A 71,512-nucleotide genomic window follows, 5' to 3' on the forward strand; every position below is an offset into this window, starting at 1 on the left:
TTTCTATCCTTGTAATATTTTTTTGTACATAGAATAAATTCAATAAAGATATCAATTTGTATGCATTATTTTGATTGTCAATGTGTTAGAATTATTTTTCTTTTATTGTATTTCAATTTTCAACACAAGTCATTTAATCAAAAAAAATATTTTGATTGTCAACTTGTTATAAATTTAAAAGAAATGACATGATATTAATTAAAAGAATACAAGTATTGCTTAAGAATTAAGATGACATAAAAAAATATTATTTTAAAAATATATTAATTGTCATGTTTATAAAATATAAATTTTCAACACAAGTCATTTAGTTTAAAAATATGACAAAAAATATTACATGTTTATATTTTCAATTTCAACACATGTTTATATTTTATATTTTAAGTTGAATAAAATTTTTGAAATTTCATCACAAATCATTTAATTTCATAAAAAAGAATACAAAAAAAATTAAAAAAAAGGAAAAAAAGTCAGCAAACCACCGATTTTCGGCCCAGGAACCGCCGGTTCAGGGTCCGAAAATCGACCCTTCAAATTTCATCCGAATCGGTTCAAGTTCAATAAATTGTTGAACCTAAATCGCCGATTGGGACCCGAAACCGGCTGTTCCTGAATCGACAGCAGCCCTAAATGGCCCAAAAGAGATCAATAGTGTGTGTGACGGTGTGTGAGCACTGTGGGGGAGCTGAAACAGTTATCAGATTTTCCATTTTTTTTTATTTTTCCATAAACACGTTTATATGTTGTGACATTTGGCCTACATGTAGCCAAGTTTCAGCCACATTGCAGCCATTGTTTTCAGATTTATTCATCAATCCTTGTGACATTTGGTGTACATGCAGCCAAGTTTCAGCCACGTTGTTTTCAGATTTATTCATCAATCCTATTTAATCACTCAAACCTTCATTCCACCTTCATTTTCGCCTCACCACACAGACCACTTACTGCTCCAGCTTTCAGGTAAAATTCTCTGCAGTCTCTTTCCTCTACTCTCATCTTCTTCACTTCTTCAACATAGACTCACACTAATTCACAATGAGAACTCTCAGACCAATTCATCTTTTAACCAAAGAATGAGAGAAGAAAGATCACTTCAAAACAAAAACAATCGACAGCTTTCGTTAAGAAATTTCAGAAACAGAACACGCATAACAAAAATCAAATCTTTTTACATCTGGGAATTTCTTTTGTTTTGCCTCCGGTGAGTGCGAGTGACGAGATGAGATAGAGGGGTGGGGGCTGCTAGAGCTTCGACGCCGGGCTGTCGAGGCCCGGCGCTGCATGTTTGGCAGCAGCCCGCCGGCCGCTCGCGGCCGAGGCAGGCGGAGTCGGAAGCGCGGCGGCGCAGCTGGTGGCTCACCGGAGTTTGAAGGGAGAGGGAGCAGCGGCAGATTGAGAGGGAGAATCGGAGGTGGTGGTGGCGAGGACGGCGGCGCGGCGGTCCTTCCGGGTGCCGCTGCTCGCCCGGCCGAGAGGGAGAAAGAAGAGAAGGCAGCAGTGCTGCTGTGGTCGCCGCGGCGGCGCTGTTGTTTCCGGAGTGGCTGCCGGCGGCGAGCAGGAGGAGAAGAGAGGGGGGGGGGGGGGGGGGTGGGGAGTAGATTTAGGGATTTAGGGATTTCAGATTCTTGGGGGCTTTGAGGAATGAAGGAAGCGGAGTGAGAGGCGTATCAGTGTGAAGCCCGGCGACGACGCCGCTGTTACCGCGGCTGTTGACGCCGGCGAAGAAGGGGCGGCGGCGGCTGCAGATTCGGAGGGGGAGAGAGAGACGTTAGGTAGAGAGAGAGAGAGAAATCTTTGCTTTTAAATTCAGTTTTTTTTTCTTAGATTGGGGTTTCTATTTAATTTGGGCCTTCTTTAAAATTTGTTGGGTTCTCTATTATCATCTGTTGGGCTGATTTTTATTAATGGACCAATTTTATTAATATGATTGGGCTCCATTTATTAATTCACTTGGGTCTCATTTAAATTGAGCAAGTCTCTTGTAGTATTGTATTTTCTTGGGCTCTAATTATTTCTTCAATTGGGCCTAAAGTGCTTTAACTAGTTTTATTAAAATTTCTTTATATATATATACACACATATATTAAATTATTAATTATTCACTATTGATTCTTTTCATTAAGTTATCAATATTATATTCATAATCCGGGCTAAGTGTATCAGTAGTTAGGAATTCCGTTTTTACTTAGAAATTAGAATGACACCTCGAGACCTATTAACAATAGATTGTCAAGTTTATTCAGCTCGAATAAGTTTTTCCATTATTTTCCTATTTCTTTTTGCCTTGGAGAAGTCGGGTCGTTATAGATTCTCAAATAGGGCTCTAAGTGAAGCCTACGACAGGTTGCTTACTTGTAAAACAGCTCTCAAAAATTGGAATGCAGCCCATAAAATTTGAGCAAGATGGATATAGATCTGAGTTTTCCAAATGATGTACCCACCAACTTAAATGGGCTAAAGGAGAGAAGAAACCCAAACAGAATATCCTCCAAATTATTGATGTTTTAGGCCCTAAGCACATAATAATTGATTCGTATCAACCCAATCCAATGTAATTGATTGGTTTTGAACTAAGCTCCTGGTTGTTGGAGGAGTTAGGTGAGTGGAAGAGCCTGCTTTAAAAACCAACTCTCTTACTTCCTCAAAAAAAAAACCAACTCTCTTAGTTTGATTTCTTACAATTCTTTTTTCTACTCTGAATACAAATCCTGCAATTTTTAACTTTGTGTTTCTGCCTTGTCGAATTTTGGGAGCAATGGCTGCGCAAAATTCTGTGGAAAGAGTAAACTTGGGAAACCAAGGACTTGAGGTGAATATATGCTCGTCTACACTTAATTTTCAATTACTTTTAGCATTTCAGTAAAGAACTCTAGGCGTTTCGAATTTCTGCGTAGATGTGCTTGATTTGGATTCAAATGGGGTGTGTGTGTGTAGAAGTGCCAGTGTTCAATGGTGGCCTGAGATGTTTAGAACTGAGATTAATTGGATATTCCCAACACTGGACATTACAATTTGCCTGATTGTGTTTTACTTCTTTTTTTGTTCTTTCTAAAAGATGATGGAAAGAAAAATATATTTTGCTCATATTTTGCAAGTGACGATACTAACAAAAGTTGGAATGTTTAGTTAGAGCAGTTGCAGTTATTGAATTTGTCAAAAGTCATTTGATCTGACATGATCTATCTCTCTCTCCCTCCCTCAGGTGTCAAAACTGGGTTATGGTTGCATGGGGCTCACTGGATTCTACAATGCACCTATTTCTGTGGAAGATGGGATTGCAATAATCAAAGAGGCATTTAATAAAGGCATAACTTTCTTCGACACTGCTGATGTTTATGGGAAAGACCATTCGAATGAATACCTGATAGGGCAGGTAACTCTGACTTACTGAGATGTTTACTGTCTTGATCCTTGTTATGCTGGGGTGCCAAGTGATCAGTACATTACTGCAAGTTCATTTCTTCTGCTGTGACAAGTAGAAAATAAGAAAATGGCACAATTGTGCTTGCTGCCTGGGTACGAAATGGAACAGCATTTGACCTTATGATAAGTCTGGACAAACAATTCCATATGGTTTAGCACATAGTGGCGAGTACTTGCTCTGGTATCAATCAAGTATAAGACTTAGAAATCCTCCCTTGTTCTAAATATTCATCCCTCAGCAATGTAAAGGAAAAGTAGGAGTAGCATTTTATTATTAGAATGATATTAGGCTGTGATGCTTGAGGATCTCTATTGCATTCAGGCAAACAATGCTTTTTGTTTCTTGGTTTACTTCCCAAATTTCCTAATCCCATGGCTTTCATATTGTATATACATATATATTTTGGATGTCACTTTATACCCATAATGCAACTAACTCTCTCGAAGTGCTTTGTGGAACTATTCAAAAGCCAGAATAAGACATTCAGGATAAAAGCCTCTGATTGAAGTGGATAAAAAGTGCAAGTAGGGTTTCAGAATATTGTAGCTTTAACCTGGTTTGTACACCATTCAGTTATAACAAATTTCATGTAAGAAGCAGTACAATCTAAATTGAGCTTTTCAGCCTTCAATGTGATCACTGGTGTAGGAAACTGAGTGTAAGCAAGTATCTCCATTGCATTTGTGAAATTATAAATTATCTTTCAAGGAGATTCAGTTGTACAAATCCGAACCACTTGCAGACAGTTGAAAATTAACCAGTATTATTCACCATATAAATGAGATTTTATTGACAATCTGTACCTATTATAAAATATTCTTATTTTACAAAATTTGATTTGCCTATTATATTGGTAGTATTTAATTTAAGGGCAATAGTGTAATATGATAAACTCTATTAATCTATTTATTTAGACTATTATAAAAGTGTTTATTCTTACAAATTTTGATTATATACCTAAAATATCCTTATTTTAATTTTAGTGGATAGTTAGTAATTGAATGATATAGATTTTATATATTTGATATAAGATTATTTAAAATTCTTCAAAATTAGGATAAGACATAACTAAATTTTGTATATTTGTATTATTTAAATGCAGTACTTGTATGTGCGTCACACGTATCATCCTACTAGTATTCCTAAAATGAACGCAAATGAAGAACATTATTAAGTTCAAATTATGTGAAAATTAGAGGGACATCTTTCTGGGTGGTACGTAGTTCCGTCTTTTACCATTATGGTGCGTTCTCTTTGGTTGTAAATTTATCATGGGAAAATGAGGGATAACCAAAATTTCACCCTTTAAATCCTTCATTTCTTTTCCCTCATTTCCTACTTGGCCCTTACTCATTCCTCCTTTTCACTACAAAGGAGGGATAATATTATCCCTCCAAAAATGTTTATCTCTTTTTTTCCCATGATAAATTTACAACCAAAGAGAACGCACCCTTACAAGACAAATGCCAATCATATAACTACTGTTCAAGGAGCGTTTCTACATAAATCTATCTGGTGGTGTTCACTTAAAAGCTCAAATTTCTCAGGCATTGAAGGAGCTGCCTCGGGAAAAAGTCCAACTAGCAACCAAGTTTGGTTTTTATGCATTTACAAGCTCGGGGATAATAGTTAAAGGTACACCTGAGTATGCCCGCACTTGCTGTGAAGCAAGCCTGAAGCGTCTCCAAGTGGATTACATTGATCTCTACTACATACATAGAATTGACACCACTGTACCCATTGAGGAAACAGTAAGTCCTTTTCACATAATCCTATGTCTATCTTATTGTGTTTCTTGTTTTTCTCATTTTGTTGTTAATGTTTGCAGATGGAAGAGCTTAAAAAATTAGTTGAAGAAGGTAAAATTAAGTACATTGGTTTATCTGAAGCTAATGCAGACACTATAAGAAGGGCACATGCCGTGCATCCCATAACCGCATTACAAATGGAATATTCCCTTTGGACCCGTGACATCGAAGAAGAAATAATTCCTCTCTGCAGGTTTGTCCATCATCATTCAACAAAATACTCCAGCAGCCTAGGTGTTAAGTTCAATAATGTAACCATTTTAATCAACAATTTTGATCTCATATTGAATGTATATAACGTTTTATTCTGTTGCTCGGATCAATCATGCATGCACATTATACTATTATGAACATTTCTAAACTTCTATCACTCTGTTTCATTTTTATAACTTGATACGTATCAAATGATATTTTGACCCCAGGGAACTTGGCATTGGTATAGTTCCATACTGCCCAGTTGGCCGTGGGCTTTTCGCTGGGAAGAAAGTTGTGGAAAACATACCTCAAGAAAGCTACTTGGTACGCACACACTCTTCCAATTCGAGTTTCCTAGTTTGTCGATGTGTAAACTTAGCTAACTGCACTAACTTTCTCTGATTAGCAATCACACCCAAGGTTTACAGGGGAGAACTGGGAAAAGAACAAGACAATCTATTATCGCCTGGAAGAATTGGCTAAGAAGCACAATTGTACTCCCGTTCAACTCGCTCTTTCATGGGTTCTTCATCAGGGTGCTGATGTAGTTCCTATTCCTGGTCAGTGACCCTTACTGTGATTTTATTTGCACTTCCTGTAATAAAACAATTCATCATGACATCATTAGAGATAAAACATGGCTATCTAGATACACAAGAACTCTAGATATGATGACTTTTAACTTGAAACTACTGCTGCAATATCATTTATGTCATGATTTAATATGTAGCAAGGAAGGAACCATTATCAAATACAGGCTTGAGGTATAAATAAGTTGAATTGATATAGCTTCAGGGGAATTTCTCCATTAACTAAATTATAGTAGTGGCTGCAATATTTGTGTAATGAAAAGAATATGAGAAGGGTCTAGTTTAGTGATTCATTAATATTCAAGGCTTAATATAGTTACCTAATTTGTTCAGCTAATAAATCTCACATTTCTATCTGATGTTGTGATTTGTTTAGGAACAACTAAGATAAAAAATCTTCATGAGAACGTGGGTTCTGTGAATGTGAAACTGACGAAGGATGATCTGAAAGAGATTTGTGAAGCTGTCCCAGTTGAAGAAGTGGCAGGAGGGAGACAAGGTGAAGCTCTTTATAAGATATCATGGAAATTTGCTAACACCCCTCAGCCAAAACCCAAGTGAGACAAAATTCATGTGCCTTTATTCTCTCCCCGACAGCTCTTACTACCAGCTTGCGCCTTTGTTCTTCTGCAACTCCAATGACATTTTGTTCGAATATGTATGTTGCCATCTTATTGGTTTTCGCATATATATTGAGATGTCAAGTTTGTGCTTACCTTAATTAGGTTTTAAATTTTTATTGCAAACTCATCAATATGTTGGTTGTTGCCTACCTAAGATAAGAGGGAGAGATATCTTATAATGAAATTGAATATTCAGCAGTTCACCTTTGAAGAATTAAGAATAGTGGGGGAGCTCTATAATCAACTAAGAGGTGGAATGAAGGAGGAAATGGAATGGTCATCCTTACCTCATTCCATATTATTCCTTTGTCTGGTATAATGTTTTCTTAAGAATTATTGTTCGATTCGGAATCATTATTTGTTCTAGAATAGAAATAGTCATTTATTCCTCAACCCATGAATTAGCCAATTGTTTTCTACTAAGTTCATTCGAAAAACTTATGGTTCCCTTCAAACAATAAAAATAAAACTAAAAGCTTATGGTTGAATTGAGCTCTTGTAGCGAGATCATTAACTTGCCTACCTAAAGTGAGAGCATTGCATTGTCTATATGTACTACATAAATTATTCCATCACTAGGATTTGTCCCCTCTTTTTTCATTTAGAATTGTGTATCAATATTTATTCCCCACGCAATTTGTTGAAATTCATGTCCAGTCCCCAGGTTCATGGATGAACAAATTCATTTTTCGTAAGAAAAGGGGGAGGCATCAAAATCAAATCAAATACTCACCCCTTAGGTCCCGTTTTAATAAAATGTGAATGGAGTTGTATGGATCATACTATTATAAATGAAAGTGATAAAAATTTTATGATGGCACAAATTTTAATAAAATGTGAGTAAAATTATTAGTTAAGATTTGGTTATAAATTGTGAGTGGAGTTGTGTATATTCTACTACTCCTTTCATCTAACAAAAACATGAACAATTTCATTTTTGTACACTATTCTTTTATTTTTTCATCCCTCCTTTTTATACTTACTAGCAGAGGGAACATACGTGTAATTAATGATATTTTTTTGATAATTTATTATTTTTAAAAATCTATTAATTCATTACTTTTATTAGATAATTTATTGGATGAATATATTTATTTATAAGTCTTATCAATAACTATAGAAATATATCATATAGATTTAATGTAATATCTAATGAATTAATATATTCTTATAAATATATAATATGTAAAATAATTTCAAAATAAAATATATAATATGGGTAAAATAGGTAATCCACTTATGTCTTAAGATGCATTAGACTCTTTTTCTATTAGTATAGATTCACAAAAAAATTATCATGCTCCGTCACTATTTTTCCTCAATTATCTCATTACTTTCACAACACTTTATAAAGTGGAACCTATTTTTCACTCATATAACTCTCAACTAATATTTCTTATCGTGTCATACTCAATTATTTATATTTTTGTAAGACAAATAGAGCATTATAAAAAAAAAAAATATGAACGAATCGAAAAAAAATTATGTCAATTTTTTAGTATATGGGGAAATGAGAATGTAATTAAATTTTCAATTATATTTGGTCGATTTGATTTGAGGATGAGGGCATAATCTTGCTTCAAAATCTGACGACACAACCCTAAAACCTCCTTGTAAAACCCTAAGCCTTTGCCCCTTTGTACGCCTAGAACCTTCTACCACCATCCTTGAACTAATGTAACTATTTATTAGCCAATTCCACATTAACACAAGCACAGCTTCACACTTTCTCGCAGCTGCAAATACAGTTTCTCTGCAATGGCGGCGAGGCGTCTGATTCCAACTCTCAATAGAGTTCTCGTGGAGAAAATCATCCCACCGTCCAAAACCACCGCCGGAATTCTCCTCCCGGAAAAATCATCCAAGGTATTAATTGATTCTCCGTTTCTCTTATCGGGATCCAGTTCTTTCAATTTATATATTTGATGTGATTGTGTGCAGTTGAACTCTGGTAAAGTAGTTGCTGTTGGACCTGGGCTGCGCGACAAAGCAGGGAATAATATCCCAGCTGCTGTCAAAGAAGGCGACACAGTTCTCTTGCCGGAATATGGTGGAACCCAAGTGAAATTGGGCGAAAAAGAGTGAGCTTTTGTTGTTTATAGGATTTTTTATTTTTCTGTATATACATTTTGACTGAATTTTGGTGGGGTGGGATGCAGGTATCATTTGTACAGAGATGAAGATATATTGGGCACTTTGCATGACTGATTGGAGATTTTGCTCTTCCCTATTGTCAATTGAGAGTTGTGATATGGCTGAGTCTAGTTGCTGCTGCTGTCTTTTCAGTTGTCCAACTCATTGAGATTGTTGCTACTATCTATTTTGAAATCAAATGATATTTCATTTCACTTGTGCTTTTGCTCTGGAATTTTATGTTTGTTTCATGCTTCGATATCCTTATCTAGAAAAAACATGAGTTTATACATTTGCTAATAGAAAGCATAGCTTATGTGTTGAAGTTCTGCTAAGTCATGAAATTGTAAGGCTTTATTCAAATTTAGAAAGCCAAATTCTATATTTCTGCTCTTTCTCATCAAAGTGTTTGAATGTGATCATGATAGCTAGTATGGTAGCCAAGAAATCAATATTAAAATTGTCAAGAAATGTGAAATCAGTTGCTGTCTGAATACTATGATAGTTCTAATAGGATAATGTCTTCTTCTAAATGTAAACCTGAATCGTTTGATGCTGAGGGAGACTAAGAGGAGATGAACAATATGGTTTAGAGAAGTGGGAATGCATAAAATTTGTTGTTTTGATCAGATTTATTATGTCATTTTTTATGTATGAAAATGAGAGTGTAGTTGGAATCCTAGAGCAGGTTTAAATTTAACCACTTGGAGCAAGAAAAGAGAGAAATTTAAGCTTGCATTATATGAGTGCCTTTGTTACACCATGTGAGGAATTATTTTTTATTTTAATGTTGAAGGTGTGTATGCACTCTATTGGGTGCAACATATTCTTATGGTCCAAAGATACTGTATTCAAGGATTTCTCATGTGATTATTATATGTTGGTAGTTGTCCCTATTGTTTATATTTTAGGAGACTATTTTCTGTGATTATACAATCACAAGGAAACTTCGTTGGTGAAGTTGTTGGATCGAGATCCACGCCCAGTAATTATTATTATTATTATTGAAAGACAGGATTAGTGAATCTTACATTCAAAAATGAATTTGGTGAATGTTGTTTCTTTGTAGAGATACGATCGATGAGCAAGGTCGTACGGTGTTTCTAGTTCAGATCACTGAATTTTTCTTCACTTATCTTCAAATATGATTTACTAAGACAAACCTGAGAGTAAAATCAATTCTAACTTTTGAGTTTTGAATTTCTCTCAACTTTGTAAATTTAACAAATTTGGTTTAATGTCGACCAACTTCTAAATTTCTTCACAAGTTTCACGATACCAGCCACAATGCTGCATGAACTTTTCAACAATTGTAACAATTTACAAGCCCGGCTAGGGATGACAATTTATCTGCGGATAACGGATATCCACGACTACCCGACCCTAATAAGTACGGTATGGATTTGGATATTTAAATACTCGTGAAATACCTGCAAAAATATCCGCCAAATAATCGTAAAATACCCACAAAATACCCTTAAAATATGAATGTGGATTTGAATTATGGTTTGTGAATTTGAACATCGATGCAAGTGGATTTGAACTATGTGATTTGTGGTGAATTTCTTTTTTGTGTATTAATTTATATTTAAATTATGTTTCGCGAGTATCCGGTGGATAGCAGGTGGTGGGTATCCGACGGATATTGAGTTGGCGAATACCCGACGAGTAGCGGGTATCCGCGGGTGGCGAATTTGGATAGCATTTGATATCCACGGATAGTTTTGTGGTTAAAATCCACTATCCATTTGATAACCTTTCAACAATTGTAACAATTTACAAGCCCGGCTAGGGATGGCAATTTATCCGCGGATAACGGATATCCACGACTACCCGACCCTAATAAGTACGGGTATGGATTTGGATATTTAAATACTCGTGAAATACCTGCAAAAATATCCGTCAAATTATCGTAAAATACCCACAAAATACCCTTAAAATATGAATGTGGATTTGAATTATGGTTTGTGAATTTGAACATCGATGCAAGTGGAATTGAACTATGTGATTTGTGGTGAATTTCTTTTTTGTGTTCAATTTGTTATTAATTTATATTTAAATTATGTTTCGCGAGTATCCGGTGGATAGCAGGTGGTGGGTATCCGACGGATATTGAGTTGGCGAATACCCGACGATTAGCGGGTATCCGCGGGTGGCGAATTTGGATAGCATTTGATATCCACGGATAGTTTTGTGGTTAAAATCCACTATCCATTTAGTTCGCATGTATGAATATGAATAGCCACTATCCATACCCGTCATACCCGATTGTCATCCCTAAGCCCGACATCATATCTATGGGTGCTCATTCCTTATTTATATATTATTATCATTCTATGCACAAATATTTTTTGTTCTAGCCAATGAATACACAAAATATGGATATCTGATTGGATATGTTGAAATTCGTTGGGTGTGATGTGATAAGGGCATCCACATTGGGGGCGCGGACACCGGCCCGAGCCCACCCCCCTGAATGCCCGCGCCCCAACCGTGTTCGGCATAATTCCTCTTTTGATTGGGCGCGTGATATACACGGTCGAATCACAAAATTTTCATCCCTTTAATTAAATAAAAAATAAAATAAAATTTGGCCGTTTGAGTGCAGATTTTTTTTTTCCTTATTCTAAAGAGGTTGTTGAATGGCTAGTTAAGTCTATTCTTTTTCTTCTTCCTTTAATTTTTCTCCCTATAAATACTACATCTCCATTCACTTCTCTACAATCTTTTCTCTTTTCACAAATTAAAAATTATGCCATAACATTTTTTTAACAATTCCTTCAATAAATCTTTCAACAATTCTTCTTCATTCGACAAAGAAGTTCCCAACCAAGATCATCTTCAATTTCCTGATCCAAATGTCAATCCGGATTATTTTTCATGCATCTTATTAGATATAGTGTTAAAATTAATTGAAAACAAATATTAAAATTAGATACAAATTAAAAAATAAAATTTAAAAGTTAAGGGGTTGGCTCTCCAATATGGGGTGTTGGCTCTTAAGTGGTGGGGACCACTTTTAAGAGCCAACTCTGGCTCTCCAATGTGGATTCCCTAAAGTTATAGAAATATAGAATGTAAAGTCATATTTAAATTTAAATTATGAAACAATTTAAAGATTATAATTTTAAATCAATTAACTTTCTGAAAATGTGCGTAAACCTTGGGCCTATGATATTTAACCGTAATTTGAGGGATAATATTATCCATCTTTGAAGTGAAAATAAGGAAGGAAAAATGGTGAACTTCTCTTTTGTATAAAAATGTGAGAAAAGAAATAAGGCATTTAAAGACATAAATTTTTGTTATCCATCATTTTCTTGTGATAAATTTATCCATAAAAGTAAATGCACCCTAAAGCTAGATTTGGAGAATTTAGTTACGATATGTTACGTACCAATTCGGTCAATCCAGAATTATCAATATATCTATTTTCACATCCGATAAACTAGATTATATAAAGAGTTAGTGATGTTGCGAAATATTTTTTGGAATAGTAAAAATTAATACAAATTTTCTTGTCAGATCACATGTAAAGGTCAGATGAGAGTGAGTTTGGACGGATCTAGTTGCGGGATGAGCCGAATATTTTAAAGTAATTATTGTTATGATGAAAAATAATAATCAACATAAAGAAAAATAATATTTTTGGAAACATTATCATTCTTTATATCAATAATTATTTTTTGTTACAATAATAATTACTTGACCAAAATAAGTACACTGTTGATGCACCCTTCGCTCCGCGCCCGCGCTCTTTGCTGCTCTGCGAGTCTGGACTAGTGAAAAATATGAATTATTCGAAGTAATTATTATTGTGATGAAAAGTAATAATCGACATGAAGAAAAGTAATGTTTTTGAAACATTACCTTTTTTTTATATCAGTAATTACTTTTTCTTATAATAATAATAATTAATTTTATAGTCCGCTCATAAAAGCAGCCCACAACTCACCCCAGCCCCGACCCCATCTGGCCCGTCCCGCTTTTTCTATACACTTGGTCTTATATGAGACCAACTCAAATATTAATAGTTGTTCATCAATTTAATTTTAATGAATTTTAGTTACTTTTGTGTTAAATAGACGAAATTGCCATTATTTTTACATCATAGCTCTCTTTCTCATCTAATCAATTTTTATAACCAATGCTTTTTCTTTTCTTTAAATCCTTTTTTTTATGGTGTAGGTGATTTTTTTCTAGTGATGGCGTTCATATTATTAAGTGTTTATTTTGCTAAAAGTTCTCTTATCTTTATTTATTGTTCTGGATATCTTTTTCATATACTTTTTTCGATCATCTTCTTTATATACTTTTCAGGCCACTTTGGTGCTTCACCTCCTTCGATTTAGGGTTTCAAATATACTTTCTCAATTTGTTGTTTAACTAGTCAATTTTTGTGTTTCTTTATAAAAAAAAATACTTTCTCCGTCCCCCAAATAATTAACTTCCAATATTTCATTTTTGGGACGTCCCCCAAATAACTTCCTATCCATTTTGGGACATCACCCCACCACTAATAATACATTATTCATTCTTACTTTTCAACCTTTTATTATTTTCAATACTAATTGTAACATCTTTTCACCTCTTTCAATATTAATTATAACATTTTTTCTCCACTATCAATACACTTAACAATTTTTTCTTGAAATTTGTGTCATCCCCTACTAGAAAATTATTTGGGGGACGGAGAGAGTATATTTTTCAAATCTAGTCGTGATATTTTCTCAGTTGTATACCTAGTACGAAAGAGGATTACTTGTACCAAGCGTGCCTGACTTGTACCAAGTATTGCGCGCTAATGTTTGAGGTGAATGGTACGAATTGGTCTATTCCGCTATTTTTACCATTGGTGCCAAGAGACGAATAGTACGAAGGAACCCATTTCAGTCGTACCAAGTGTTGCGTGCTAACTCTTAGGACGAATGGTACAAAAGAATACCAGTCGTTCCAAGTGTTGCTCAGCACACTCGTGTAAAAGAAAGAAAGAAAAAAAACCTCACCAGAAACTTTGAAGCCACATTTGATGCATTAAACGATCTCTTTTGATTCCAGATCCTACAATACGATCTCTTCATTTTTTAAAGAGCTTTTTCGTGGCCAATTGTATTACTTCAATTGGAGTTATATAGAAAAAGTTATTACAATTATACGAAAATTGTCAGAAATAATAGAGGTGATGACGTGGTTATGACGACAGTCGAAAAAATTTGCTGAATTTTGGCGAGGCAGATAGTGCTTTTGTTAGGTTAGATGGAAGCGTTGGTTGACAATAGCGGTGAATCAGAGAAGAATATGACTTGGCGTAAGTGTTGATTGTCGATGGCGGTGAATCGGAGAAGAATATGACTTGGTGTAGGTGATGGTGGCGACGTCGCCTAATTTTTAGAGGACGATAGTGACGGCCGATGAGAAGAAAGAGAGTACCGAGAGAGATGGGGAAGTAGAATAGAGAAATGAGAAATGCGTTTCAAAATACAAATTTAAATTTAAAATGAGTTTGAGGGCATTTTCATTCGAAAATCTAAAAATTAGTTAAAATTTAATGAAATAATATTGGTGAAAGATTATTGATTCTTATTACGTTCAATGGCTACCTCAAAAATCATTTATTATACAAAGATGGAGTCTTGAAACCTAAAATATACCTTAATTATTACTCCATCCGTCCCACGAATTTTGACACGTTTTTTTTTTGGGCCGTTCCACTAATCTTGACACGTTTCCATTTTGGGTAATAATTATTAACTTCTCTCTCCTACTTTATCGTTTTTATATTTTATTAACTACACACTTAAAACACTAATCTACAACTCCTTAATTCCCGTGCTGAATCCAAACGTGTCAAGATTCGTGGGACGGAGGGAGTATATACTTTTTCTAGGTTTTTTTTTAGAGGTACTTTTTTATGATTATTATTTATACACACTCTAGAGAATTTTCACGTATAATAATATCAAACAAATTGAAAATCAATACATATCGATAGAGATGTAGATTTAAATATGAAAAAATATCTACTTATTTAGTAGGATTCGTAAGTCTCGTTTATGTTTTGAGAAGGCAGATTTGGTTAAGAATTACAAATAACGTGCACTAGAAAACATGGTGAAAATCTGTGAGAAAATAGTTGAATAAGACGAGTGTTTTTGAATTAAAAAGGAAAAGAAAAAACAAGAAGAAGAGCGCTAGTCCTAGAGAGGAACCCAATCCAAAAATCGAAGAAGGTTAAGGAAAATGGAGAGTTGACTTGCTTAAAAAGGTCAAAATCAATTTCTCTCTCTTGAATTTCTGCCATCATCCTCTAATTCTATCATTCCCCCTACTGTCTGTTGTCCTGTCTGTCCATTGTTCCAAGCACGTGCGTCCCTCTCTCACGTCACGTGCACCACCACCACCTCTACAGCTCCTCCCTCTCTCTCTCTCTCTACAGACACAGACCACCACGCCTCTCTAATCACCATTTGAATCATTCTTCCGTTTGGAAAATCATTATACAATCATCATTGCTATGATGTGAAGAAAAGCGCGATGCACGCCTACAATCGGCTCCCGAGCAGCGGACAAAGCAGCCCCCAATCCCCGCCCTCGTCGCCGCTCAGCCGCTCCCCGCGCTACCGCCACCGCGGCTCCAAATCGGGCCGCCCGCCGCCCAAGACGCTCGCGCAGCGCCTCGTCTGGATCCTGCTCTCTTTCCTCCTCAAGCGCCAGGGGATTTTCCTCTTCGCGCCTCTTCTCTACATCTCCGGTATGCTCTTCTACATGGGAACGGTGTCGTTTGACGTCGTTCCGGTCATTAAGCACAGGCCTCCCCCCGGCTCCATCTACCGGAGCCCCCAGCTCTATGCTAAGCTCCGCCCGGAAATGGACTCCGATAATTCCTCTGCGGATGCGGTTAGTTCTTCGCCCTCTTTTCAATACTTTTTTTTTTTTGTTTCGAAATTTCCTTTTTTGGGGGTTCTCTCTTTTGCGGAAATTTAATGCTCTCAAGAGTTTAGACATTATGATTCAGATTGATAGTGACTTTACATTTTCTTATTGATTTCGACACCTCAGGTTCTTAGTACTCAGTAAGTATGCACGATAGATTTCATTTCAGCTATAAGCCCAAATTGTATGCAATTTATTATCTGCTGAACTCCCGACATATGTTTGGTAATCTGTCACCGGCATTGCTATATTGCTTCAATATTGATATCGAGGAATTTTACAGTGTTTAGACCCCTTTTTTCTCAGGACAGTTGTTTTCCGCCAGCTGTGCATTGTTGAATTTGATTTGTTAAGCTAAAGTACTCTATTTCATGTGCCAACATCTCACGTTAGTATTTTGCTGTTTGCACTCCAGAGCAGAATAAGTTTTTTGCTGATCTAAAATTCATAAAAGCGTTAGGCTAATTTGGAAGAATGATGTGTTGAATGTGAGGTTATGGGTCACACAGAGGTTTTGAGGAGTAGTGATGTAGGACAGCCAGTATGTTTATAAGACCCCGGATTAAGGATTTGAAGCAACCACTTGGTTTGTATACATTCCGGTGAACTAGACAGAAGTTCATACTCTGAAAGGGCTTTCACCATTCTGATTAGCAAAAGGGCAATAGTGTTATCAAGTAGATCTCATGTTCTTCATTTCATTTTATAGGGCTTTCATATGTATGCTTGTCTTTATATGGTGAGAGAAATTTTAAAGCTGTATGGTTAAATGAAAGTTTTCGATCTTTTATTTCCCTCATGCTGAATGCTGTTAATGGGTACAGATATCAACTATATGGAAACATTCTTATAAAGTTGGTGAATGGAGACCATGTATCAGCAAGTCTTTTGAAGGTATGGAACTATCTGGAGCAATATTTACAAGTTGAATTATTATTACTGATTTTCTCAAAATCAGACATTCGGCATAAATGTATGTAGCAGCATAGTCTCATATTTGGGCAGTTTTAGATTAGTATTATCTGAAAAAAATGCTGACTTTAATCAAAATAACTGAAGCTATTCACAACATTTTTCCACATACTGTATCTGGAGTTCATTTTTTGTTTAGTATAATTAGTTAAAAGTTTCTGATGTATATATTGAACATTAGCTCAGTTTCATCTTTTGATTTTTGCCTCTTATAGTCATAAGAATATGCGTAAAAAGCATGAGAGGACTGATAATTAACAGGAAGGCTTAGTAGTAGCCTTCTTCTGGGGCACACTGTCTGCAATCTCTGAAATGGCAATGTGCAAGAATAACATCATGGGAACTCCTAATCTTCATAAGAAAAGAAAGAAAAAACCTGGTTGGTTTCAATTCGTGGTATTGCCTTCATGTTACACATCTGAATTCTGGTATCACTTTCTTTCCCTTGCTGAGTGCTTGTGATGTACAAGGACTGGTTTTCTGATGCCTGCTAGTTAGTGGATTGATGCATCTATCTAAAGTGTAGAATCCAGATGTCTGATGTTTATATCTCCAAGGAAATAATGGGTACACAAATAAAAATAACATTGTTTGTCTGACCATAATTGTCATTGCTATTAATTGTCCAAATAACTACGTCACTGCTACGTGATCAGTCAGTTTTATGAATACGACGACACTGATATATCATTCATCTGCTGTATCACCACTTTCTGTATTCCACAAATATCATGGCCCACAGTAACTGCTTTTCTCCGGTGGAGTAACTTATGCATATGGTCTTAAGGATCAATTAACACTACAATCTGTAATATATCCTTCCCCCTACCCCAAAGGCCAAAACCCCAAAATATAAAATAAAATAAAATTAAAACAAAGTAATCACAGTCTGTTATTCTCTCTTTTGATAAGTGACTCTGCATCAATTTGTTTGGCATAATTTCTTTTCTCCTGCATTTATATGTCCTTTTGACTTCTTTTAACTTCCAAAATTTGTGGTACCATAATTGTTTGTTTCTCTTCCTTTTGGTTGAGGTTCATCTGAGAGTATCTGAATTTTTCAATAATTCTTTGGCTACCTCAGGCTTACCAGAGTCAAATGGATTTATATTTGTCGAGGCCAATGGTGGTCTAAATCAACAAAGAACATCGGTACTTTTTATCTCTGTTTTGTGTTTATACTTTGTGATGATATTTTTGTACTGTGGGCTGAGCAGCACTCGTTATCATTTTCTTGATGTTTCCAGATATGCAATGCTGTCGCTGTTGCTGGCTACCTTAACGCAACTCTTGTGATTCCAAATTTTCATTATCATAGTATCTGGAGAGATCCGAGGTGAGTAACACAGTTATCAACTGTATGTGGCTAATTAGTTAACTAAAGTGTTTCCTTATGTTTCTATCACACTGATGCAAATATGAAATTTATGTTTCTATGATTTGTGCCACATTACATGTGCATTCATTTGATTTATCATATCTTTCTAAGTATTTATTTGGTTTGGTTGGTGTTATTAATGAATATTGGGAAACATAATTAATCACATTAAATTTCTTTCTTTCATTGCATCTATTGGTTATAATTGCTTTATTTTTCTAAAGACATGATATGGCTTGTATAACATACATTCTGGGTTCACTTCCCGTGATTCGCTAAGAGATTCCAAACAAAAAAATAAAGTAGATAGAGATGTTCTATATTGGATCTCCCTTAAGACTTAATTATTGTTTGAGCTTTATTTGATTCTTTCTGATCCGTTCTTAGATACACCTTTAACTTTTGTTGGGCTTGATCACTGTGTGGGTGAGCCTTTTTCAAAGTAAGGTGCAAAAGTATGACCTTTTGAGTTATAGGTGGTCACAAAATAAATGGATGCACTCTTTCTCCACCTAGGATTCAAGTGGCATGTTTCATTTTTGTGAGGCCTATATACTTATTGTTTCTAAAATAACCGTTGCTTTGATAACATTGAGTTCTCATAAACATAACTTCAGCCTTTATTATGAGATCAGAAAAATAAGCAGCTAAGTGTCTGGGAAATGTGAATGGGTTATATCTGTTGAACTTTTGAATATCTAGGCTCTTAATTTTGATTTAAAAGGTTACCTTTTTCAGAGTGGTATGCTGTTGTACCTAGTCCACATTGGCAACGAATCACTTTCATATGTTGCCTTTGACCATAGTTTAAATGCTTGTTGCATTTTCAATACATGGATGACATATTTTTCATTCTAGAGAGCGAATGTCTAATACTGCTGTTCTATGTCCAGCAAATTTGGTGACATATATGATGAAGAATTCTTCATTAAAACCCTTGAAAATGATGTTCGGATAGTTGGAACGATCCCTGGGTACATAATGGAGCGGTTTGACCATAACATGAGCAATGTGTACAACTTCAGGATAAAAGCCTGGTCGTCTATCAAATACTATACAGATACAGTTCTTCCAAAGCTGCTTGAAGAAAAGTGAGTATTTCCCCTTTCTTGTGTTCATTTCTTTGCAATTCTTACTCAGTCTCCATCACACACTTCTTAATGGTTTAGAACAATGTGTTTTGATGTCTGACTGACTAATAGGAGTAATATGGATCTTCATAAATACACATTTTGAGAAGTTTCTTTGTCATTATGAAGAGTTGCTAATGCTGTCTATGTTATATGCTTATACGAGTGCTTGGAACTCTATTAGTGCTGTATTTTTATTTTTATTTTTATTTTGAGAATCAAAGGTTTATATTTCATATCAAATGAAAAGTTACACCAATCCTTCCAAATGCCAAGGAATAACATCATAGAACCTCTAGCTAAGTGATGAGCAGCAAAATTCAGGGTACGTCTGTTAAACTCAAAAGCAATATGTCGTGCATTGCTCATCTGCAAAATGTCATCAACAATATTTCGCTCGAATTCACCCACCACCCTTTTTCCATTGAGAGCGTCCGTGAGGTCTTGGTTATCGTTGCCATTCGAATTCCCAGCCCCTCCAGCATGGTAGTAGTACTGCCTGCTGCTGCTGCTGCTGCTGTCACCTCTTTTCCCGCAAAGATTAGCTTTCCATCCCTATTCCGGAGCAAAATAACTGATGCCAATAGCGGACAGAGAGATAACATGGATGTCCGTATCAAGCTTAAACTAGCCTGGGGGTGGTGGAGCCCATTCCTTCTTGTTGGTCACCTCCGTCTGTACCTCTCTTTTACGTGGTTGTTTCTCGGTGTCTGAGTTTTACTCCAAGCATTAGCCACAAGGTCCAGGATCGCCTTCTCATCCCACTGCTTATCCTCATGGACCACCTCATTTTGTTAGCACCAGATGTGCCAAGCCATCATCCCAATCAACTGATTAACCTCCCGCGGATACTTTCCCAATCAGTACATAACAAGCTACAAAGAGATCCAAACATACTAACCTCCTGTAAACGGACCGCACACACCTTCCACACATGTTGTACCACTCTGCATTGAAGGGAGAGGTGGGTATGATTTTCTGCATCTTCCCCAAACAAGCGACAAATGGGATCCAGTGCGATGCCCCTTCTTGCCAGATTAGTCAGGGCTGGCAGCTCCTCATGGAAAGCCTGCCATAGGAATCTGCGATCTTCAGGAGAAGATTCAGTTTCTACAGCAGATTCACCATGAATTCACTTCTGTTTTCCCTAAAGAATATGATGGTGTCGTCAGCGAAGAGATGAGTGATCGGCGGTGCGCTTCTCGCCATTCGAACGCCATGCACCCTTCCCTCCACCTCGGCTTGCTCGATCATGCGAGAGAAAACGTTCGCACAAAGGAGGAACATATAGGGTGAGATAGGATCTCCCTGCTGTAGCCCTCTTTCGAGCAAACTCGTCAGACGGCCTCCCATTAACCACAACCGAGTATGTCACTGAGCGAACCAGACCATGACTTTGTTGATCCACCTAGTCGAGAAACCTATCCTCTTTATGACTTAGGAGATCTCATTCCACACGGTTGTAAGCTTTGCTAAGATCCTGTTTCAGCGCTATAAAACTATGTTTCCCATTGTCTTTTGTTCATCGAGTGGAAAATGTCTACTGGTGCTATATTTGACCTGCAATTCACGTGAATGATCATTTGTTCTACAGAGTAAATTTGAGTTTTATTCCACACTTTAATAATTAAACATTATAATGGCTTTCTGAATCTGAATCACTGTAGATATCTATTGCAGAGGCTATAGCCAGGTAAAGGAAACCAAACTGTTCCGACTTTTGGGTTGATTAGCCTAGTCTTTTGAATTTGCCATTTAGCCAGTGCTAATTTGGCAAACTCTTTGATCTGATCATTACACATCATCGAAATCTTACCACCGCCATCCCCTATACTTCCCTCACCCTTCTGATACCGCCACCATCACTTCCTCATATCAGTGACCTCCCAACAACTCTATCTCTCCGCCACTGAAGGTAACTTCTAGCTGTAAGACAAGAGAGACAAAAATCCATGGAAATATGGGCATCACATAATGTATGCAGTCACGAAATTTTGACTGGGATTACAAATTGGCCTAATTTTCACTCAATAGATCATCTTATTGTTAAATTGACAATTTCCATGTATTTTTGGCTAGAATACGAACAAGTTACAAAATTTTGTTTTTCTCAGCAATTATTCCTATTGCAAACATTGGTACCAGCTGCTGGTTTAATTGTTTTCTCTTCATTTTTAATGAGGAACTTTTACATCTTTATTTTGTTCGTTCTTTCTTTAAATCTTTTGGTTCATTGCATGAACAAATCCCATTGTAAATGCATGTCGACTTTTATTTTAGTGTCATATGTGGGAATGGATATCAAAGATGGTGCTCATATTGCAGCTTCGAGTTTCTGAGTCGAACTTTGTCTGGAATTTCATTTTCATAAGGCCATAGATTATTCTTATTAGATGCTTTTTCCTTTCTCTCTTCTAAATTTACTTTTTAATTGGAAGTGGATATTGAATGGAAATCATCATTTTCCATACTACGCACATTAATTTTCTCATTTCAAATATTCCTATTCACTTCTGATGCATAAAAAGTTTCAATTCATTCTTCAGTTTCAAAGTTGTAACCTTTGTAATTGACCATCTCAGGATTATAAGGATTTCTCCTTTTGCAAATCGATTGTCATTTGATGCTCCGCCAGCTGTACAACGACTTAGATGCTTGGCAAATTATCAAGCTCTAAGGTTTTCAGACCCGATATCAAGTTTGGGTGAAACTTTGGTTGCAAGGATGAAAAAGCTCAGTGCAAATAATAGTGGCAAATATATCTCTGTGCATCTTCGCTTTGAGGAGGTTAGTTAGGATGTGAAGGCAATTTCATTAACCTGAGATGATGGGATAAATATTTTCATAGCTGATCACCTTCTTCTGTAGGACATGGTTGCATTTTCTTGTTGTGTATATGATGGTGGAGACAAAGAAAAACTAGACATGGATGCTGCTAGGGAAAGAGGTTGGAAGGGAAAATTTACTAAACGTGGAAAAGTCATTCGGCCTGGAGCCATCAGATTAAATGGGAAATGTCCATTAACACCTTTAGAGGTACTATATTATATAAAGCTGTATGTTCTGAATTCTCACTTTTCATCTTTTTTCTTCATGCGAGTTTGTTAAAGTCGTCACTTTTTTTGGTTCTCTAGAATATGATACTTTTGTTTCAATCATTTAAATAAACCACTTGTTTTTCTCCTCTCTTCCTCTTTCATGGGGCCTTCTCTCGTCATGAAAATGTTCATACACTTTATGTTTTATCGTAGAGGTTAAATAGCCTAGAAGTATAGCACAGTGTGGTGATTCAAGATTCATCTGTTGTTGAACATCATGGACTTAATAGACAGTGTGCAGTGTACTGTGATTTCGTGATCTGTATTGTAACTGATGTGCAGTTGGAAAATTCTGAAAAAAAATATAAGGATTAAATTTGATCCTTGTCTTCGATGTTCTAAGATCTGCTTTTGGATTTTTCTTTTTTAGAAACTTACTTCTGCATTTCTGAGTGAAAAACAAAATTAATGAGTGTTGCATAATTTTGTAACACCTTATATTGTTATCTCCTACTGATGTTTTATTGATCAGGTAGGTTTGATGCTCAGGGGAATGGGCTTCGACAAAAGTACATCAATCTATTTGGCATCTGGAAAGATATATGACTCTGAGAGGTACATGGCCCCATTATTGGAAATGTTTCCGTTACTACAAACAAAAGAGATGTTGGCATCTGCTGAGGAACTGGCTCCATTCCAGGTGTGAAGAAGAACTACTTTTCTATATAATTTCTTTCTTTTGATCTGTTGTGATGTTCCCATTCTTGTTCACATTCTGTTATGCGTTTTGACTCCATTACTTATTTCCAGAATTACTCATCCAGAATGGCTGCCATAGACTACACTGTTTGTCTTCATAGTGAAGTTTTTGTAACAACTCAAGGTGGAAATTTCCCTCAGTTTCTTTTGGGGCACAGAAGATATTTGTATGGTGGTCACTCCAGGACAATTAGGCCAGACAAGCGGAAGTTAGCATTATTATTTGATAATCTAAATAACGGGTAATGCATTTTTCTTCTCAATTTGTTGTTCAATTGTTTGCAACATGTGGAGGGTTAGTGCTGGTTGTGCTTCATCAATTAATTTTAAATTTTATACTGTTTCAACTTTTAATAGTGAAATCTTAAGGGATCCATAAACGAGTTATGAATTGGTTTCACACTTTCCCTAGGATTAGAATTTATTTTCTAGGAAATTCGTTGCACAGACAAATGAAACCGAGTTTACATTAGCTGCACCTGTAAGCTTACTGCCATTGTTTACTTGTCTGCAGTCTCCATTGACGACTTAAGTTTGTGCTTATGGTTTTTGTCTTGTTCTGTTTACATTCTTTCTGCTGTAAAGATCAAGGGTAAATGCCAATAGTTTTATCACAGATGAGAAGAGTTCCTCTTACCTTTCATTATTTTGTCTACTTAATCGTCTCCATTGATTATGATGCTCTCTCTTAAGCATGTCCAAGATAACTCAACATTTCTCTTGGATGGTTTCCCCAGGTGGAAAAGCTTCAAGCGTCAAATGCTAAATATCCGAAGTCATAGTGACTCGAAAGGTATTGAGCTCAAAAGACCAAATGACTCGATATATTCAGTTCCTTGTCCAGATTGCATGTGCAAAGTGAACAAGACCGAGGATTCAAGATCATCATCTGCAACGTAAAGGGGTCCTCCCGTTCCCTTTAAGTTGTGTGCACATGTGGCTGCTAACCCGAGATCTCGATTCTGATTCTTTGATTTTTTAGCTCTCCCTCAGGGAGAGGGCGCCACTCTGCTTGTGGATAGTGATTTGTAGGAAGAATATGATTATTAGCAGGGTATTCATCTGCATCTTTTTGTGTACGATGCAAAGAGTAGGTATAACCGTATAACTTACCGGAATAGCATGAAAAATCGCCCTACGTCAAATTCTTCAGCTTAGCTACTGCGTCATCTGACTCAATTGTGAATCAATCGACTCAAGAAGCTCCGACAAAAGATTGTTTGTGGAAGAAGCTCGGACATGTCACTCACGTCCTTGTTTGTATTGTACATTAGTGGTTTCAGCTGTACAACACCCTAGAGCAGGATCGAAATTATACATTATCAAATTCTTTTAAAAGTGTTGTAAAATACATTGCATTTCATCCCTCCCTTGAGATATGTTCTCCATGTATCAATGCAGGAAAAAGGAAAAAGAAACAGTTGATTGCATGTGTTGTAAGAAAGTTGTGCAGTGGTTTTGATACTGTTGTGCAGTGTCTGGTTTCAGTTAATGTGTCGCTTTCTTGCTTCAGATTCTGTCCAGATTTTGTGGTCGGGAAACTGCCGGTAAAAGACAAGATTTGGTTGGTTCTGTATTGGCTAAATTACATGAGTTTTCAACTTGAAATATTACTGCAAAAACCAAAGTTACACATAAACATGTTTTCTCACTGCCTCAGTTTTTTGTCGGAAGAAACTCAAAAAACTGATTAGGAACTAATTTAGTTGAAACATAAACATGGTCCATCTCTTTCTTAGTGGAACTCAAACCATTGGCACTCACTGGAAAGAGCTCAAGAGTTGGATTTTCTTCGAAATCATCCAGGTTGCAGATGTTGAGTGGGTAGCCATTTTCTTCTTGGCTTGGAATTTTCTGATGAATAATTTTTGTGTTGGGAGAGATGCTTGAAGATGACAAGTCCAATGCTACTCTGTCTCTGCTATTTGCTGTTTCACTCTGTTGCTGCAATTTCAATTCTGCCCAACTCTCTCTTTTACATTCTTCCACCTCTCCTCCGTAGTACTGCAAAACAATATAAAAAAAATAAAATACCTCGACTAGCAATGTATAGACCTATCACTATCAAGAACATGCATGGTATTGTAGCTTCAATTTGAATAAAATATTCTAGTATATGAGTAAATAAAGATGCACTCTGTCCTAGAAGTTTGAATCTTTTGATGACAACAGCTCCAACAGAAAGCATGACAGGGCAGCTTTTGGGGCTCATTCTTTCTCCATCATACAAAAGGGTAGTATGATTTTGCATTCAACCTTGTGACCTTCATGCTACCATAATAACATGTCTCCTAAGTCAAACATTCTCGACTTTTGTGCACTAAATAATTTTGCAATATAGGACTACCTTTGAAGCTGTGCTGCAATTTGACATTCTACCCACTTTCTTAGGATGCTCCATTTCCGAGTATTTCCTGCTTAATTCTGCAAGCTCAAATCATGCTTTTGTCTTCAGAAAATCTTACTTTTATTAAAACAATATACATATATCTATGTAAAAAGAATTTTACATACAATATGTCCATCTACTTATTGTATTACTTGTGTGGGGGTCTAGTAACGTTCAATTAATTAGTTTTCTATTTGGAATCTCGATTTTTGTAAACCTTAGCTAGTGTGCCATCAACATCATCAACATTAACACACCAACTGTTTTCAACGACGATAAAGTGTTAAACTATCTATTTTCGCAAACATGCATGCACTACAAAAATAAGGGTACCATATGATCTACATATACGTACCTATATAAATTAAAAGAGCATTAATTGTTTACAAATTTTGTTTTGTTTTGTAAATATTATATATTTGATTTAAGGGCAATAGTATATTACACATTTTCTATATAAAAAAAAAGTATTAAGGACATTAATTATGTTAAACTAAAATCATGCTAAATGAGATGTAGTTGGTTGCAAGTGAGAGTCCTAGCTACCAGTGCATCCAACTTGTTGCATTGTAACTTAAAAATGAAATAAAATAAATTTGTAAAGCAAATAAAAGGTGACCTGATTGTTTAGTGTGATTGTCTTTGGCAGCCAAGAGCTCTAGCTGTCGACGTTTCTTCTGTCTGTCTCTAGCTTTGTGATTTTGAAACCAATAAAACACATTTTTGCCTTCGATTTTTCCAAACCTTCGGAGCTTGGCAGCAATCTGCTGGATTTGTTCAGCAGATGGCGTTCGTGTTCCACGCCGATACATCTCTTCAAGCGCCTGCACTTGCTCCGGCGTCGGATTCCATCTCGAGCTCACCACCGCCGCCCCTCTATTATAATCACCTAATTAACACAAACATATTTTCATTTAGAGAGTATTAACATTAATTAATAAGAAAAAAGATGAAGAAATGAAATGAAATTACTCCATGGTGATGAGGATGAGTTGATGAGTTTAGGGTTGTGAAGGGAGCAGAAAGTGTGGTTGAATGGGCGAGGCATAAGAGGCCGAAGCAGGCGGGGATGGGGATGTGTCGACGACATTATATTCTACTTTTTTGGAGAAATCAGGTTTAATTTCTAACTATATTGCGTGTGTGAATAATGGAGAAGGAGTGTTTGAGAGATAAGGACTAGACTGAGAAACAATTGCACAGATTGAAAAGTGAAAATGAAGGAGGAGAGAAGAGTTGTATGTAAAGGAAGAGAGGTTAGGACAAATTATAGATGCAACTTCAGTTGACTAAGCATACGACATGCCATATATATATGTGTGTGTGTCTTCACATTCGGAACAGAAGAGAAGAGAGGAAGGTGAAAAGGACAAAAGGGAGCAGAGAAAGTTGGATGCATGATGTGAAATTCTGGGAGATTTTTTATGCTAAAAGCGACGTGACAATGATGAGCTTATGACGATTACTGTCTCATTCGGATAACAAAACCCACCCCTTTTTTTTCTTCTTCTTTTTTCACCATTTCCTAACAAAAATAGTCTCATAATTACCCAATTCAAGGATCAACTTTCTTCTACTTCTAATCTACGTTAATCATCTCCCATCCTTTTTATATTCCCTAATTCACTACGTGCTTATCTAAACCATTTCTTGGAATTCAAAATGAAAATAAAAATAAAAAATCTAAACCGTTTCTTAATAAACCATACCTATTTTGTCAAAGAAATAAAAATAATTTATCCTCATACAGGCAAATTAAAATCAGAAACATGGTCAAGTTCACAACTTGCAATTCATATATATAAACTCAGGTTGCTCCCATTTGAATCTATAACCCAATAATTATGTCCTTTTAACTTGTCCAAAGGTTTTTAGTAATCAATTAAATGCAAAATTGAAATCAATTAAAAATATAGTAATCTACATGCAAAAATGTTTTTAGTAGAATCATAATTTAGTTCAAGTTTGATAATCTATATATGGACTATTATCCCTATATATGATTACTCGCACCATGCATTGTGCAATCGATCTGTAGATATATACTATATGCTTTAACCTATTTGAGTGTGACTAAATTAATTACTAAGTAGTATATAGTTTATCTGCAGGTTAATTTGATTTAATTTTTATCTTGAGTGTGTGTGTGTGTGTGTTGATTTTATTGTAGTGGATTAATGCTCAACTAAACTCGTCAACACCACAATTTAGTTCTTTGTCTACCGAAGAAGTTGGGCGCTTTTAGTGCAGCAGTGTTTGGACCGTACATAATAGCTATTTAGTTAAAGAGTGATTTATAAACGGCACATCATATCATTATTGAGAAATTATATATGCTACCTAGCTAAGCATATAATATATTGCCCACCCTTTTTAATATTTTGGGCACACGTGCAACCACATTCTTTATTACAACCCTTTATTACTTACCCATTTCTGTAACGACTAACCATATCAAGTAGGAGATTACTATATTATTATTAGCTTCAATGTTGTCTGCTAGCTACTCTCTTTACTATCATTTCATCTCCTTAAACCATTTCATTCTTCTAATTAATTTCTTCAAAAAGGGAATATAATATACTAACTCAAATTATGAAGGAAAAACTAGCTACCCTCACTATACTTTACATTTGAAATTAATTCTGTATCCTCATGCACCTAGATATTATGATGATTGAACATATATATTTTATTATGAGCCCACATTAGTTAATCAACATCAAAGAAATTGATTTGGATACAGGAGGACGTACGAAATATATACTAATAAAAACATTTCCCCCATAACTAGTTAAGAATCACTTTGGACGTCCATTGTTCTTTGCATGAATATGTTGTCAATAAAGAAACAATATATAAATATATATGGTTGGATTTCGATAATAACGTGTCCTTAGATAGTACTATAGTACCAAAATTTGAACCACACATTTTATACGTGTAGCGCGCTAAAAACGCAACATGTGGCTGAGGGCATCCAAGGCCTTCCAATGCAATACATGCAAGGGTAAAATGGGGATAAAAAAGTGGCAAGAAATGTCAAATCTGTCGAAAAATACAATGCATTTTTTGTAACTATTGGCTCACAATTTTTAGGGACGGAGGGAGTACAATTTTAAAGACATGGTCAGCGGCTAGTGTCGCCGGCTGGTGATTTTCCAGCGGCTAACCACTTTTTCATGTACTAGCAGAGATGACGTGCGTTCGCACGTAAAAATGAATTATTTTAATGAATAAATTGTTATGCGTGTAAATTATATTTTATTTTTATTTCATTTTATAGAAATATTTATCACTTTAATGTATTTTTTGAACCAATTATTGATTAATATTTTAAAAGTATAATGTTAACAAATAATATTAAAATATAATTTCATATGAAAAAAATTTAAATTGGCTTGAAAAGGTGATTAGCTGCTGAAATTCATTAGTTGGCGATAGCCGCTGACCATGTGATCGGCGGCATTAGCCGCCGGCTAATGATTTTTGGCAGCTAATTATTTTTTTGTATTTATAACACGTAAATATGAGTTTTTTAGTTTGTGTATTCTCATTCCGGAACACCTCATTAAGTTTGATTTCTTTCTACAAATTGATGTGAAATGTAATGTTCATTTAATACGCATCTACCTACATTATTTCATGTGCAGTCAAATGCATGCATAAAGTGAAATCTTATTAAAATGCGATTATATATAAAAGAGAATAAAGGAAAAAAGGGTTAAGTATCAAATAAGCCCCTAACGTGGAGCCTCTTATTACGTCAAACACCCTATGGCAAGGGGTGTGTCAACTAAGCCCCTAAACTACTTATTTTCAGACAATTAAGCCATTAGCCCTATCACGTACTTAACTCCGTTCGTTTGTTTTGTATTTTTTTTTGTTTTTTCGGTGGGCCCCACCATTTAACCCAATCATCTCCTTCGCCGCGGTCGTTTCTCCGCCGCCGCCCCATTCGAGAGCTACGTAATCGACGCTCACAGAATCCTCGCTGATGCATTGGATTCCGAAACCAAACAGACCCAATTGATCCTTTTAATTTATGTATAATCATCCTTTTTTTTCTATCTAATTGATGGTGTGCAGAGGCCAGCAGCCCTAGCTGATTTCCCTTTCAAATTGCAACACACTCCCAGTGATCGCGAGCGCGTCACGCTGACGAGGGAACTCGACGGAGAGGAAATTAAGGTCACGCTACTCGGCAACAACCAAAATCAGAATGACTGCTCCGATTCCGACGAGGAATCTCCCGCGAGATCTGCAATCGATCTGATAATTGAAATCTCCAAACCAAATGGAAAATCAATGAAATTTTTCGCCGCTGCTTTTGCTCATAAAATTAAGATCCAGAGATTAATAATGAGATCCACGAGCCCAAGCTTCAACAGCCAAATCGCCGCAGAGAAGAGCGGAGACGACAACGAAGAAGACGAAGATTTTGAATTCTCACTGGTGCACAAGGATTTCAAGGAGTTTTCAGCCGAGGATTTCGTCTACGACGGCAAGCTCGGCCCGATCTTTCCGGTGTTCAACCTCAATCTCCTGTTGCGCGACGGCGGCGGTGGAGACGATTAGTGCGATGAGTCAGCTCCTCCTCGAAGATCGCATCGACGACGACAATGATAACCCGCCGTCGGAAGCCGACGAGCTCGAGAGCGTTCCGACTGGCACGTACTTCATCTGGCGGCCGAAGGCGTCGGATCTCCCGTCGCCGAGCCGGTGTAAGAAGCTGAAGAAAATTATTAAGAATTGGTGGGGCCCACCGAAAAAAATTAAAAATAAATAAAAAATTAAAAAAATAGACGGAGTTAAATGTCCGTTAGGGCGAATGGCTTAGTTGTCCGAAATTAAGTAGTTTAGGGGCTTAATTGACACACCCCTTGCCATAAGGTGTTAAGACGTAATAAAGGGCTTCACGTTAGGGGCTTATTTGATACTTAACCCAAGAAAAAAAAAACCCTTAAAGAAAACCCTTGAAAGCACAAGAAAAGCAGACTAAGGGTCGAGCCTCGTTAAAACCTTATTACTGAAAACTCCGTGGGAAAAACCGCAATAAGGAAAAAGAGTGCTCGTCTAAGGAAGAAACAAAGCGAGACAAAAATGGTGTGCAAGCGGGATGGACTATTTTCGGGACTCCGACCTAACCATCGCCCCCAAACAATCCCGGCTTTCACTAACCATAAACCAAACAACAAGAGAGAAGTAAACAAAAGAACATAAAACAAGAAGCGCGACAGAAAAACCACGACAACAAGATGAAAAGGGAAACCCCCAGCTAAAAGAACCCACAACCGGCAAATAAACCACCGGTTGCAAGAAACACGTCCAACGCCGCAGGAAACCCACGACCAAGGACGGAGCGCCACTCGATTCACGACCACATCAGCGGAGATCCACCAAACACTCTCGACGCTAGCATAAATGCCGCAGAGCAGCCATAAGGACCCGACTCCACAGACCCCAACCCTGAGCGCACCCATGAGTTGGAAAAAGGTATGGAGAACGTCTCACATCCAACAACAAAACACCCAACCAGACCACCAAAAAGCTCTAAGAAAAAATGTCCAATGCCTCGAGATCACAACGACAAACAGACAAGACTCATCTCGAACCGATAAGCTCCCACAACAACCCTCAACACCGGCAGACAAGAGAATCTACCGCAGAGCAAACCAAGGAATCCGACACCCCAAACCCCAACCTCGAGCGAACCCAAGGGTTGAGAAAGGGTTTGGAGAACGTCCCAAAACAAACACCAATGCAAGACAAAAAAAAAACGACGGAACCAAGGTCATCGAAGAAAAACCAAACACCATCACATCAATACTTAATCCGAATAATGCTATACGTGGACATATCAAGGGCCACCGCATGTTTAATCTCATCCAAAGCATAAGGCCACCAGCCTTCAGAACAATCCCGATTCACCATCAAATCTGCCACATTATTGCCCTCACGATAAATATGAGAGACCTGGAGCCGTAAATCCTGAAGCAGCCTCAGAGTCCACTTCCAAGAAGCCAGAAAACGCCAAGGAATGTCAAGAGAATGAGAGTTCAGAAGCCGAACAACATAAGCCAAATCCGCCTCAAGCCAAAGATGCCGCCAATCTTTATGGTGAGCAATAGTAATAACATAGATCACCGCCAAGAGCTCCGTTTCAAAAGCAAAGCCAAGGCCCCGTTTGAAGTGAAAACAACCACGGACCCAACCTCTATGATCCCGATAAACCCTTCCTGCAGCAATGCTGCCAGGAGCACCCAAGGCCGATCCATCAGTATTCACTTTCATCCAAGGTCCCACCGGCGGCCACCAATGAACCTCAATCATGGAAGGTGGGGGAGCCGCACGAGTCTCAACCCCAATTCGCCGCAGAATCAGATAATCAAACCAAGAATTATTGGTCGTGCCAAGCTTAGCAAAATTCGAATCGACCTCCTTGAAAACCACCTTGAGAAAGCTAGAAATAGTGCGCTGATGATATACCACCTCATTAAAAGTTGCTTGATTGCAATAGTCCCAAATTTTCCACAAAAGACTGATATTCAATTTCAATCCAAATTTTATGCCACAAAATGAAATCTTATGCCACAAAAGACTGGCATAAAGTGAAATCTTATGCCACAACAATCCAAATTTTATCATATTCACTTTCACTCATATTTTATGTCAATATGTACATCTTTTACTATCAAAATAAAAATAACTAAAAATAAATTACACTATCTAAGAATCGATTTGTTAAATTAAAACATCATTATAAAGTCCCAAATTAAATTATCTACCCAAAAATGTGATTGACCACCGATACATAGGGCCAAACTGGAATTAACTGTCGAAAAGTATGGTTTAAATAAATGTAAGCGGTTAATTTCATTTTGGCTCTATGTATAGGCAACTGATCACTTTTTTGGGTAGGGTATTTAATTTGAGAGCAAAATATATAATGTTTTAATATGTTTTAGTTTAACAAATAGATCATGCATTTTTTAGAATTTCACGAATACATCAGTGTTTAAATGTTTAAATTTGCTTCACCATTTAATTGGTGAATGTAACGTGTACTCATAATAATTCACTCATTTCAAATTTTGTACATTTTTTAACTAATAATTGTACACTTTTCTTACACAAATATATTTGTGTGAGAAAAGTGTAAAAAATTTTACAAAAAATCATGCAAACCTATCACTGTCCAATGATAGAAATGGTACTTCACATTAATTTGGGTAGATTCATCATGTTTATTACCAAGGTGAGTATTTTTCATATACTCCCCCTGTCCCAACGAAGTTGAGTCATATTCTTTTTTGGGTCATCCCAACTTCGTGGGACGTTTCCGTTTTTTAGCAATAAATAGACAATTTAAAGCCCTAATTAAGAAAACCAATTACTCCCCTTATATTTTTCAATCACCCCAGTTAATACTCATCCACATTCCATTTCACTTTTTCACATCCTTTTTCTTTCTCAACTTCTCTAATACCCATACCCATTCGTCGTAGCAGCTGTCGCCAAGGAAGGAGACGGCGATGGCAATTCACATGAGAAGAAGTAGTAGACTGCAACAGCGATGGTGGTCGCGCCGTTGGGGATGAGATGGCGTTGTTGTCCAGTCGAAGTAAGAGAGTGCGAGAGTGAGCAAGAGGGAGGTAAGAGGTGTGCTGTGGGTAGAGAGAGTGGGAAAGTAGAGAGTGAATCGAGGAATTTTGGAGGTTTTTTTTTTTTGAATTTTTTGGATTTGGGGGTTTGAATCTTTTGAGGGTTTTGAATCTTTTTTGGATTTGGGGGTTTTGATTGTTGAAATATAAAAATAAACTTGATTTTTTAAGTGAAGATATTTGTATTAGAAATATCTAGAATACAAGAGAAAACACTAAGAAAAAAAAATAGAATTGTGCACATATTGGAGTGTAGGAATAGTCTAGATTAAGAACTATCTAGAATAAATTAGCCTTAATTAACTTAAGTCGGTTAAGTAGACTAACCGACTCTACACCACTATATATACATGTAAAATGTACTCTTGAACAAGTGAAGAAAAGTAAATAAGTAAATTTGCTCTCATAAGCTTTTTCTCCTACATATACACACGCACACACACGTCCACATATTTATTAATCTCTCCCATTATTCTTTTTATATTCCAACAAAGTGGTATCAAGAGCTACAAGTTCCTATCTGTGGAATGGCCAACCTACAGTCGTTTCAAGTCCCTGTGCTCAATAAGAGCAACTTCGACAATTGGAGCATCAAGATGAAGGCATTTTTGGGAGCCCACGACGTTTCGGAGATCGTGGAGAACACTACGAGGAGCCGGTAGATGAGGCTACACTATCCCAACAATAAAGGGATAGACTAAGAAATGCAAGAAAGCTCTCTGTCTCATTTATCAAGCGCTAGGGGACGACGATTTCGAGAAAATCTCGAGCGCGAGCACCGCCAAAGAAGCGTGGGAGAAGCTCCAAATCTCATGCAAAGGAGCGGAGCAAGTAAAGAAAGTATGTCTCCAAACTCTAAGAGGAGAGTTTGAGTCTTTGCATATGAAAGAGTCTGAATCGGTTTCAGATTATTTTTCAAGAGTTTTGGCGGTGTCAAATCAAATGAAAAGAAATGGTGAAAAATTGGAGGATGTTAGAATTATGGAGAAAATATTGCGCTCACTAACTCCAAGATTTGAGCATATAGTAATATCAATTGAAGAAACTAAAAATTTGGAGGAGATGACGATCGATCTCTTGTTGGGGTCGTTGCAAGCATTTGAGGAGAAACAAAAGAAGAAGCAAGAGATTTCAGAGCAACTTTTTAAAATGCAAGTAAGCTCAAAAGATAAAGAAGAAGGTTCGAGCAATGGCCGTGGACAATTCTGAAGAGGACGTGGTCAAGGTCAAGATCGAGGCAGAGGCCATGGACGTGGATGTGGTCGAGGACGAGGAGGTTTCATCAATAACAATGAAAGAAACGAGTATACAAATAGTCGAGGGAGGAGCAACCCGCAGTCGAGGTACGATAAATCTTCAGTAAAATGTTACAATTGTCATAAATTTGGGCACTATGCTTCCTAGTGCAGAGATGCGAAATCAAAAGTTGATGAGAAAGCTAATTATGCCGAGAACACGAGCCAAGCAAATGGCAGTGTGCTTCTGGCATACAAAGGAGAAGCTGAAAATCAAGGTGACACATGGTACCTTGACACCGGTGCAATCAACCACATGTCTGGAAAAAGAAGCATGTTTGTTGAGCTTGATGAATCGGTAAGTGCCAATGTCTCCTTTGGCGATGAATATAAAATTCCAGTTAAAAGAAATGGGAAAATTTTAATTCGCTAGAAGAATGAAAATCATGAATTTATTTCCAATATTTATTATGTGCCCAATATGAAAAATAATATCTTGAATTTGGGACAACTCTTAGAGAAAGGTTATGATATTCACATGAAAGATTATAACCTTTCAATAAGAGATGACAAAAATAATCTTATTGCTAAGGTGCCAATGTCTAAAAATATAATGTTCTTATTGCATATTTGAAATGATGTGGCAAAATGTCTGAAAGCATGTTACCAAGATAAGTCTTGGTTATGGAACCTTCGGTTTGGGCACTTGAACTTTGGTATATTGGAGTTGCTGTCAAAGAAGGAAATGGTGAGAGGTCTACCATCCATCAAGCATCCCGATCAACTCTGCGAAGGTTTTCTACTCGGGAGGCAGTTTAGAAAGCCATTCCCAAATTAATCAAGCTCAAGAGCTCAAAAGCCACTGAAATTGATTCATGTTGACGTGTGTGGGCCAATAAATCCAAGCTCCCTAAGTAAAAATAATTATTTTCTGCGTTCATTGACGATTTTTCTAGAAAAACGTGGGTATATTTCTTGAAGCAGAAGTCAGAAGTATTTGATTCATTCAAGAAATTCAAAGCTGCCGTAGAGAATGAGAGCAGACAACAAATCAAGGCCCTGAGGTCCGATCGAGGTGGATAGTTCACATCCAAGGAGTTTCTAGAATTTTATGAAGCAAATGGAATTCGAAGACCCATGACAGTTCCGAGATCCCCTCAACAGAACGGATTGACAGATATAAAAAATAGAATAATCATGGAGATGGCAAGGAGCATGCTAAAGATGGAGAATCTGCCTAAGGAGTTCTGGGTAGAAGCAGTGGCATGCGCGGTGTATTTGTCCAACCGATCTCCAACAAGAAGCGTTTGGGGAAAGACTCCACAAGAAGCCTGGAGCGGGAGGAAGCCAAGAATTTCCCACCTAAAGGTATTTGGGAGCAAAGCCTACGACCCTACGTGCATGTACCAGATGAGACAAGAAAGAAGCTCGATGACAAAAGTGAAGCATTCATCTTTATCGGGTATGACTCGAACTCAAAATGCTATATAATCCAAATACCAAGAAAATAGTGAAAAGCCGAGACGTGGAGTTCAACGAAGAAGAAGTCTTGGATTTCAGCTCCAGCAGTGACTTCACTTTCGTACCACAATTTGAAGAACAAAGGGCAGTCGAGCAAGTTGGAGAAGTCCAACAAGAACCAGTGACTCCACCAGTTTTACCTGTACCAGTTACTGATGACTCGCTACCATCTTTCTTAAATGAAAAAGCCACGCCACGAGCAAGGAGTTTGGGCAAGATATATGAGGATACTGAAAGATTAGAAGATCTTATCTTATTCTGTTTATTTGCTGATTGTGAACTTGTTTGCTTTGATGAAGCAGCAAATAGTGAAAATTAGCGAGTCGCGATGGATGAAGAAATCCAAGCTATAAAGAAGAATGATATGTGGGAGCTCATGACACTACCGGAAGGGTGCAAGGCCATTGGAGTCAAGTGGGTGTATAAGGTTAAAAAGAATTCCAAAGGTGAAGTTGAAAGATATAAAGCAAGGCTAGTTGCGAAAGGATATAGCCAAAGAGCCGAAATCAATTATTATGAGGTATTTGCTCCAGTCGCTAGCCTTGAAACTGTTCGACTGATAATTTCTCTTGCAGTCCAAAATAGATGAAAAAATTATCAATGGATGTCAAGTCAGTCTTCTTGAATGGATATATAGACAAAGAAGTATATATCAAGCAGCCAATGGGCTACGAGGTGAAATGGCAAGAAGATAAAGTCTTGAAGTTAAAGAAGGCTCTATACGGACTAAAGCAAGCACCAAGGGCATGGAATAGCAGGATCGATAAGTACTTGGAGGAGAATGGTTTCATCAAATGCCCACACGAGCATGCCCTCTATGTTAAAATTAATGGAGAAGATATCCTAATCGTGTGCTTGTATGTAGATGATTTGATCTTCACAGGAAATAATCCAAAGATGATTGAGGAGTTCAAGAAGGCCATGACAAAGGAATTCGAGATGGCCGATATTGGGATGATGGCGTACTACCTCGGTGTGGAAGTCAAGCAGCTTAAAGATGTGATCTTCATCACACAAGAAGGTTATGCCAAGGAAATCCTCAAAAAGTTCAAGATGGAGGACTGCAAGGCAATCAACACTCCAGTGGAGCGTGGAAACAAATTATCCAAGAACGACGAAGGAGAAACAGTTGATCCGACATTATTCAAGAGCTTAGTTGGAAGTCTACGATATTTAACTTGCACAAGGCCAGACATACTTTATGCCAAAAGGCTCGTGAGTCGCTATATGGAAAATCCAACCTCCATCCACTTCAAGACAGCAAAGAGAATACTACGATATCTCAAAGGTACGATCAGCTATGGCCTATTTTATTCAAATGCTAACAATTATAGGCTTGTTGGCTATAATGATAGCGATTGGGTTGGAGATAACGATGAACGAAAGAGTACGAGTGGGTTCGTGTTCTTCATGGAAGACACCGCTTTCACCTGGATGTCGAAAAAGCAACCCATAGTCACGCTGTCAACATGTGAAACTGAATATGTGACTGCCACATCTAGTGTTTGCCATGCAGTTTGGCTACGAGGTTTATTGGAAGAGCTCGGGTGGCCACAAAAGGAGCCCACAACTATCTACGCGGATAACAAGTCGGCAATCGCGCTATCAAAAAATTCAGTATTTCATAATCGAAGCAAGCACATAGACACCCGCTTCCACTGCATCAGACAATGCATTGCAAAGAAGGAGGTTCAAGTGGAATACGTGAAATCACAGGATCAAATCGCCGACATCTTCATCAAGCCGCTCAAATATGAAGACTTTATCAAGTTCAGAAGTTTGTTGGGAATGACAAATCAAGTTTAAGGGGGAGTGTTGAAATATAAAAATAAACTTGATTTTTTAAGTGAAGATATTTGTATTAGAAATATCTATAATATAAGAGAAAACACTAAGAAAAAAAAAATAGAATTGTGCACATGTTGGAGTGTAGGAATAGTCTAGATTAAGAACTATCTAGAATAAACTAGCCTTAATTAACTTAAGGCGGTTAAGTAGACTAACCGACTCTACACCACTATATATACATGTAAAATGTACTCTTGAACAAGTGAAGAAAAGTAAATAAGTAAATTTGCTCTCATAAGCTTTTTCTCCTATATATACACACGCACACACACGTCCACATAAACTCGAGAAAGTAGCCAAAATTTAAAGAAATTCATTCCTCCAATATTTATTAATCTCTCCCATTATTCTTTTTATATTCCAACATTGATTTGGGGGTTTGGATTTGGGCATTATGAATCAAGAGCAGAGAGCCGACCTACGACGTCGACGACGGTTGCACACTGTCATTGGTTGTCGAAGCACTAACGTTCAAGCTCACTGATGGAACACAAAAGTTTGAAAGATGAGCTAACTCCTTGCCATTGCGCACAACAACGTATCCCCCGTCACACAACGGGTCTGCTCACGTCGCCCGTTGCACCAGCGCCCAAGCCCGTACAGTGGGATGCGTTACAGAGAAACTGCAACGCCGACTCGAAGTCGAGATGCAGACAGCTGTAATTGGTTGGAGTTGTCCGGTGATGGATTTGTTCCGAACCATGTTCGAATATTGTTACCAACAAGTTGAAAAATTTAATCCCAATTCTAAACTATTTAATTCTAAATTTAATTTCAAAATCAGATTTCTAAAATCAAATTTAATTAAGCCATATTCAAAATTACTAATTATATAGATAATTACTTAATCACAAATTTATAAATATAATTATATAATTAAACAATAGCTCCTTAAATTCCTTGCAAAAAAGCCTTAATTTTAACGGACGGAACGAGTACAAGTTATCAATATGGGTATATCACCTTATTAAACACTTCTTTATATTACCTACGTATGTCAGTGACACAATTTCTTCCAAAAAAGAAAAATCTATCTATTATATAATAGGTTACATATTGAAGACCTCACATTCATCCTTAATCCTAGGTGGCATCTTGTCCATTCACTATTCTTTGTTATCTTAAATCATTTATCCCACATTGTAAACATATTAAATTTTAGCAATTCATTACCTAAATAAAAGGTCATTCGTCATTCTTACATTAGACATTCATATTCCCACATTGATATTATCTTAAATTTTATCATGGAAAAATTTGAATTACTATAAAATATAAATTTTTGTATCCACCAAGTGAGTTAAAATTGTATGTTTGTCACATAACTATGACTTCCATTATAATACATCCATAACATAAAATATGAGAAATAAAATTAAATTGCTGCAAAATATAAATTTAATAACTAAAAATGACACATTTAAAATATATATAATAATAAAATAATTACAAAAAATAGTAACGGTGAAATTATATCACAATGAAGTTCATAATTTTTTTTTATTTTTATTCCTAAAAAAATTTAGGTCCCACGTCAAACTTTTAGTAGACATAATCATTTAAATAACTTAAACAAAAGAACAATAAAATTCAACTTCCATTTCACAAGAAAATATATTTGTCTGAGATATTGTAGTTTTTATAAATTCTAGACAAAACAACAAAAGAATTGAAAAAAAAATAGAATAGAAAATTTTATTTAAACTTTTTAGCATATGCATTCAAGAGTTTGTAGTATCATGTCAGATGATATTTCTATTTGAATTTATCATCATTTTTAATCCTTTATTACTTATACATTTGTATTAAATTTTTGTTTTGTATTGTTCGAATTTGGGTAGAGATGAATAATCAATTAAGGTAGAAGATTATATTTGATTATCTAGATATTTTATATGTTTAAATAAGATTGAGTAATGGTGAGTATTACTATAAATTGGTCCGAAATCAATGTATAGTAAAATATTTTTTTTTGTTTTCAAATGACTACAGGTACGGATTTATAATTTTGGTATGAATTTCATCAATTGTACAATATCCAATATAAAATTTAAATTTGATTTTTTATATTTTGTTAGTCATATTATTTACTATTCCATCTATCTATCTATTATATATAGAGCTACATATTGGAAAGCTCTCCACTATTCTATATCTTATATGGCACTCTGACAATTTAGTATTTGTTTCTCTCAATTTTACATATACTATATGACATTTTTACATTTTTTCCATCTATCCCACATAGAATTTATACCAAACTTCATCAATTCATAACCTAAATAAAAAGGTTCAATCTCCCATGAATACATTAGCTCTTCTATCTATCCTGCATTGATTTTCTATTAAATTTAATCATGGAAAAATATAGATAAAGAAATATTTATAATATGTATTTCAAATAATAGTTTTCCACATTTTTTTAGTTACAATAGTTTTTCACATTAAATTTATATTAAACTTCATAATTCGAAGTCTAAAATATTATAATTAGATTTCAATATTTGCAAACCTAAATAAAAGTATAGATGTTTTTGAAATAAATAGGTTCTTCATTTGAATTTGGTCATATAAAATACATAAACTAATACTTCAATGTATTTTAAATAAATAAGTTATTCAATTTAATTTGATCATATAAAATAAAGAAAATGATACTAAGATATATATATATATATATATATATATATATATATATATATATATATATATATATATATATATATATATTAGGGGTGGGCTACCGTGAGAGCACATCTTAAAATAAGAAATAAGAGCAATTTTTAATGTATGAATTTTATGTAGAACACGTATGAATTCACTGTATAAAGGTATGAATTGTGAAAAATAAATTTTTGCTATATCTGGGATTCGAACTCAGGACCATAAATCATTCCAACAGAATTACGAATCAACCGTAAACCTTGATGATTTAAGGGCTGAAAATGATTCTTATTTTATATCTTAAGAAATGCTCTTATATGTGTGTGTGTGTGTGTGAAATAAATAAAATTTTTAATTTAATTTTTCATGTAAAATAATTTGAAATAAATCTTCATTCCCACATTAATCTCATAATGATATATCTAAATAAAAGGCTTAATCTTCATTCATATATTAGCTTATCATCGTTCCCACATTGATATTTTATCATTCCGCATTGATCTTTATTGAACTTCACCATGAAAAAAAAACGTAAATAAAAAGATACTTTTGAGATGCATTTAAAATAAATAGATTCTTCAATTTAATTTGATCATGAAAAATAATTTCAAATAAATTATCATTCTTGAATTGATCTAACACATTCTCATATATATTGAATCTATGTTAAATCTCACCATTCAAAATTTAAATAAAATGATTATTAAACTTTACCCTTTAAAAATCTAAATAAAAAGTGTCTCAAAAAAATCTAAATAAAAAGATACTTAACTTTGAAAAAATAATAAAAATATATTTAAATATATTTGAAATAAATAGGTTCTTATTGTTTGAAATTTTATCGAGATTATTAACCAATTATTGTTTGATGTTTTATTTGTTTATATACATATTTTATAAATTTAAACAAATTCGAGAAATCAATTGATATTATTATATGGGTTTAGGACGAGAATAAGTTTGAAATCATCACATATCTAATAGGAAAATTGTAACACCCCAATTTTCATAAACTTTTCAATATAAAATCTTTGAAAACTAATATATAAAAATAAAATTTCTTGAATTATAAAAGTTTAAACCAATTTAAAATCAACTTGTCAAAACTAAAGTACTAACATGAAATAAAAAAAATAAATAAAACGATAAACTAAAACTTAACAAATCCTACAAAAATGTTCAATGTAAAATCCTTATCACTAGTCATTCTCCACTTCCATGACCACCTCGACTCCAGAACTGCAAAACTGAAAAGATAAGGGGGTGAGCATATTGAAAATATACTCAGTGAGAAACCATGCAAATATTCACGTACACATAAACATGCAAATAATTCACATTGTCATACACATATTCTGAATTCTGAGTGTTTCTGAATTTATGATCATGTATTTGAACATGATATTCTGAATTTCTGATCATGTACTTGAACATGATATTCTGCATTTCTGATCATGTACTTGAACATGATATTCTGCGTTTCTGATCATGTACTTGAACATGATATTCTGCGTTTCTGATAATGTACTTGAACATATGATATTCTGCGTTTCTGATCATGTACTTGAACATGATATTCTGAACATGTATTTCTACATGGCTGAGCAAGTATAATCAACCATGAACTAAAAGCATATTCAAACATACGTGAATATAACAACAAGCATATAATCCCTCACCTTAAAGTCGAAGGCAATTAACTAAAATCCGGAATGAAGGTCTTAATAGCGCCGCACCAGAAGAATTCGTCAAAATCGCAGCTGAACAGACCAGTCAGCTTCAAGCCTTCGTTTGAAGCCTCAAACGTCCTCAAATCATATTTTGCCCAGAATACGACTTCTTCGTCTTCGAGAGAGTTTTCCGTGGCCGCCTGTTTCACTTGAATCGGAATTCTGTGGAGAAAGTTATGGTCGTTCTCCCGAAACTGCCAGAACTTGATTTCCTGCGAAAATCTGACTCCAGCTCAGATCTTCTGCCTACACGTTTCTGGCCCTCTCTGCTCTCTCTAAAACCCTAATTAATTAGTGTGTCCGTCTGTTTTTGGGTTTGAAAAAAGATCCCATATTTATACTAGTTTTTAAAGAGTTCTAGTTCTAATAGGAAACAAAAATTAATACTAATAATAATAATAATAGTCTAGATAAAATTAATGGTGCATATCTATATGTATCATGTAATTATTTAAAAAAATAAGCTATACAAGAAAATACTATTAATTAGACTTATAAAATAAATCTAAATTATCGGGGTGTTACAAAAATGGAATACTCCTATGTGGCATCATCATATTTTTGCATTTTTATTTATCCTAATTCTCCAAACATTTTCATATTTATTCATTCTTATTTATCTAAATCTTCTCATCCCACATTGATTTTTGAAGAGATTTCACCAAAATAAAATCTACTATATAAAAAGATGCTCTTACTCTCCAAACCAAAAATCCACATTTAATTGGTGGAATGATTGAGATTAATACAATTTGAATTGCCTTGTCAATAAAAATTGATCAAATTTATTTAGTTAAATAAAAAATTATTTAATTTTATTTTTAAAAATAATACTTGTGATTAAATAAATTATATTTCTTCATTTTAATTTGGTCATAAAATAAGATACAAATTGCATATATATTTTTTTCTTTTTTTGGATTACACATTGATTTTTTTTTTAAATGAAAATTTACCAATTGAAATACTAAATAAATAGATATGATATAATTTGAATATACATCAATTTTCTCAATCCTTAGACGAGATGATTCTCAGAACTTAGTTATGATCTTTCAAACTTCAAACAAGATGATGCTCACGATCCTGTTTTATTATTTCAAACTCCATACGAAATGATACTTTGTCAGTTATGGTATTTTAAGCTCTAAATAAGATGATGCACAAAAGACTGTTATGGTTTTTCAAGCTCCATACAAGATGATGTTTAGAAGTTAGTTATTATCTCACAAGCTTCAGATTGTATAATCTCACAAGTCAGCCATGGTCTTTCAAGCTGCTAATGAAAATGATGTTTAGAAGTGAATTATGATATTTAAAGCATCAGAGATGTTCAAACGATTGACGCATTAAGTCGGGTATAGTATTTTAGGGTACAAACGAGATAATGCTCAAAAGTTTGACGTTCAAAAGTCAGATATCGTGTTTCGAGTTCTTGATTGATCTTACAGACTTGAGATGAGATGATGCTTAGATGACAAATGAAATCTTAAATTAATTCTTATCCGTCAATATAGAAAAATTGTACAAAATTTAAATAAAAGAGTATTTTTATTATTCTAACAAAAAGTTAATATTTAATTGAAAAATATAATTGAGATTAGTAGAATATAAACTCTATTACATCAAGTTAAACTAATTAAAATATAATTATATTATATAAAAATAATATAAATAATTTAAATCATAATTTAAAATCTGGTCGAATTTTGACGGGTTATAAACTAGTTAAATAAATTGCGATTACATATCCCAGAATTCATATAAACAGACCATATTATCCATATCGTGTACGGACTGGAGCAAGCTGACATTACGTGGTAATTTTGTGGGCTAGTGTTTTTATAGGTTATAGCATTTATAGATTGTGAAATAGTAATAAATTGATCTCACCTTCTAGCCACTGGAAATTTAAAGCTATCTTAACTACGATCCATGTTTATATCAATGAAATGTATTGTTCACCTCACACACTTCAGTTGGATTTGCCAATCTCAAACTACACCGACTCGTTTTAATTAAAATTCAACCAAACTGTTTATACCTGCACTAATCAATGCCCTATCTTTTATTTATAAATTATGCTGTTTAATGACCATTCACCACCGAAAAATTATGATGAGATTGAAAACAGAAACAGTTACATACCTCCAACTTCAAATATATATATATATAGAAATATCGGAATCAATTAATGTGTGTCCACTAAATGATGTAAACTGGAATATCCCGTGTTTATTATCTTAATTACACTTTTTAAACATTAATCTTTAGATACACTGTTTTGTCCTTGGATTAGTGAGTCATATTTGTTCTCCAATGCTGCATTTACTTTGATGGATGACATTTTCCATCATTTTCACATATTCACTATAATCAAATTTTTTTTGCAAACAGGGTGGAACATTTTCAAGGACAGCTCTTTTTCACTCATTTTCTCTCAAATGTCTAATATTTTCCAATGATAGCATTGTGAAAATATTTTTCAAACATTTTCTCATTTTTTCATATTTAGTAAACACATGATAAAAAAAAATAACAATAATAATAATATTTCTAATCTTTTCTTATTCATTATTTTTCAATAAATTTTTTACATCAAAGTAAACGCACCCTAATACATATAAGCATACGAGTCACGTCCCGGTCATGCTTTATTCCAACCTGATAATAGGAAAGAGAGAAGTAAAGAAAATGTAATTAACTTTAGTTGATGATTCTTGGACACGTCATTGACAACATTCAAGTGCATATACACATTCAATACTAGCTGTACATTGCATAGTGTGAAGATTTTATTAAGGATAGCTCAATAAACATCTACCATAGAGCCCATATAGCAATGTAATTGAATAAAGAATTGATTTTCATTTAATTTTCACCTTCCGAAATTGCGCACTTACTCTAAAGGCAGCAAAGTCTGCATAGTGTAGTACATACTGCTTGATGATGCAGTCAATAATGATACAGATAAATCCTTCTAGTATAGACAAATCCTTCCAACTATAGACAGGCTTCCAAGATGCATGTACAGAATGATTTTTCGGCAAATTCTGCGGATAAATTAGGACCCACCTGCGTACCTACTCCAAGAGTTTGTTGCAAGTGCCAACTCCAACTGCAGCAGCGAGATGCCAAGCAGCATGTAGATATTGGGTCTCAGGGAAATAGTCTTCACAAATAAAAAGTGCTCCACCTATAATTGACGACATTTTATGCACATTATGCGCCACCTTCAGGTCTGGATCTTCAACAGCTCGCTTCGCAAATGCAACCTAAATCAATAATCAGATTTCATAACTTTCAAAGATTGGGACTAAACTTCACTAGGGCACGGCCAGATACAGTTCAGATTTTCTATTAAAATGAAGTGGTCATTAACATTATCTCGTTATTATGTGTAGTTCATGATGCAGTTGGGAAATATGATAATTGGATGATGAAAGAGAGGATGGTCGTGCATATGTGTTGGAGCCTATCATTAACAATTATATCTTCTAAAAGGTTTTCAGGTGAAAGGTCCTCAAGATTATGCCCCTGAATTTACAAGCTTCAAAGCTCCAGACCTAGGTATAGAATGTGGACTCATTGATTGTCTTCAATGAAGTTGGCATAATTTGTCTTTTTTATTAAATAAAGTTAGATTAGTGCAATTTTTCCCGTGTCCACCACATATCCTAAATCTGGAAAACTTAAGATTTGGGATCGCATCCCCTCACCTGTGTCCGACACCCGCACCCACACCCGAGTCCGAGCAACATAGACCATCCCACACTAATCTCACAGGGAGGGAGAGAACATACAAGTTTTGAAGTTACACCTTTCAAACAACATTATGCAAGTCTAAGCCATTTTTGCTGAGACGGCGTGTAATTAGTGACTTAAAAAAATTAATAGCAAAAGAAACATACAAAAGGTGCATGTTAAATTTCCTACATATACTAATATTTTCCTTTATAATTTTGCTGTTACCATAATCTAATGGTGCTTTTTTGCTTCTGTAACGAAAATATTTTTCTTGCCCCTGAAAATTATAAGCAGCTATAGAATGGGTCATGAGTGCAGACAATACTATGATAATGAAAACATCTACAATCTTCATTTACTAAATACCAGTACACAAGGATGCAGGCTACCTCCATTAATCCTGTGTGAACTGTTGTCACCATCACAGGCTGTATTGGTAGAAACAGAGCAGATGTGGCCATCAACAACTTTGAGTTCTCATTCCTTAGTGCTCTTGTTAAACACTGAAAGGAATTATGTGCTTTAAGAAGGTGAGCTAAGAAATTAAACAGTAAGACAGAGAGTTCAACACTAAAAGAAGTTATCAAATATATCCTTTAATTCACAAGTGAACACATACATATATAATGCACAAATGTCTTTGCACGTGATCAGGATGTTTTCTGAGATAAAACTTATTTTAGTTTATGTTCTAGGCATTCTTTTATACTATCTTTTACATGTGACGTTTACCTTTCTTAAATTATGGCTTCTTGATTGATTTTGCTATCTAGAAACTATAGTTTTGAGTCTTCACAATCAGGTTGATTATTTCTTCTGCTAAAAGACTATAATAAAGCTTTAGTTAACTTTTTCCTGGTCTAACACCATAGTACACTAAATGGTATACAGTAATTTCATTGAAAGGACTCACCTTCCTTATTAGCAAACTATAGGTAACAGGAATTTGTTCTATGGCTGAGACAATTCAAACGAGCAGTGGTTTATATTATGAACTTGTCAACGTTTGGTATCAAATTAAATTTCTTGAATACAAAATTGTAACTGACAGAGAGTACTACAATTGAATTTCAAGCAGCTAATACACTCAAAATGTGTTAACCAAACAGAACTCTGTAACAACATAAAAATATCCATTCATCCTTAATTCCTGACAATTTTCACACCTAACAACATAACTTATTAATTTGGCAGAAACTAGACAAAAATTAGAGTTGCATTGGAAACTTTTTCTTCTAAGTATAGATCCGTAACTCAATAAATTTGGAGAAATGTAAACCCAAAGGTTTAAACATTAAGACTCACCACTGTTGACGTGGCAATCATTGTGTAGTCAGCCCATCTGAGATACTTCCTCCATCTCCCTCTTGAAGCATGATACAAACCTGATGCAACTCCTACTCCAATTAGGGAATTGGCGTATATTTTACAGTTAAGATTTTTCCTGCACAGACCGAAGAAACTGTTAAGCAATAACATAAATTTTTAACTTCTGCTGATTTATCAGTGATGGATATGACATTATCACCTTGGGGCCTGAATCCCAAGTGCAATAAATGGAAGTGATGTAAGCACATTGACAACTCTTTCAGCAAGGCTTCTATCACCTAAAAGGAGCCAAAAACTTGTTAGTTAAGAAACTGAAGGCCAAAAGGATGAAAATAAGTTGCTAGAACTTCGTCTATACAAAATATCATATTGTTCCTAAAGTACCATTAGTACAGCAATGCATGGGCCTTAGGAAAGACGGTCTTTCCTGCCAAAGTTTCCTGATAAACAATGTACCTAAGGTTAGCAACAGAATAAATTACAAGGAAATACTTAATTACTCATAGAAGTTTGCTATGAATTGGTGAGAAAGGAACAAGACTGACAACTAATGTCGAAAATGAATCTAGACTCACATAGGTACTGGCCGTTGGCTGTATCTAACGCTGGAAGTTCCACAAGCTGGCCTATTCAACTCACCATGTTGCTTTATCTCCTGAACTGTAAATGGTGAGTGAGGCAATAAGTGAACCCCATGCACTCCATTTAACGCCTTACTGGGCTTCAGTGAACCCTCGGGAGTCATTTTATATGGCAAATTTGGCAATCAGTCAACCGGAATTGGCTGATTGCCAAAGGTGACATATAGGCCTCAGTATGGAGTAGGAGGGGTTCACCAATGCTTGTCACTGCAATTTATTCAAGCAGAATAAAACCTTAGTCAATATATCAGAAATTCTACCAAAAAATACTCAAATATTAAAAGCGAAAGATGTGATACAAGAAGAACAACCAACCGAAACTTCAATCTGAACAGTAAAACATTTAACCCAACCAGCAGAGTTAAATTTACTGCATGTTACATTGTTACTATCTGGATAGCCAAGGGGTTTGTCTGGCTATACAGATAAAACCCATAAAAAAAGGAAACCCTAATTCTCTCTCCTTCTTCTCATATCCTACTTTGGTTAACACTTTTAATGATTTACAATCCAAAAAAAAAAAACCTTATCTTTTAGTGAATTTCCTAATAAACACGATCAAATAACAACAGTGCAGGTGACGAGAGTTCAATTATGCAAATAGATTCCGTCTCATTCTATGAAGTGATTGCTGTGTTCAGTAATCAAGTTAAATTAACAGATCAGAGCAACAATAATCCAGAAAAAGAAGCGGGAAAAAAAACTATAGAAACAGAACACATTGCGTCCGAAATTGTAACATGATGGCAGTAATCCAGCTATGAAATTCAGAACTAAATCACCGACAAATAAACATAAAAAAGCTTTCCAACCGCTGCATAAAAATCCGAGAAATTAACAAACATAATTCTACTGGAAAATGTAAACGAGACGCCGAGTTATCAACAACGGAAAAAAAAACTGTCATATGCAGGGCGAAAAATTACCGCGGGAATTGAGCTTTGGTGGAAACTTTAGCAGAAATATTGGGATTTATTGTCAAATTTATAAGGACTTGGTTGTAGGAAATTTCTAATTTGGGGACAACTATGGTCCAATCGATTTGGAGTTTTGGAGAGAGAGAGAGAATCTCTCTCAAGAATTGTTTTGTGCACGACAGCATATTCTCCTTACTCTCTCCAACTAGTTAGTTTCAACAAATGGTCAACGTTCCTTTATATATCAAGCTTTGTTAAAATACACACAGGCATAAAATAAAATTAAAGAATCAGAAAAAAAAAAAAGTAATTTCTTTTTGGTCGGAATTTCTTTTTTTTCACACCGCCACCATCTATACATATAATTTAAGGGTCGTGGCAAAAAAAATAAGCGAATTTTGAAAAAAATTGTAATTTTCACTTGAACTTTCAATTATGTCAAAATATAAATGAATTTATATTTTTATTGTAATTTTCATCTAAGTTTAACTTTCAATGAAACTAGTATGCCCATCCGTGCGATGCACGGAAAATATCAAAATTAAACGACATGCTTAAATAAATAAATAAATATTAAATAAATTTAAAAATATATACCACATATGTTTTAGAAATAAAAAATCCACATAAATTACTCAATAAAATCTCAAATTTTAAAACATATATTTTCAACTATGTATAAAATGTAATAATAATTATAGAAATAATTTTAAATCATTTTGATAAGGAAAATTAACATTACACATTATTATTATTATAGAGTATCATACGTCATAATAAATAAATAAATATTCTCATACACAAACATAAATAAAAAGTTGTAAAATTTTAACAAAAGAGAAAGAAAATAAAACATTTTAAAGTTATTCATAACTTATTCGTTTTAAATTTATTTTTGATGATTTTTATATCATATTAAATATTTTGTCATGGACTTAAATTTAAAATGCATATTAAAAAAATTTATTCATAAATCAAATTTGACGATGTTTAGAATAGAATTAAATTATATAAAAAATAGAGATAAAAATAGTGAAAAAAATTGATGAGAGAAGAGAGAGAGAGAAAAAAGGAAAAAATTGGAGGAAAAAACTCATCTTTTATATATTATATAGATTAGAGTTTAATTGACAGTCGAAACATCACCTGATCTTGGTTTAATTTCTGATAATGATGAGTATTTAGAAGCTCGGATGTCTAAAAAAACAAAATTTAATATATTTGACTTAGTTTTGACTGTCAATTAAGCTTCAATTTTGTTGAAAGTCAAAATTAGGTGAAAATTGCATTAAAAAAAATTTAAATTCACGTATTTTTTTTATTTAAGTTCAGTTGAAAATTGCAACTTTTTTCAAAGTTCGTGTATTTTTTGGCCATAACCCCTATAATTTAACATAAATATACATATATGCATAATGCACTAATCGAACGTTCAGGTGCCTCTTGTCGTTGCTCGTGCCTCAATTATGTATTGTTAGGTCCTGGAGGGTTGACTGAACAGGTGTATGGGGGATGGGGAGATACATCTGAAGGCTATTTTTCGCGGCGTAAACAAACCAACCTAATTTCAGTAGGAAATAGGTTGTAGACTGATACTGAGAAGACTTTAGTAATGTTGATATCAGTCGAGCACAGAGCTTAACTGATATTCATGTATGGCTTCAGTCTGGAGTTTGTAAAACAGAGTAGAGTTCTTGATCTTACTGACTATCAGTAGATTGATCAGTTAGACTAATAACTCAGCAGCGGAAATTTAAACTTAGCGCCAATAGCCTTAGAAAAGTTTGTCACTAATAAAAATTCTTAGTTTCACTTTCAGTTAATCCAATTCAGTTGAAAACAGATTTAGCGCAGATAAGGAATAACTGAAAGCAAATAAAGAACACAAAGATTTTTACGTGGTTCGAAAACAATGTTCCTAATCCACGGCCAGATGATTAGTCTGACAAACACTCCGGGCTAATGCTTGAAGGTGCACAGCAAACCTACCAACACTGTGGGTTGAATTTCTCGCTCACTCTTAGCACGCTAAGACACACTCGTGCCTTTTCCAGCACTTTGGCTAAGATCTGTGGAGTCAGAACCCTGGTCTGAACTCCGCTCTACTCAAACACTCTTTTCGCTCGGTTGAAAAGGGGTTCGAACTTTTCCAACTATGATTACTGAGAACAGGCTCTCAAGTAATCAACTCTAAACTTAAGATAAAAACAGGGGTTGCCTAGATTTCTAAGAGAGTTTAGGTAATCAGCTAGACTAATTTTGTCACGACCGAACCTAATTAAGGATAACTAAGCCGGGGAAACCGTGACGAAGGGAGGGAGATTAGAAGCGGGGATAGAAAGGGGTGTGAATAATTAATGAAGGATCGGACTCAACTCATTGTTAATAAAGGAAAATTATAAATAATTGTTGTTTAATCAAGGACTCGAATAACTTGTACACTCGGATGAATCCGACTTGACTGAAAAGACATAATACTCGAGAGTACGCAGCGGATTAACAATATCTGAACTACATGTATGGAGACATGTATCCAAGAGTTCATTTGATAAACTTATGACAAAAGCTCCACTCGTCACTTCATCTTCATCAGCCACTGCTCAACCTGCACATTTAGAAATATATGCAGGGTTGAGTACGAGAGTACTCAGTGGGCACGTATGCCTAAGTATAAATATAAACATGCTTCATGAAACTGTAAATTGTCATGCCATCATAAACAGTACAACAAGGGAGTTTTCGTGAAATAGGCCCAAGCTTACTAAATTCTTTCGTGATACTTAAAGTTCGTCTGCGCAGACTAAGTTCTCTCGTCATCTATCATATCTGGAACTATGTGCCGGAGAGGTGGCCACCTCTCACGGACACTTGACCGGCCAACCCGCTAGATGACTCACGGTCCCTCGTGTACACTAGTCAAGGCAGGATAGCTATGAACTGCTCAAGACCCGAATTCGATTACATCATTGGCAAAGCCAAAGCAGATAGATATCATACTAAAACTGAAACATTTTATGGCAAGACAATACTTGAAATAACTTTCATTCAAAGATTTTGTCATGAAATAACTTGCTTGAACGTAACATTTAAACTCATTTGATATATATGAAAGTAATGCCCACCTGATAGCAAAGCTTTGCTTCAGTTCAATAACTCCTTGACTAGCTCTTACTCTTGTGCTTAACCTTTAAAGCGAGAACATAAGGTCAAACCTTAGCTCGATGAAAATTCTCAAATAAATGAGAATGCGTAATATGAATATGCATGATTCATATTCCGTTAATAAACCAATTAACCCAACTAGGTTCCGTCCCATGAAGTCAAGTGATTAACTACATTGATTCGTTCTCATTAGGGCGTTCTCTCCTCTCTCTCTTTCTCTCTCTCTCTCTCTCTCTCGGTCTGCTCGGCTTCTTCGTTTTCTGCTCTGGAGGTCCACTCTGGCCTCTAAGTCAGCTCTGGCTGAGTTAGCCCGGTGGCGAAGTGATTCCTCTGGCGAGGAATGATTCCTCTGGCGAGGTGATTCCTCTGGCCATTTCTCTGGCGAGGTGATTCCTCTGGCGATTCCTCTGGCCATTCCTCTGGCGAGGCGATTCCTCTGGACTGGGCGACTCGGCTCCGCTGGCCTCGTCCCCGCTGGACTTATCCCCGCTGGCCTCGTCCCCTCTGGTCTCGGCCCCGCTGGACTCGTCCCCGCTGGACTTGTCCCCGCTGGTCTCGGCCCCGCTGGACTCGTCCCCGCTGGACTTGTCCTCGCTGGACTCGTCCCCGCTGGACTTGTCCCCTCTGGACTTGTCCTCGCTGGACTCATCCCCTCTGGACTTGTCCTCGCTGGACTCGTCCCCGCTGGACTTGTCCTCGCTGGACTCGTCCCCGCTGGACTTGTCCTCGCTGGTCTGGGAAGAGCGACGGGGACTCCAGTTTTCAAAACCAGAAATCTCCATCCTTATCTCGTCTCAATTCTCACTCGTATACAGACCCTAATCTCTACCTATGTGAGCATGCTGTGATTATTCACGTTCGTCTACATTTTAAAGCTAAAGTTCTCGTCGTTCATCAAGGTTCAAGTCGTAGGTTCCACTAAATCGTGACTTAACATGCTTTTTGTTCATTCGATTACAGCCCATAAAACATGATCTCTGTGAGTGTGATGCATGCCGATTGGAATAGCAACAAAGGTCGAAGGTTACCTTGGTATCTCACGTGCTTTGGTCGGGTAAAGAACGATGGTTTCTCTCTCGCTTTTTCGAGCGTCGAGGTGCAAACTGGAAATGAAATGGCTGATGTTCTTAGGTTGAAAATAGGTGGAAAGAATCATGGCGAGGGGAGGAAAGATAAGCCGAGTTTTTGCCTTGTTCAAGTTGGAAGCAAGAATCTCGATCCACTCCCCTTCGTGCAAGGCGTCGAGAGAGATGAACTTCTTGCTGTTGCTGCTGAAATTTCTAAGTGTTTTGAAATGGAGAAAGGGTGGCTCAAGGATTGAAGGGTAAAATTTATAATAGGAGTTCGGCTGGTGTGTACTTGAGTGCCGAAGGAAGGGCATTGGTTGGTACTGCATGGCGTGAGGCCTTTCGATTGCCCGGCCAATGGGAAGAGCTGCTGCTGCAGTCTTAACGTGAGGCCTTTCGGCTGCCCAGCCAATGGCTGTTGCTGCAGCTTGCGTGGGAGGCCTTTCGGCTACCCAGCCAATGGCTGTTGCTGCAGCACCTTATCCACCTTTTCTTTTCTCCCTTTTTCCTTTTTGTCCCTCAATCATGACGTTGGCAGGTGGCAGACGTAGGGAGGTGTAGGGTGGGCGGTGATGTGATCTATCTAATTAAAAATCCTTCAGTGTTGCTCTCTCTCGGTATTAGAAATACTGGTTTCGCGTTTCTGATAAAATCGATACTTGCTAAATTAAATCCGTAGATTTAATTCGTTCGTCATCCTAATACTCAAATTAAATCCGTAGATTTAATTAGCTTCAAAGTCAGAAATAATTCACGACTTAGTAACATCATGAAATAAACTCCATCTTGATAAATAACACAACTTTGCTAAGTTGGTTATAACTGAGTACTAATAGTTCATCGACTCAAATATTCTCGTCGCGATCTTAAACACGCGAAGGTAATTAGACATGCATACTGCTAGTGTAGTGACTCTGTTTCCAAAAAACGTAATTCAGAAACATAGCTGAAAACATAAGGTGCTTCATTTACTGGCAGATAGATAAATAAACACGAAATACTGGTATTAAATACTGCTAAAAGAGCGGGTTGTCACAAATTTTACAACATTTTAGTACTCTCTTCTTCGATTCAAGGTTATGTCTAAGATAAGGCTGGCTTGTGATTTTGATAGAGCTTCAACGTATGTCTTGAATCGGTGAAGATTGCAGGTGCTCCTCAAGCTCTATTTATAAGCAAAGTCTTGAATAGACCCGTTGGAGAGAGGTCTTCAGGATTTCTGTCGTTGTGTGACAATGTCACTTCTTGGGCTGAGGTGGCAATCTTCAAATACTCCATATAGTCAAAGTTTGAATCGTCTTGTCCTTGGAGTATGGTGCTTCTGCATCTTTACACGTGAAGAGGAATTCTGGTACTTGCAAGGACGATCTTCAAATCTTCGGCATTTAATGCACTTGTCCTTGAGCATTTAATGCGGCGTGTCTGATACTCTTTACTTCATTCCGGTGTAGAATGTCGACTAATACCTGATTTGAGCTTCAGTTCGTCTATGGCATGAATTGCAAGAGTATCTCTGACTGGTGACTGATGATTTTCAGTCAGGGTGCGTCCAGTCCAGTTCAATACGCTTCAGTTATGCTGCCTTCAGTTTTCAGTTCTTCAATCAACTGGTCTTCAGACAACAGTACTAGTCTAAGCAAATGAACTCTAACACTTGAGTTCAGTGAAAAGACCTAAGCAAGAAGATAAATCTAGGTGTTTTGGTATCATCAAAACTAGGGCAAGGGTATTTCATAAGTTTCCCAACAATTTTCCCATTTTTGATGATGCCAAACCATACAATTAGGCCTATCAAAAGCAACGACTGAAAGACATGAAGTAAGATTCTAACCAGGGTGAATACCATTCCCCCTTAATAGAATAACCTATTATCTTGCACAACTAAATAAACAACATAAAAGAGCAGAGCAACACAAATATCATTACATCAAAATAACAATTAAGGCATGGACAACAGGTAATTGTCAATAGATGAGAAACCAAAAAATTTGATATTTCTTGAGCAACAGATAAGACATCACTTGCGAGAAAAACATGTACTGCACGCTGCGAGTAAGGCATGCGACAATGGAAGAAACAAAAAGTAAAGCATCAGAAGCAATTATCAGAAACAACAAGAATAAATAATATGGATTCAAAACTAATCAGTGCGAGGTCTTTTGAAGGACCTTTCCCTAGCTTTCTTTGCTTCAGTACGGTTGACTTATTTGACTACTTCTTTATTTTCTTTGTTTTCATCTTCCTTCGTTTCTTCCTCCTTTTTCAACTGTTCCCCCGTCTCTTCTCCCTTCTTCAACTCTTCCCACTTTTTGGCATCAGCAAGAAGGGAAGGTTGTGTCTTCTGATGGCCCTGGGGATCAATTTCAGCCGCACTTGTTGCCGATTGACTGCTCTGATGCTGGAGCTTCTTCACATGTGATTCAAGGATAAGGAATTTGGCTTTGAGATCCGTTAGCTCCATTTCTTGAGCTTGAAGTCTCCTTCGAAGAGGATGATCCATCGCATCTGTTGACTGTGTCCCGATTGCAGGAACTTCATCTGTCCTTTGCTCCGTTCTAGCAGCATCAGTTGTTGGAGAAGGTGGATGCTCATCCTCCATGGCTTCCTTGTTCTGAGGTACTTTGTTGATCAGGCCTCGTACAAAAAGATAGTGTTGAATTACAAACACCATATCATGGATGGCATCCCACAAGTTTGTGATGTCGAACTTTGAAAACACATTTGACTCAATTGAGTCCAATAAGTCAGTCAAGATAACATTGAGTTCTAGAAATTGAGATCAGGGAGCAGTCTTGACAAAGGTATAGTAGAGATATTGAACAATATCTTGGTATGCATCTGGATGCTCTTCAGCCCTTAGGGCAGGAAGATAGACATTGAGGCTGTGTTGAGCAAAACTTAGGAAGTATTTCCTAAGATTCTCAGACTGAGATGATCTCGAAGATGAGGGTGCATCAGATTAACATAAGAGACATTTTCTAAAAAAGTTTCAGCACAATGCTGAAATAATCCTTTTAGGGGAGGGAAAGATTCATCTATCGGAGAGGCAGGGGATTGAACTGGAGATGATTCTCTGAAGATGTGTTGTTGTACCACAGAGATTGTGGTGACCGATGGGATGATTCCCCAATTTGAGCTGGAGATTTCTCAGGGCTGTGTTTCGGTGAAGCTTCAGTTGAATGTGCGAGAGTGACTGGGTCAACTGAAGAGGTGGCAATTGGAGAAATTGGCACAGTTGATTTGCTTAGAGTTTTCTTGAGAGAGAGTCGCGTGTGACTATGAACCTCAACAGTCGATGGAGAGAGAACTGTATTTGATGTTGAAGGAAAAACACAGGATGAACTCGATGAGCCTTTGAAGAGGCCAGTAGAATCAGTGACTTCGATTGCTTCCTTCCACATACATTGCAGATCTTTTGTGCTGTGAAGGATGATCGAAGATACTTTGTTTCCTTGAAGTAAATGCCTAGAAGAATGAGCTTGGTTTTTCTCTTCTGCAAGAACTTGGTTGAAAGGTTCTGTCTGCATTAGTGCTGCAAGCACCATTTTGTGGGGTCGAGAAATGTGATCTGGTGATCCCAAAGTACCAAACCAGCACTTTTTTATGATTCTGGTAAGGATTCTTAGGTGCGGGTGGAGAACAGACATGCTCATGATATTGTTCAACTCAGACGATGACTCTTCCTTCAAAACAGATAGAAGAAGTCTGTTGGTTTCATTATTAGAGAAGATGGGAGCAGGACCATCGGTGGGGAGATGAAATAGCTCTTTGACAACTTGAGAAACATTAACAGTGTGTTTCTCTGAGGTTGAAAAGTCCACGGTTGTAAAGATTGTAATCTGGGCTGTGTACAGGCCAGACACTGCGTCAAGAGTATAGAGTTGTAGAACTCCTTGATCACTTTTTCTTTCAGGAAGTGTTGAGGCATGGAATGTATGAAATTGAGCCAATAATGACGAGTGAGAATCTCGTTCAATTTGTCGTGGTCAATTTGGCAAAGCAGAGTTTCTGGAGAGATTGACGCCTCGTAGCAAACAATTTTCTGGAGAGTGGAGTGAGATGATTTTGTCATTTTGCGGGAGAGTCGCAGAGTTTTTCTGCAAATTTCGGATCTTATCTCACATAATTGAATTGTGGAGTTCAAGAGTTAGAGCAGGATAATTAAAGAGATAATAAAACTCAGAAGTGAAGCGAAATGATCAAGTATGAAGGGATTAGGTATATCCCATGGAGAAGATGAATCGTTTTGGGAGGTTATGGAGAATCGTGTCCACGACGGTTTTAATGATTTTTTAAATCTAGAGAAGTAGAGAGTTGACACGTGTCCTAAAAATCTGCTTTTACATAAAATGGCGGGATAATTTAAGATCGTGGGAGTAACTGCCAATAACAATTAAATATAAATACAAGGATATTTCAGTCAAGGCAATTAAATGAGATAGCAGAGTAGTCTAGTTAACTATTTTCAGAAAAATCTAAAAACAGATCAGTTAACGGGTAATGAGAGGATCAATTGAGCAAGAAAACGAGTTCCATAAATCAGTATGAACCTAAAGGTGAAAGGTTTCTTTAAGAGGAAATTTCAGTAAACATTTCCCAACAATATCAATTGACCAAAAAGGTAACAATTTAAAAGATAATATGAAGCATGGGAAAGAGAACTGATACATTGTCTCATAGATAGTTAGGGAAGCTTACAAGTCGACTGATCATTGTAGTCAGTCAAAGCCCTATTTTGGTTGTACTGAAGAAGTCCAGTTTCTTCTTGATTAGGAACTTATTTCCTTTGACCAATCATGACATTAGTCATGAATCTTCAGTTGCTGGAATTCCCCCTCAGCAATTGTAGTGATCTTCAGAACCTTTGTCTTTGGATTCCTTGCCTTCTTCTTCAAGAAGTAATCCGTTGGATTTCCAGTCATTGATTTGGTCTTTGATCATTGTCTGAAGTTTCCTTAGAAATCTGAATCTGTTTCACCATCAGTGGAGGTGGATCTGCTCCATTGTTGACTGATCTTTTCTCTGATGAGGAAGAGTCTTCAGTTGGTTCCGATGCTTTTCTTGACTCCACTTCGATTTTTGCATTCGTCTCATCTTCTTCAAAATTAGGCCATGGAGCAACATGATAACTTGTGTTATCATCATTGTGTCGCCTTTGAAACACTGGAGTAGCAGCAGACTGAAAACCGTTGGTTGAACAAGTTGGATCACATGAGGTTGTCTGATCTGCGACCGATGAGATCCAGATTCATAATCATTGGATGATTCTAGAGAGACTCTGTCGAAATTATCAGCTAAATCTTCGACCAGAACTGCTTTTTCCTTATCTCCTTCAGTCGATCTTTCTCCATTGCTTTCTTCTGGTAATGGAGACGGGAGAGTGTTTATGATAGTGTCATTCTCTATCCAAAACTCTACCCACTGACCTTTCTTCATCTTCACTTCTGACATTTCAAACAATGTATCATCAATGAGTATTCTTGATTGGATAAGATCAGCTTCAGTTTCTCTGAAAACTCCTTGTACGAGTTGATTTCTCTTTATCTAAAGTGTCTGCATCAAATCTTCCAGTCTGGCATACTCTTGAGCCATTTCTTCTTGATAATATTCATTATGGATGATTGAAGAGATTTCATTTGCTCTGGATGAAGTCATGGCAATAGCCATTTCCAACCTCTGTTTTTCCACAAGGATATATTCAAATTTAAACCTTAGATCCTCGTAGATGCACATGACTTGTTCCAACTCACTCACTTCAAGTAACATTGGTTCAGAGGAAGAGGCTTCTGAATTTTCAGCTCTATTGCCAATGAAGAATTGACTCTCATAATCTGAGCTTGATGAGCAGCTGGAGGAGAAATCTGAAGAGGAACAAGGATCTTCAACATCTCTGTCAACTATCACATTTCCTTTATCGAGTTGCTTGTTTTCATCTTCATCGGAGAATTTTGGAAGTGTTGAAGAACTGTAAGGGTCAGTAGCCATAGTCGAAGAGGAAAAGAATAGAGAACCATAAGATGATTCTGCTTGTTTTCCCTTTTCCTTGCTTTCTTTCCACTGATTCTTCAGTCTGTTCTGTCGTGCTACTTTACGAATGATTTCGTCGAGCTCATTTGAAGATCGCTTCAAATCAGTTTCAGTATCTTCGAGAAGAGACCGCAGCTTTGTCTTTTCTGATCGTAGAAATTCCATTTTTCTCATAAGTTTATTATTTTCTACAATCAGTTTATCCATGTCTGCTTCATCTGGGAAGTAGCGACTGATCGTTTATTGATCAAGTCGTACTTTGCTGATCTCATTTCTAATCTCCGATTTTCCCTTAAAAGGTTTTCAAAGAGCTTTCTCAAGTCTTGATATTCACACATGACTTGATCATACTTACTCACTTCTCCCAGAGGTGAGTATTTCAGACTCTCATTTTCTTCAGGAAAAACATATGAATCCTCATAATCAAGATTCAATGATCCAATTTCTAAACCGTTGACTCCACGAAAATAATTGTCGATGTAGTTGCTTGCTAAGTCTTCAGTATTCCTGGCTATGAGAGTAGAGAAGAAAATAACAGCAGAGGCACAAAGCAAGTTGGCAGGAAAAAAAAAAGTAAAGAACCTTCAAAAGGATCTAGTTCAGTAGAACTAGGTCAAAACAGTTTGTTCTTGCGAACAACCTGCTCTGATACCAATTGTTGGGACCGGAGGGTTGACTGAACAAGTGTATGGGGGGGGGGGAAATACACCTGAAGGCTATTATTCGCAACGTAAACAAACAAACCTAATTTCAGTAGGAAATAGGTTGTAGACTGATACTGAGAAGACTTTAGTAATGTTGATATCAGTCGAGCACAAAGCATAACTGATATCCACGTATGACTTCAGTCTGGAGTTTGTAAAACAGAGTAGAGTTATTGATCTTACTGACTATCAGTAGATTGATCAGTTAGACTAATAACTCAGCAGCGGATTTAAACTTAGCGCCAATAGCCTTAGAAAAGTTTGTCACTAATAAAAATCCTTAGTTTCACTTTTCAGTTAATCCAGTTCAGTTGAAAACAGATTTAGCGCAGATAAGGAATAACTGAAAGCAAATAAAGAACACAAGGATTTTTATGTGGTTCAAAAACAACGTTCCTAATCCACGGCCAGATGATTAGTCTGACAAACACTCCGGGCTAATGCTTGAAGGTGCACAGCAAACCTACCAACACTGTGGGTTGGATTTCTCGCTCACTCTTAACACGCTAAGACACGCTCGTGCCTTTGCCAGCACTTGGCTAAGATCTCTAGAGTCAGAACCCTGGTCTGAACTTCGCTCTACTCAAACACTCTTTTCGCTCGGTTGAAAAGGGGTTCCAATCTTCCAACTATGATTACGGAGAACAGGCTCTCAAGTAATCAACTTTAGGCTTAAGATAAAATAGGGGTTGCCTAGATTTCTAAGAGAGTTTAGGTAATAAGCTAGACTGATTTTACAACATTTGAGTACTCTCTTCTTCGATTCAAGGTTATGTCTAAGATAAGGTTGGTTTGTGATTTTGACAGAGCTTCAGCGTATGTCTTGAATCGGTGAAGATTGCAAGTCCTCCTCAAGCTCTATTTATAGGCAAAGGCTTGAATATTCCGTTGGAGAGATGGTCTTCAGGATTTCTGCCGTTGTGAGACAATGTCACTTCTTGGGCTAAGGTGGCAATCTTCAAATACTCCTTATAGTCAAAGTTTGAATCGTCTTGTGCTTGGAATATGGTGTTTCTGCATCTTTACACGTAAAGATGAATTCTGGTACTTGCAAGGATGATCTTCAAATCTTTGGAATTTAATGCACTTGTCCTTGAGCATTTAATGCGGCGTGTCTGATACTCTTTACTTCAGTCCGATGTAGAATGTCGACTGATACCTGATTTGAGCTTCAGTTCGTCTATGGCATGAATTGCATGAGTATCTCTGACTGGTGACTGATGATTTTCAATCAGGGTGCGTCCAGTCCAGTTCAATACGCTTCAATTATGATGCCTTCAGTCTTCAGTTCTTCGATCAATTAGTCTTCAGACAACAGTACTAATCTAAGCAAATGAACTCTAACATTTGAGTTCAGTGAAAAGACCTAAGCAATAGGGCTGGGAATCGGGTCGGGATCGGGTACCCTACCCAAAAAAATCGGGTACCCGGTCCCGATTAAGGTGGAAAACCGATACCCGGTCCCGAACCTAAAAAAAAATCGGGTACCCTAATACCCGACTCGGGTACCCGAGTCGGGTATTCGGGTACCCTAAATTACCCGGTCAAAATTGCATGTTTCAGGTCAAACTGTGAAAATCGGGTATTTCGGGTATTAGGGTACCCTAATACCCAAAAATACCCAATTTTTTTAAAAAATTTCGAAAATGTAACCCCTAATTAAATAATTTAATATATATATAATAAAAAAATCGGGTATTTCGGGTATACCCGATACCCGATCGGGTATACCCGATACCCGATTTTTCCCCACCCTAAATACCTGATCCCGAACCCGGTCCCTAATTTTTCGGGTATAGGGTACCCGATACCCGATTTTTTCGGGTCGGGTAATCGGGTACCCTATACCCGAACCCTATCTTCCCACCCCTACTAAGCAAGAAGATAAATCTAGGTGTTTTGGTATCATCAAAACTAGGGCAAAGATATTTCAAAAGTTTCCCAACATGTATATAATTGAACACAAATATACATATACATAAACACATATATGTATAGCGTTACATACAAATATGCATAGCAATATGTGACCCGTCAGGTGCCTCTCGCCGCTGCTAACTGTTAGTCGCCTTAATTATGCATATAGTTGAATACATATATACATATATATAAACACATATGTGCATAAAGTTGCGCACAAATATGCATTGCATTTAGGCGACCGCCAGATAATAAATTAAGAATTATGCATATGGCAACATCATGCATATTTGCATATAACAACATGCATATTTGTATTTAACAATATGCATATTTAGGTTGCATGTGTTTCGTGGTGCGAAAAAAATTCATATAAAAAAAATTTAAAACAAAAAAAATACTTCATCTGTTCTAATTCAATAGGCCACAACCAATAATTTATAATAAAATATGAGTGAGAAAATAACTTTTTTAGGTATATTTGTCAAAAAAGTAGGAGTAAGAAATGAATATAATCTTTTTTAAATGAGAATAGAGGTAATTATGTGTGGCCACAATGACATATAGTGTAAATAATGAGTTATGTAAGATTATTTGTTATATATTCACTTTTTATTTTGGGAATTGTGGCCTGTTGAATTGGGGACATCCAAATAAGAAAATGTGGCCTATTGAATTGGGACAGAGGGAGTATTTGTTTTTAGGGTTAATTGCCGGACAAACCATATACTTTTTCGAAATTTGGTTTTTTCCCATGACAAAAAAAACCTGAACAGAAATCCATAAATTGAACAATTTATTGCATTTTTCCCCCGCGTCTATTTTCCGGCGAAATTGAATCCGAGGTGTCAATCGGAATTCCAGCGTGTCATCGCTGGCAATTAAACGACGTCGTTTCATGATTTTTTTACAGTTGAATTAGAAAATCTTCAACGCCCATGGACGACAAAGAAGAGGAGCCACCCCCAGAAACGCCCGATCTCCCCACAATCTCCAATGAAATCAACCGCTACATCTCGTCGCTGGAGTCGGGCGGCGACGTCGTGCCCATCGTCATGGAGAAATTCCTGATGCTCGTGGAGGAGAAAATGGACGGCTACGATTCGATGGAGAGCCACGTGAAATGGAGGCGCCTGAGAGAGGAAGACACGGCGTGGTTCCTGGACGCCGTGGATCGCGTGACGTCGCTGTCGAATTCGCTGGCCAATTTGGCATCCCATTACAAGTACGCCTACACGATCAACCGCGCCGGCAGCGTGGTGCAGCGCGCCATGTCGTATTTGGAGGGGGAATTGAAGGTGCTGCTGGAGGAATACACCGCCGACGACGCCGACATCACCTCCGATCTCATCCGAATTCACCACCTTCGCCAAGGACCAGTTTCCGGCTGAGCGGAATCTCTTGGATTCCGTCTTCCCGGCCCACCCCACCATTCCGAAGACCCTCTTCCGCGGCCTCACCTGCGGGATCACCAAGCACATCCTCAAATTCGCCGAGGCCGTGGCAAGAAGATGGAGAATTTTTGATGCTTAGGGCTGCTGTGAGGGTTTTGGGTTGAGGGGAGGTGGAAAATTAGGTGTTAGGGTGAGGTGGAAAATTATGGTTAGGTGGCAGCCACGTTGGATCGGACGTCCATCGGAGATCACCGGAAAATAGACGCGGGGGAAAAATGCAATAAATTGTTCAATTCATGGATTTCTGTTCAGGTTTTTTTTGTCATGGGAAAAAACCAAATTTCGAAAAAGTATATGGTTTTTCCGGCAATTAACCCTTTTTTTTATATCCAAAATTCATATTTCTTATTTTTATCCTCTGTGTATTTTGTCTTGTAAGGTCTCTGTCACGTGTCACATTCTTAGTGCGACACATAAACACATTGTGTGATCCATATTTGGATCTATGTACTATTGTAAAGGGTGGAATCTATATGATCCACTTCATAAATATAATATATATATATTAGGGTTAAGGTGCAGATAGGCCCCTCAAGTAAAGGCCCTTAGAGCATTTCAGTCCTCTTACTAACTGTGTGTGCAGATTGGCCCTCGAACTCAAAAAAATGGTGCAGATCGCCCCCTCTGACTTAACACCGTTATGGGCCGTTAGTCAGAGGGGGTGATCTGCACCGTTTTTTTGGAGTTCAGGGGCTAATCTGCACCTTTTTCCCTTTTTGGAGTACGGGGGCTAATCTGCACACCGTTCATTAAAAAAAATCACATCTCATCTTCTCCGACCAACTTTTCCGGCGTCAATCGCCGTCAGATGAGGAAAATCACGAAATCAAGTTCCCAAGCCCCAAATCGGGAATTCCAAATCGGCGTCATTGCTTCCGAAAATCACATAATCGAAATGGAAACTCGAATTCTCCCTCGAACGTCACCGCCCCCAATTGCAGAATCACCCCCAACGAATCGAACTTCGCCTCGCCGTAGGCGGTGATCGTGACCCCAATCGAGATCGAGATCATGTTGGCCATGGTCTCTGATTTGAAGGCGTCATTCTTCAACAGCACGCCGATAGTGTAGATGGCGACGGGCATCGTCGGCCTTTATCACCGGATTTTGCCGGATTTGAGAGATAGATGCGACTCCTTATCGAGAAAAGCTAGGCGACTCCTCATCGAGAAAAGCCAGGCGGCGGGTTCACCGAATATTGCGGCGGCGATTTCCGACGGAATGGGAGAATTAGGGCTCGTCCTTGACACTAAGCGTGTGCAGTCGAGCGAGCTCCGAGGTTTAGGGCCCAAGAGAGAAAGAAAGGGGCGGCGCCCTCCGCCGGCCTCGCCGGAGCTTAAATCAGCGACAACGACGATCAAATTTTGAGCGAGAGAGATGAATTAATTAAAAAGTTAAAAGGTGCAGATTAGCCCCTGAACTCCGAAAAAACGGTGCAGATCGCCCCCTTGACTAACGCCCCATAACGGTGTTAAGTCAGAGTGGCCGATCTGCACCATTTTTTTGAGTTCGGGGGCCAATTTGCACACACAGTTAGTAAGGGGACTGAAACGCCACATACCTTTTGTGAACATTGCTCACGTTTATCCCTTGTTAGCGTTATGTTTTTATTTTATAAATTTATTTTTATTCTAAAATTTCATAAATTGTTATTGAAATTATTAATTTTATAAATTACATAAAAAGTAAAGTTTCATTAGTTCATATTTCCTTTAAATTCAAATAATTAATAAAAAGAACAAATAAGACTTTGATTTTTATACAATTTATAAAATTAATGATCTCAACAACAATTTGTAAAGTATTAGAATAAAAATAAGGGCAAATGTGCATATTCCCCCTGTAGTACACCCCCTAGAACTTTTAGCCCCCCAAACTCGGTCAAAACGCGTTGACCTCCCCAAAGTCCCGGAAGAAGGGTGCAATTAAGTCCAAAGCCTTGACAGGCGTTTAACGCCGTCTTCAATTTTTTTTTTTCGTTGGGCCCCACCGCCAACAACGCTATTGTATTTAGGAATTAGGGTTCAAATTTGAAGGAAACCTAATTTTATTGCAAGATTGCGAGGTTGCTTGAAATCGAGAGAAATTTTCAAGATATTCGTCAATTGGGTTAGGGTTTGTTGAGTATAGAAGGAATTGAGATATTATCATGAGCTCGAGCTCAGGATTCGGGTCATCCTCATCACGTGGAAGACGGCAGGTGATGAATGGCGATGAGGTTAGGTATTGCCGTTGTAAATTTGAAGGCAAGAGATTGGAAGCTACGAGACTGACTTCTTGGACTGAAGAAAACCCGGGTAGAAGATTCTATGGGTGTCGAAATTGGAAGGTAAATCAATTGCTTATCACTCATTTTGTTTTTGCCCTAAACATGGAATTAATACTCATTTTCTGATTTCACAGACCCGGAATTGTGGTTTCTTTGATTGGTATGACGAACCAATGTGTGAAAGAGGTCGGGAAGTTATAAATGCATTGAAGAAGGAAAACACCAAGCTTGTAAAGCTGCATGAAACTTCGAAGCCCCCCATGGATTTGGAAGCTGAAATTGATCATCTTTGGTCAGTGATTGCAAGTTGGAAAGAAGAGTCAAGGGGTGTTAGAAGGAGAAGCCGTTTTCTTTTTATTTTTCTGATTATTTCATGGTGTGTGATAATCAAGCTTCTTATATAGCATGAACTTTGTGAAATGCTATGGAAATTATCTGTAAATCTCCACTCTATTTTGATGCTATGGAATGATGCTTAATGTATCTTGCTGTTGTTAATTGAATGATATAATCTCCCCTGTTATATTATGAATTTTCAATGTATCGTGTTTTTGTATCATAAGCATTTGATACTAAGGGAATATAGTGCTTTACACAGAAAACTAAATGCACAAACATAAGCTGCAAATTCATTCCCAACAAACATAAGCACCAAATTTGCACAAACATAAATGCACAAACATAAACACCAAATTTGCTGCAAATTCATTCCCAACAAATTCAAGCCATAGTCATAAGCTGTGAGTTTGAAAAAAAAACATAATATGGAAGCTCATTGTCTAGCTGAATTCCAAAAACAAACAAAAGAAAACAATCCAAAGCTCTGTCAACACACAAATTCTAAAGTGAGCCAATAGTTGAGATAACATTCTTTCCTCTTGGACTCCTTCTGAGGACTTGTTGTTGCTCCACAGCCACTGTCTGCACTCTTGGAGCTTTGAATGGTTTTCTTGGTTGTTTATTTCCCTGCACTGTGTCTCAAGTGGAGCTGCCTTCACCTCTCTTTCTCTTTTGCTTCTTTATCTCTGTTTCGTTTGGTATTGGGAACCTTGTAGTTGGATCTGCTTTATTTTGTGTGCCTTCATTGATCACAATTGATTGTGATCCTCCAAGCTGTGATCAGAATGCATTCACTCTCAGCAATGGTTCTTGAAATCATGAAAATCTGTTGTAAACTTACACTAATAGACAAACTTACATTTAGAATCTGCTTTCCTATCTCCATCTTGACATATAGACCAATTCCCCTAACTTGACCTTTCTGCTTCTTGCCAATGTTTGTGGATGTTGAAGCCTGTGATTGGTTTTGTTAGGGCAGTTATGTTAACAAGAACTTTAATGCAAGTAAATTATGTTTCATACCTGTGTAGGCCTGTTAGGGCAGTTATGTTTCTTGTGGGTTGCACTTCCACAAATGCTGCAGTGTTGTGTTTTACCAATCGTTGACAATTTGTGTTTCAATCTGGGCTCATTTGGAGCTCTTACCTTGTTCTTCTTGGGCCTCCCTATCTTCTTCTCAACTAGTGGAGCTTCAATGCAATCTTTAAACTGATAATCCCAAAGTTTCTTCCCATGTATTGGCTGTATAGCATTCTCATAAGCTTTCCTATACATCGAGCTATGGTACCATTTACTCATCACAGACATAGGGTCCAACTGACTTGAGTGAAAGGCAGCTATGGCATGAGGGCATGGGATGCCACTCAAATCCCACATCCTACAACTGCACTTCTTAGTATCTATAAATACTATGTGCTTGTCATCTCCCTCCTTCACCTCATAGCCATAGTCACCATTCCAAAGAACATTACAATCTATACTAGCTGCCTTATTTGCCTCAAACAGTTTAATTGCATTAGGGCACCATTCACTCTTCCAGTGATCAGCAAGCACTTTCCTATCCCTTATCCTACTCATTACCAACATCCTAATCTCATCTAGCATTGAAATTATTGGCTTATGTCTAGCATCAGAAATACTTGAATTAAAAGACTCACTGATGTTATTATCCACCATGTAGGTTGAACACCTTGTTCTTTGATAGGCTCTGCACCATCTTTCAGTAGGATATTAGAGTAGATCCTCGGCTGCCTTCTTGTTTATAGCTGAAATCTTGGCCAAATTCAACTTGTACTCTTGCTGAAATGAGCTCCATGCAGTAGTCCAAAACCGCTTCTTTAACTCCTCTCCTCTCCACTTCTTACTCCAGTTGGTATAAATATGCCTGGCACACCACCTATGTTCAGCTGCAGGAGTCACTTCCTTCACAGCCTCCATCAATCCCTAAACATAATTGGAGTAGTTAGTTGTCATTCAAATTTGACAGCAACAAAAACAGTGCAAATAGTCATAAATACTTACCTTTTGCATATCTGACATAAGAGTCACCTCATCACCTATTCCAAGGTTGAGCTCCTGCCTCAACCAGCCCAGAAACCACCTCCAATTGTTCTTGTTCTCTTTGTTTACAACTGCCCAAGCAATGGGCACAATTCCATCATTCCCATCCTTCCCAACTGCTGTCAACAGAACACCAAATGTCTTGCCTTTCAAATGGCAACCATCAAGAGAAATTATTGGCCTGCAACCCCCTATCCAGTTCAACCTACAAGGTTCTAAGAAGACAAATATTCTCTTAAAAACTCTCCTTTGGTTCTGCAGATGCTCAGTGGATAGTTGGAGTTCCATCTTACTCCCAGGCATACATTCTTTCACAATGTTACAATAGGCAACCAGCCTATTGAACTCCTCTCTATAGCTGCCCTCAAGCTTGCATATGATATCTTTTTTTGCCCTTTTACACTTGTGTAAACTGACATGAAGCTTCAAATGGTCCTTTACATGACCTTGCATGTCCTTAGAGGTGAACCTAGGATTTCTGTAGATTGCCTCTTTAAAGTACTTAGCCTAGTATGTTTGACTAGCACTGGGGACTTCCCTCTGTTTGCAGCAGGTGTGATCTGCCACAAGAGTCTTGATGACTAGCCCTTCAATGTCCCCATCTTTAGAGACATGCATGAGAAATGGACATGATTGGTCATTGATGCAAACCACTCTAATCCTAGTCTTTTCATTCTTTATGAACTTTAACTTGTACCCAAATTTAACAGCATATGCATTGATTGATTCCCTAGCCTCCTTTTCCCCTGCAAAGGTCATTCCTAATTCAAAACTACCATCATCTCCCCCTTCAACACTCCCAACCAACTGCTCTAAGCTTTTAACCTCATCATCACTCTCCCAACACTCACTGTATACAGATGAATTCTCATCATCACCATGCCCTCTCCCTTCACCCTCAGCCTCATGTCTCTCTACAACCTCAGATAACTCATCACCCTGCTCACCCTCTTCTATCCCAGCCCTCTCTCCCTCTTCAACCTCAGGTAACTCATCACCCTGCTCACCCTCTTCTATCCCAGCCCTCTCTCCCTCTTCAACCTCAGGTAACTCATCACCCTGCTCACCATCTTCTACATCACCATGCTCACCCTTTTTTATCCCAGCCCTCTATCCCTGAGTATTATCTAGATCATCACTCATCTCACCTTCCTTTACCCAAGTTACCTCCACTTCCTCTAATCCTATCAAGTCATTTAATTGTACCCCAACATCAGTATTCTCAACCCCCTTATCAAGAACTTCATCTTCTTCTAAAAACATCTCAAGTGGTACAAAAGTAGGCATCGCATCAATTTCATGATCTGCAAATAAATTTATCTCTTCATTGCCAAGTAATTCTAGGTAATCAAGAACCTTATGACACTGTTTAGGATTTCTTAGGGGAACTAGACCCTTATCAATGGGATAATCTACGTCTGCCGCATACACTAGTTTAGGTTTAGAACCATAACAGTCCTCAAATTCAGATACGATCCTATCTAAAGTCATTTTTTCTACTGAGGATTTAATCTCCTTATGGTTATAACCGTCATACATCCATTCACCATTCTCATCATTTTTTTCCATATACCCCACCAATTCAAAATAAATACAACTTCAGGATTCGACATGCTGCACAACAACAGGAACAAGCAACAACAAAACTTATGTTACGCTTTCATACACCAAATGAAAAATAATACGAAAGCAACCAGAATCTCAATCCCACAGTACATGCATGTTCTGGAAAAAAACAATTGGAGAGATATAGATTAGCCATTACTTACCTTTTTTCCAGAGTTTAGTTCGATGTAAATTAGAACCAGTGATAGGAATCGACAGAACCGCAACCAAAGAACCCTTCTTCTTCGTCGATTTGCCCTCTGCAACTCCTAGTTTTGGAATGGAATGGAAGAAACTCTTCGTCTCCTCTATTTTCATACAAAGCCCGCGCATTGTGGTTGTTGGCGGTGGGGCCCAGCGAAAAAAAAAAATTTGAAGACGGCGTTAAACGCCCATCAAGGCTTTGGACTTAATTGCACCCTTCTTCCGGGACTTTGGGGAGGTCAACGCGCTTTGACCGAGTTTGGGGGGCTAAAAGCTCTAGGGGGTGTACTACAGGGGGGAATCTGCACATTTGCCCTAAAAATAAATATATAAAACAAAAACGAGGACTAAATGCGAAAGATGCTCACATAAGGTATGTAGCATATGCTATGCTATGCAGGGCTGCAATTATGACGTGTCACATTTGAGACTACTCAAAGATTAAGGCAACAGACGGGAGAACAAGGGCTTCAGCGTAACCATCACCACTCACAGAGCGTCTCCTATAGACATCCTAAAGCCTCACACTATAAATACCGGAGCTTTTATCCTTCAAAGACATATTTCTCACATAAACACTATCAAATCTTTTCTTCTCCTTAAATCAACATATATATTTTCCTTACCTTTGCATAGCCAAATCTTTCAAGGCAAGCATCCACTCTCTAAGGGGCCTAGCTGATCACCCAATGGAGAATTTGTAGATGCAAATGCTCACACGAGGTTACACCCTTTGATTTTAAAGAAAAGTTCGTTCCCTCGTATATTTCCTCCCTACAAACTGACAACAGGGTTGTATATATCTACTATGTCGTGGCCTCACAACGAGAACATAATCCAACTAAGATCTGTTGTTAGGTCCTGGGGTCTTGAATAGGTGTATGGGAGGGGGGAATACACCTATGGGCTATTTTTCTTCTCCTCAAAGAAAGAGATCTCAAGATAGAGATCTAAACAAAACTTTTCATGTAAACACAGACGCCTGTTAACTGAAAGCAGTTTTGACCAAACAGGGTTGACGACTGATACTGAAAGCTCTTCAGTAAGGAGTTATCAGTTAAGTTGCTGGAACTTAACTGATGCACTTATGGGCTTCAGTCGAGTTTGCCAAAGTAGAGATGATAACACTCTTCCTGACTATCAAAAGATAGATCAGTCAGACTGATATCATACACAGCGGAAATTAAACTTAGTTTCACAATAGCCTCGATTGAGCACATTGTTGGTCTTAGGTTTCTCTTTGCAATTATTCAGTATTCAGTTTATCAATTGAAATAACACAAGTAGAAATTTAAAACTGAAAGCTGTAAACAACACAGAAACTTTTACGTGGTTCGGAAAAACTCTTTCCTACATCCACGGTCGGTTGATCAGACCAACAATCCACTCCGCAAGTGCTTAACAGGTGCACTGCAAACCAAACCGCGTGCTTGCCGGGTGCACACAACCGTACCACTGAAGAAAACCCTTCTTCAGTACCCACACTTCCCTCGTGTCGGATTTCCCTTGCTTAGCACAATCCGCACTAAGACTTTCAGAGTCAGAAAACCCTTCTGAACTCCGAATCACTCAAAACACTCAAATCTTTCTTTTGGAAAGGAGGTTTGAACGAGTGCCAACTATACTGCAAAGAACAAGTTCTTTGTAGCAAGTTTGACCTTGGCTTCTAGGTAAACAGAGGTTTGCCTAAGGTCTAAGAGAATGTATGTAATCAGCAGTGACTGATTTTGGCTTTGGAATTCTCTTCTTCGATTCAAGCTTTGGGGAGGTTGAGCTTTAGGCTGAGTAGCGATTTTGGCAGAGCTTCAGCTTATGTCGTTGAATCGGTGAAGATTGAAGTGATCCTTGAGCGCTATTTATAGGAGAACTCTTGAATAGATCCGTTGGCGTAGAACGTCCTCAAGATTTCTTCCGTTGGAGAGCAATTCGAATTTGGGCTGAGGCTTCAATCTTCGAGGTTCCTTGTCTGGTGGAAACGGCTCTCTTGAGGGACAGGAGATGTGACGTCTCTGATAAAGTAACCACCAAATAG

The 71,512-nt window shown here is 37.0% G+C and overlaps 7 protein-coding genes across 7 annotated transcripts; 4 read left to right on the plus strand and 3 right to left on the minus strand.

Moving 5' to 3' along the window:
- Positions 1 to 821: 821 nt before the first annotated feature.
- Positions 822 to 6,732, plus strand: LOC130995951 (perakine reductase-like). Its single transcript, XM_057921474.1, has 8 exons — positions 822 to 960; positions 2,754 to 2,809; positions 3,203 to 3,373; positions 4,972 to 5,175; positions 5,253 to 5,425; positions 5,655 to 5,751; positions 5,834 to 5,987; positions 6,394 to 6,732. The coding sequence occupies exons 1-8, from the start codon at positions 837 to 839 to the stop codon at positions 6,576 to 6,578; spliced, it is 1,164 nt and encodes a 387-aa protein (XP_057777457.1). The 5' UTR covers positions 822 to 836; the 3' UTR covers positions 6,579 to 6,732.
- A 1,477-nt stretch (positions 6,733 to 8,209) lies between these two features.
- On the plus strand, positions 8,210 to 8,988 carry LOC130995995 (10 kDa chaperonin, mitochondrial-like). The gene is made up of 3 exons (XM_057921529.1): positions 8,210 to 8,506; positions 8,582 to 8,721; positions 8,800 to 8,988. The coding sequence occupies exons 1-3, from the start codon at positions 8,399 to 8,401 to the stop codon at positions 8,846 to 8,848; spliced, it is 297 nt and encodes a 98-aa protein (XP_057777512.1). The 5' UTR covers positions 8,210 to 8,398; the 3' UTR covers positions 8,849 to 8,988.
- Positions 8,989 to 14,991: 6,003 nt separating this feature from the next.
- LOC130995936 (protein ESMERALDA 1-like) lies at positions 14,992 to 24,470 on the plus strand. The gene is made up of 10 exons (XM_057921443.1): positions 14,992 to 15,670; positions 16,531 to 16,600; positions 17,763 to 17,830; positions 17,926 to 18,014; positions 18,950 to 19,147; positions 21,769 to 21,973; positions 22,055 to 22,222; positions 22,757 to 22,924; positions 23,035 to 23,225; positions 23,721 to 24,470. Exons 1-10 carry the CDS (start codon positions 15,308 to 15,310, stop codon positions 23,881 to 23,883), a joined length of 1,683 nt encoding a protein of 560 aa, XP_057777426.1. The 5' UTR covers positions 14,992 to 15,307; the 3' UTR covers positions 23,884 to 24,470.
- LOC130995973 (WUSCHEL-related homeobox 6-like) lies at positions 24,280 to 26,655 on the minus strand. Its single transcript, XM_057921501.1, has 4 exons — positions 26,345 to 26,655; positions 25,992 to 26,261; positions 25,331 to 25,407; positions 24,280 to 24,987 (listed from the first exon to the last, which is right to left on the minus strand). Exons 1-4 carry the CDS (start codon positions 26,460 to 26,462, stop codon positions 24,640 to 24,642), a joined length of 813 nt encoding a protein of 270 aa, XP_057777484.1. The 5' UTR covers positions 26,463 to 26,655; the 3' UTR covers positions 24,280 to 24,639.
- A 1,913-nt stretch (positions 26,656 to 28,568) lies between these two features.
- LOC130994089 (uncharacterized) lies at positions 28,569 to 29,950 on the plus strand. Its single transcript, XM_057919124.1, has 2 exons — positions 28,569 to 28,577; positions 29,462 to 29,950. The coding sequence occupies exons 1-2, from the start codon at positions 28,569 to 28,571 to the stop codon at positions 29,948 to 29,950; spliced, it is 498 nt and encodes a 165-aa protein (XP_057775107.1).
- A 1,245-nt stretch (positions 29,951 to 31,195) lies between these two features.
- LOC130994090 (uncharacterized) lies at positions 31,196 to 32,020 on the minus strand. Its single transcript, XM_057919125.1, has one exon. It carries the CDS (start codon positions 32,018 to 32,020, stop codon positions 31,196 to 31,198), a length of 825 nt encoding a protein of 274 aa, XP_057775108.1.
- A 12,862-nt stretch (positions 32,021 to 44,882) lies between these two features.
- Positions 44,883 to 48,879, minus strand: LOC130995977 (uncharacterized). The gene is made up of 7 exons (XM_057921510.1): positions 48,678 to 48,879; positions 47,686 to 47,958; positions 47,495 to 47,550; positions 47,310 to 47,388; positions 47,087 to 47,225; positions 46,171 to 46,284; positions 44,883 to 45,309 (listed from the first exon to the last, which is right to left on the minus strand). Exons 2-7 carry the CDS (start codon positions 47,853 to 47,855, stop codon positions 45,118 to 45,120), a joined length of 750 nt encoding a protein of 249 aa, XP_057777493.1. The 5' UTR covers positions 47,856 to 47,958; positions 48,678 to 48,879; the 3' UTR covers positions 44,883 to 45,117.
- Between the last annotated feature and the right edge of the window lie 22,633 nt (positions 48,880 to 71,512).

This window comes from Salvia miltiorrhiza, chromosome 7, assembly GCF_028751815.1.
Source record: "Salvia miltiorrhiza cultivar Shanhuang (shh) chromosome 7, IMPLAD_Smil_shh, whole genome shotgun sequence".
Lineage (NCBI taxonomy): Eukaryota > Viridiplantae > Streptophyta > Magnoliopsida > Lamiales > Lamiaceae > Salvia > Salvia miltiorrhiza.

Coding starts and splice junctions, on each gene's coding strand:
- LOC130995951 (XM_057921474.1), top strand. CDS start 837: ATGCAGCCAAGTTTCAGCCACGTTGTTTTCAGATTTATTCATCAATCC. Junction 5,176..5,252: donor CTGTACCCATTGAGGAAACA/GTAAGTCCTTTT, acceptor TAATGTTTGCAG/ATGGAAGAGCTTAAAAAATT. Junction 5,988..6,393: donor TGATGTAGTTCCTATTCCTG/GTCAGTGACCCT, acceptor TGATTTGTTTAG/GAACAACTAAGATAAAAAAT.
- LOC130995995 (XM_057921529.1), top strand. CDS start 8,399: ATGGCGGCGAGGCGTCTGATTCCAACTCTCAATAGAGTTCTCGTGGAG. Junction 8,507..8,581: donor TCCCGGAAAAATCATCCAAG/GTATTAATTGAT, acceptor GATTGTGTGCAG/TTGAACTCTGGTAAAGTAGT. Junction 8,722..8,799: donor GTGAAATTGGGCGAAAAAGA/GTGAGCTTTTGT, acceptor GGTGGGATGCAG/GTATCATTTGTACAGAGATG.
- LOC130995936 (XM_057921443.1), top strand. CDS start 15,308: ATGCACGCCTACAATCGGCTCCCGAGCAGCGGACAAAGCAGCCCCCAA. Junction 15,671..16,530: donor ATAATTCCTCTGCGGATGCG/GTTAGTTCTTCG, acceptor TAATGGGTACAG/ATATCAACTATATGGAAACA. Junction 22,925..23,034: donor AGGAACTGGCTCCATTCCAG/GTGTGAAGAAGA, acceptor ACTTATTTCCAG/AATTACTCATCCAGAATGGC.
- LOC130995973 (XM_057921501.1), bottom strand. CDS start 26,462: ATGTCGTCGACACATCCCCATCCCCGCCTGCTTCGGCCTCTTATGCCT. Junction 25,408..25,991: donor CAATCACACTAAACAATCAG/GTCACCTTTTAT, acceptor TTGAGCTTGCAG/AATTAAGCAGGAAATACTCG. Junction 24,988..25,330: donor ATTGCAGCACAGCTTCAAAG/GTAGTCCTATAT, acceptor ATTGTTTTGCAG/TACTACGGAGGAGAGGTGGA.
- LOC130994090 (XM_057919125.1), bottom strand. CDS start 32,020: ATGATAAAATTTGGATTGTTGTGGCATAAGATTTCACTTTATGCCAGT.
- LOC130995977 (XM_057921510.1), bottom strand. CDS start 47,855: ATGACTCCCGAGGGTTCACTGAAGCCCAGTAAGGCGTTAAATGGAGTG. Junction 47,226..47,309: donor CTTGGGATTCAGGCCCCAAG/GTGATAATGTCA, acceptor CGGTCTGTGCAG/GAAAAATCTTAACTGTAAAA. Junction 46,285..47,086: donor TGATTGCCACGTCAACAGTG/GTGAGTCTTAAT, acceptor AATTCCTTTCAG/TGTTTAACAAGAGCACTAAG.